A 72,089-nucleotide genomic window follows, 5' to 3' on the forward strand; every position below is an offset into this window, starting at 1 on the left:
AAGAGATGAACTGAAAGGGTCCAGAGGACTGAAGCAGATGGATAATGGCACTGTAGTAGTGGTACTGGTATTGAGACATTGTAACTCTAAAATTTAAATACACTTACATTGCTATAAATCAAGGTGACCTTAGTAAAATAAATGAAATATTAAGTATCAGTCCGTGTTAAGAGCCAAGAAGACTAACAATTTCCTTAGCCAATTATCTACTATCTATAGAATAAATATAAGTTCCATATAGTGGCCTCATATTTTAAGTTAATTATCAGAGCTTTAGTAATTTACCAGTGTGAAATGGAAATCTATTAAAAAATGATTGGGTTTAAGGTTTTTCCCATTTAATACACTCAAAGGAAAAACCTTAAACCCAATTATTTCAAAGTTTGTGCATCTTTGTGTTTACTGGATAAAATACACCTTTTAATTATTATTTGTACCAACTCAGCATTAACATTTTGTATTTAAAAATTACATAGCTGTTCAGCATTTATTTTGGAATTTCTATGAAATTTCAGGTCACTTTATGTTTAAAAAATGTTTAAAAATGGGACAGGTTAGATAGCACAGTGGTATGGTGTTCGCCTTGCAAGTGGCCTATCAGGATCAGCGTGATTTGATTCCTGGCATCCTATATGATCCCTGAGCTTGCCAAGGAAAATTTCTGAGTACAGAGCCAGAAGTAACTCCTGAGCATAGCCGGGTGTGACCCAAAATTCAAAAAAAATATTGTTTTAAATGTTAGATGTTCTGTATCATTGATCAAGCTATCATGAAAATATAAAATGAGGGACAGAGAGATAGCATGGAGATAGAGCATTTTCCTTGCATGCAGAAGGATGGTGGTTCGAATCCTGCATCCCGTATGGTCCCCTGAGCCTGCCAGGAGCAATTTCTGAGCCTAGAGCCAGGAGTAACCTCTGAGCACTGCTGGTGTGACCCAAAAATAAAAAACAAAATAACAAAAAATAAAAAATAAAATAATTAATATCCAAGCTATAGAAGGAATTTATGAAACCAGAGGGGGATTATAGATTAAGATATTTGCTTTGTATGTTTCTAACCCCATTATATCCCTTGCATGACATGTAGTTCCCTGAAAACTTCTTAAACTGATCCCTGCGCACAGACTATAAGTAAGATATGAGTTTATGCCACTCTCTAGGTATTCCCCACCCTCTCAAAAATAGCCCAAAATTACACAAAAATGTCTAAACAACTTTATAAAAATAATGAAAAAAAACATGAAGCGGCATTTTACCTAAAAGGACATAGAGAAAGCAGACAAATACTAAACATGATCATTATTGACGCTAGAGATGTAGGTGTTGACATGTTTGCATTATATGTGTTAGAGACAGGTTTGATTGCTGGTATTGCTGGTCTCCAAGCACCTTAGGGAGAAAGCTCCAAGGAACAGAGCTAGAAAGAAGTACATGTAAAGCACTGCCAAATATACTTGCTCCATTCACACTCCCTGTGAATACTTAATATCATTATTTTCTGTGAAATTCAAATTATTTTTCAGTACACTATTGTCTCACAACTATGAGAAAAGTCTATACCATAAAGACCAAAAAAAGTAGTGATGAGTGTGTCAAGGAAAAGGAATGCTCCTACCTTACAAATAGGAATGAAATTCACCATCCATAAAAGAACAGTATGAGAAATTCATTAAAAATTAGGACTAGAGATCACATGTTATTCATCAATTCTATTTCTACGATTTCATATAAAATACAATATGTTAATAAGAAAACCAACAAAAACCTATATTAATTTCTACATTATTTGCCAAATACATTAGAAACAAATTAAGTACCCAGAAGTATAAGATTAGATAGAGGAATGTAATATATATTGAAATGCTTAATAGCTACTAGGAAAGCTGGCATTTTATCTTTGTGGCAATATGGAAGGAACTGGAAGATAAGCTAAGCAGAACAAGTTAGGAGAAAATCAGAAGCCTATATTCAATGTAATTTATTAGGAAACAAAGTTTTCAATATGCAGCAGACAAACTCTGAAGCAGAATAGCCAGTGTTGTCAGGGATCTTAGGGGAAAAGAAGCTTCATCCACTGTTGAAGAGAATGACTTCTGTTTCAATATATATGAAAGGAAGTATGTAAATGTCTCAGAAACATAAGAATTGAGCTTCCACATGAATCAGAAATCTCATTTCCGAGCATCTACTCCAAGAGCATATTCCAAGAATAACATTTGTTGTCCTATTCACTGTAGCACTATTCACAATAGCTAAGCTATGGGATAAATCCTAGTGCCCAAGAATAAAGGAATCGATAAATTGTTGTACATATACACAATGAAATATACTTCAGCTATAAGACAAGGTATGCAACTTTATGCAAAGTGTAAGGAACTTATTAGTAGTAGCAATAATGCAATTAGATTTAGAGCGAGAGAGAGAGAGAGTGAGACAGAGAGAGAGAAAGAAAGAAGTGCAAAGTAATTCCTAATATATAAAATGCAAAAAAAACCCATAGTAAGATAATAGCAATTGACCTATCAAGAGTCTGAGAAGGGCATGTGGGACCTTGAGAAATTTTTGAAGTGATACTGAATTCTGGTGCTAGGTATGTTACTGAAACACTATGTTTGAAATGTAATTTAAAAGTATTATAAATCATGGTGTCTAAATAAAAATTAAAACAAGAAACAACAATTAAAAATCTTTCAAATTGAAACACTAAGATCATTATTACAAAATTTTGCTGATTTCTTCACACATAGAAGCAGATGTTTATTTAGTATCTTAGAGACAGAAGACCAGCCTTCTACAATGATAACAAGTATAGCTCAATGTTCAGGCTTAGTCAACATCTCTATGAATTGGGGAATTAATAGTTAATTTTATTTTTTATTTTTATTTTGGGGGGGGGTTTGGGATCACACCGGCAGTACTCAGAGGTTACTCCTGGCTCCATGCTCAGAAACTGCTCCTGGCAGGCACGGGGGACCATATGGGATGCTGGGATTTGAACCAATGACCTTCTGCATAAAAGGCAAATGCCTTACCTCCATGCTATCTCTCTGGCCCCTAATAGTAATTTTTTGATAAATAGCATTTACTTTCAAATCATTGTTTGATTGTCTTCATATTCATATTTAGAATAATCTCTCATGATATGAGAATAGTTCATGAACATAGAGGTAAATATGGATTTGGGCTTTTATTCTCAAAGATCTATTAACTTGAACTTCTCATTAAAGTCTCCTGGTCTATAAATCTCCATGATAATAAAAGGTAATATTTTGTACAAATTTGTTTTTCATTTTTAATGTGTAAAATTTCCTTGAATTTCACAGCAATGTTTTTCAGTAAAGCATTATTTCACAGATAAAATAAGAAATGAAGATATTTAATAAAGATTTTTAAAACTCATTTCCATCTAATTTAACTATTATTTATAACTACCTCAGCATTGTATTTAGTTTCTGTGATCCTGCTATCAGACCAATAATTGCCATTGTGTCGTGTGAATATATACTTTAAGGCATGTCAATATGTACTTTTATAATAACTTCTCAAACTAGTGTGAATATGTCTATAAAGTGTATATATATATATATAATTGACATATGTCTTATTATGAAGTTTAAGTTTCATTACACACATATATTTTGTACTGTGTGCTAAAATTGTTAACTAGTTCACCACCCAATCTCTCGAGAAAGGTTGTATTTTATTTGACAAAATATCACCTTTCTTTAACCTGGATGCTGGGAAGAGAACACATTCTCAATATAACAAATTGCCCCTATATCTCTTAAAGTAACCCCACCTCATTTCCCAGTCTGCATGCACATTCCTATCAAAAATTTCTGAAACTTTTTCCCTCTCATGAAAAGGCTAATGTTGTGAGAAAGGCTAATAAATGACAGAACACTTTGCTATCATATTACCAAGACTTCATTACTCTATGGTTATAAGTCAACGAGTGGAGAGTCTGAGCAGTTCCTATTACACACATCATGATTCTACACACTTCAATCAAGGACCTTTTCACCCCTTTATATAGGGACTAAATCATTCTAATTGGTGTCATCTCTTCTGACATGCAAGCATTGCCTCATCCCTGACAATCTTTGTCCTTTCTCCATTAGATTAATAAGAAATTAATAAAGAAGAGAAACATATGGGTCAGAAACAGGCCAATATTAATAGAACGTTCTTGTTTTGCATCCTGGAAAGAGCTCTCTTATGTCAAAGAAGTCTAAGTTTTAAATGGAATAAATGTAGACAATTTTTTTCTGATTGTAAGGCACCATCATTATAGTATAGGCTTGTTCAAGAGTTTGGGGTATCCCTGTTTCTCTGTCATAAAGCTCATAATAAGTTCTTATTTTCTGCTTAGTTTAAGGATCATATCAGAGGCCAAGAAAACCCTTTCATAATTACCTTCAATCAGAGTATTAATTATAAATTTAATCATTTGTCAGGTAATCTTAACCTTAACCAAGGGTCATTATTATCTCTACTTTAACAGAATATGAGAGCAGTGACTAAAATAAATATTCTATTCAACCAAGCAAGTCATTCATTTGTTAATTAATTTCTTTCTAGTAAAATGCCACTAGTCACTCTTTACAATTAAAAAGCAGGTGTGTAATTCGGGACTTTACCGAAATTTATATTTTGGATCAGACTTTTCAAAGCTAGACATATTGACAAGAGTTCAAGGTGGGGCCGGCGTGGTGGTGCTAGAGGTAAGGTGTCTGCCTTGCCAGCACTAGCCTAGGACAGACCGCGGTTCGATCCCCCGGAGTCCCATATGGTCCCCCAAGCCCGGAGCGACTTATGAGCGCATAGCCAGGAGTAACCCCTGAGCGTTACTGGGTGTGGCCCAAAAACCAAAAACCAAACCAAAAACCAAACCAAAACGAACAAGCAAAAAAGCAAAAACAAAAGAAGAGTTCAAGGTGTTACAAGCAGGAAAATAATGGGTAATATAAGTTGGGAAATACAAACTCTGAAATAAACACCAGCCCTTACCATGGTAACTTTGGAAACAAAATACCCAATTTAAAAATGAAAGAGGTAGAATACCAAGCAAGTGTGAATTACCAAGAGAACAACTTCCAGAAATGCTAGACAATGACTATCTATGACAGGAACACAAGAATGGACACAGGAAGTTCTTTACTTTTCCTCAGGCCCCATTTACTCCAAGTTAGGTAAATAATTTGATTTAAAGGTAATTGATTTAAAAGTATGGAGGCCAGAGCAATAGTACAATGAGTAGAGAGCACTTGCCTTCCTCTGACTCAGGTTTTCTCCCTGATGCCATATACCCATATAGTTCCCCAGACCACCAACAGTCATCCCTGAAGAGAGAGCAGAGTAGTCTCTAAGCATTACTGAGTGTGGCTCTCCAAACAACAACAATGGCAGCTATAGAAATACCCATACTTAGCCTTCCCCTAAAACTACTTTGGGCTTTTCATCTCCACTTAAAATTCTTTTCAGTGAGGGAAAGGCAACAAACCAGAAAAGCCTGGGAACAATTAGGACTAACTTTCCTGCAAAGAACAATTCCCTGCTCCTATCTGAATCCATGGTTCCTCAAGGATTGCGTGGCAAGGTTTACCTCAACGATAAGCACAAGAAATGGACTTTAGGTGCAGTTCTCCAGCTGTTCCATGGAACTAGTAGTAGGGTCTTAGCATTTTTATGTTCAGTTCAGGGGCTGGCTCATCACAGTCCTAAATTATTCAGTCATTTTTCCAGTGACCATTGTGTGTTGAAAAAGATGTGGTAGATCTCCTTTCAAAGACTGCCTCCACTCTCTTCCCGACTTCACATAAACCACACAAGGAACCTTGCTCTTCCATTGGTGAGGGTGCCAGTCTACTAAAGGCAACAAAAGCCAAATTTTAAAAGTCTCTGCTCTCTTTTTTTGTCATGAAAATTAAAGTTTAAAGAACACTAGCCCTTGCATGTTATTAAAAATAAATTGATGATAAAATAAAGCGGGGAAGTTGTAAAAACTGTGCAGTATTTGAAATTAATTAAATTTTATGGTTTTTACAAGCAATTAGGTGGTGTTTGTCTATACATCAAATGTTATTTATGTTTTGATCTCTGTATTTTGCATTTAAATGTCCTTGTTATTTCTTCACTTGCCTATAATCAAAACCCAGAACATAATTGTACAAAAGATGTTCTCAATTAAAGGTAAAATAAAGACTCCAAAAGCTATCCAGCTCCCTAGAAAAGAAAACAGAAAAGAGGTTATCAGGATAAATAAAACATGTGTTTCTTAGATTAAAAAAAAAGCTTTAATTTTTATAAAACCAGTGTAAAAGACATTCCTAATAGATGTGTGTGTGTGTGTGTGTGTGTGTGTGTGTGTGTGTGTGTGTGCGCGTGCGTTACTATATGGTTCTTCCAAAATGAAGAATTGACTATGTTTCATGAGATATGTCCAGAGGGAGACAAGCACAGAGACTCACTCTCTCTATTTTTCCTAAGCTATTTTTCTCCCATTCTAAAGGTAAAATAGCTGCTATTTTTATCTTCCCAGAAATAATCATTTGCACTCTAGCGTATAGAGGCCTTTCTCTTTTACCCAAGAGAAGGCTTTTTGTTTGTTTATTTTAACCTTCCAGAGCAAGAGGTGAGGCAGGCAGGTGGGCTGGCAACTTTGTACACACTCTTCTAGGCTTTTAAAATTTAAAATCCCTTTCCATTTGTGCAACTCCAACCCCATGTTCAGGTGACATACTGTTCTCATTGAATCATGGGAATTTTAGGTCTTAGGCAGTTACTTTATTTACTCTGTATAAAAAGAAATATTCACTGCCACCTCTGAAAAACTTATTTGTGAATGTGTATGTGTGTGCATTAAAATACATGATTTAAATTGGCCATGTATAGGACACAATTCAGTAAGAATGGTCTATTCAAAGTATGAATTGAAAGCTACCTATTTTCAGTGTCAGATTTTTTATTAATACCAAAAAAATAAAATCTTTATCCATTAGTAATTCTTCAAGCCACTTTTGTGTAACCCTTGGCAACAACTAACCTGATTTTCTATCTCGACAGATTCTATTTTGGAATTTCATATAAATAAAAACATACATTATGTGATCTCTTATACCTGATTTCTTTCTCTTAGAAAGCTGTTTTCATTGTTCATTCAACGATATGATTGCATGCTTATTTCATCTTTATTAAAGTATAATTTCAGTATATTTATATAGTATATTTTGATTAGTCACCTAACAACTTACAGTTAGCCTATTTCTTTTTTAAATGTCCTTGTTATAATCATAACAACGTTCTCTGTTATTATATATTTTCTATATAATATATTAATATCATAATATATTATATAGAAAATATATAACTATAATAATAACATAACATATAAAATTAAATAATTCTATATTTTAATTTATAGTTTTGCTAATTTAATGTACCTATTTTCTTTCTTTTGTGTGTGTGTGTGTGTGTGTGTGTGTGTGTGTGTGTGTGTGTGTGTGTGGTTTTTGGGTCACACCCGGCAGTACTCAGGGGTTACTCCTGGCTCCATGCTCAGACATTGCTCCTGGCAGGCACAGGGGACCATATGGGATGCCGGGATTTGAACTGATGACTTTCTGCATGAAAGGCAAACACCTTACCTCCATGCTATCTCTCCGGCCCTAATGTACCTATTCTCAAATATGATATAAATTAATTTAATTGTTATGTCATAACAATATATATATTTAATTTCTGAAGAAATATTGAGCTCTTTTCTATGGTAGCTATACCATTTTATACTTTACCCTACAATTTTGAGACTTTGTATTTAGTCTGAACTGGTACTAACAGTTTTTATTAAATAATTTAACAGTGGTTATCATAACCATCATATCATATTAGAAATGGTATCATTGTTTTGATTTGTAATTCTCTAGTGATTTTAGGACACTGCTTCCAGTTCACGTTGCTGTATTTGTAGATATTCTTTAAAGAAATAAGTGTAAAAAGTCTCTGTTTCTTTTGGTTGACTTATTTGACCTTATTTTTAAATGATTACATTTATTTTCTTGATAATTAAGCCTTATAAATATAATTTGCCTCTATTCTCCCTTATTGCTCTGTTTTATAGGGTCGTTTTACTTTTTTTTTTATAAATGGCTTTGGACCACATTTAGTTATACTCAGGGTTTATTTCTGACACTGTGGTCTAGGATCACTGTAATGCTCTAGGGATTATACATTGTGTTCACCTTGGAATTAAATCTGGATCAATCACATGTAAGATAAGCACCTTTACCCTTTTACTCTCTCCTTAGTCCTAATAAGATTTCTTCTCCTTATTTATTTCTTCTACAAGTCTTGGCTTGTCAAAATCAGAATCATTACAACAAAGGAGAAAACAGGTAAAACTGAGATGAAAAGCTCAAAAGGTTCAAATATCATGCCCAAGGATTGGCTTGCAATATGAGGCAAGTCTATCCCACCAGTGCTATATCATATTATTTTCAAAAGAAACACATTCTAGGTATTTCTTTTTTACTATTTTAATGTGGTACTAAGATTTATAATACTGGTAACTGTACTTTCCATGTATACATCATTCCAATACTATATCCACTAACCAGAGTACTCACTTCCTTCCACCACAGTCTTAAGGGTGCCACCCAGTCCCATTAAGCTCACTTATTTTTAATTTTCAATTTGTTGATCTCCAGTGGCCACTCTTTGTAACTCTTACATTATTTGTAGCATGTGTTTTCTATTCTCTCTTGATTATTTTCAAAACATTTTTCTCACTCTGCAAAATGCTCTCCTTCCCCTTGCTTTTCTAGCCTGCTTTTTTAGTTCTGAAAAGCTATATTGGAAAAATCATTAAAGAAACCAGAAGACGTCTTCACTACTCTAAGAGTGATTTCCTTTTTCTCTTTACTACATTTTATTTTGGCCTTTCAAGATTCATTCAATCAAAACTATTTGAAAAAACACATTCTGACATGTCTAATGGTGAAAGACAGCAGAGCTCATGGGCATTAAAAAAAAAAAAAAGACTCTAACGACCCACTCCTGAAAATTTAGAAAATAAAACAGACAGCACCATTTTAACTTATTTGTTCACTCAGCTTATTTTTCCCATCACTGGCAACTTTGAGCCTTTCCAAATCCATTTTCTTTGAAGTTATGGTCTCAGCCATAATTATGCTAAGTAGTATTTTCCAAATACAAATTGGGTCATTTTATAGTCATTTTATAGTTATTCTATCTATTCAAAATCTCTACTCCACTTGACAACATAGAGCCAATAATTATATATGTTTTATTATATATAATATATATTTATCTATATAAATATATGATTTATTAGAGTTCTCTTTCTATTTCTTACTTTTGGAGATTGTTTATCGATCATATATACTTTTCAAAGAACCAACTCTTGCTTTCATTAATATTTTTTATTATATTTTTATTTCAGTTCATTAATTACATATATATGATTATATATACATATATATAATTATAAAGAACCAGGAGTACTCCCTGAGCGCTACTGGGTGTAAACAAACAAACAAAAAACAAATTGCCCTCACATCCATGCCAATTTTTTTGGGGGTGGGGCACACCTGGGGATGCTCAGGGGTTACTCCTGGCTATGTGCTCAGAAATCGCTCCTGGCTTGGGGGACCATATGAAATGCCTGAGGATTGAACTGAGGTCTGTCCTGGGTCAGTCATGCAAAGCAAACGCCCTACTTCTGTGCCATTGCTCTAGCCCCCCAAGCAAATAATATTTTTAACTTTAATTCTTTCCCTCAGCTTTCAGCACCACCACCGACCTAAAACCCCATATTCTCTTTACTGTTTGTGCTGGCCAGTATTGCATGTATTGTATGTATATTGCATGTACAACCTGGTACTTACACTGTTTTGGACAGTTTCATATTTGTTTGTTTGTTTTGGGGCCACTCCCATCAGCTCACGGCTCACTCCTGGCTCATAATTGCATTGTGAAGTACTTCCATTACTATATTGAATATAAGTGACATAGTATGTAAACTTGGCTTGTGCCAGATCTTGGAGGAAAGGATTTTAAATTTTAACTATTCACTATAATGTTTGCTTGGGAAACATTTATTATTCTTATTTATTATTAAAATTTTAATAAATGATTTTAATATTGAGGATAGTTCCCTCAATTCCCATATTGTTGAGAGGTAATTTTTTTATGAATAGGGACTGAATCTTGTAAAACGCATTCCCTGCATTTATTTTTTGAACATATTATGTTCTCTTTTCTTTTATTAATATGGTAATTATGTTAATTTATTTGCATATGTTAAACCATCCTTGCATCCCTGGGATGAATCCTACTTGGTCATAGTATATGGACTTTTTGATTAATTGTTGAATTCCATTTGATAATATTTTGTTAAAAATCTTTGAATATGTGTTCATCAGGAATATTAGCCTATAATTCTCTTTCCATTTTTTTGTGGTGTCTCTTTTTGGTATCAAGGTGATGTTTCATTTTTAGAAACTGGAAGTCATTTTATTTCTTCAATTTTATAAAGAGCCTGACAATTTTTGGCATTAGGCTCTAATAAATGTTTGAAAGTATTCATTAGTGAATTCATATGGGCCTGATGTCTTGTTTTTGGTAAGACTTTGCTTACCATTTTAATTTATTTCAATATAGTAATATGTCTGTTTAGGTATTTCTAATCATCTTGGATACAATTTGATAAGTTATAGGAGTCCCAGAATTTATCCATTTTCTCTACTTTCCTTTGTGGCAATAAGTTTCTCAAAGTATTCTCTAGTTACTTTGTGACTTTATGTTGTGACAAGCCTCCTTTAATTTCTGATTTGATTTATTAGAGTTCTCTCTCTATTTCTTATTCTTGGTGATTGCTTATCGATCATATATACTTTTCAAAGAACCAACTCTTTCTTTCATTAATATTTTTGATTATTTTTTATTTCCAGTTCATTAATTTATGCTCTAAGTAATATAATTTTCCCCAGTCTGTGTTCAATTATATTATTACTCATTTTCCAATTTGTAAGTTATGCTGTCAATTTATTTATGTGTATCCTTTTTAATGCTTGCTTACAAGGCTATGATTTTTTACTTAATATCACTTCTATTTCCTACAAATTCTGATAGTTTATGTCTGCTTTCTCATTTGTTTCCAGGAATTGCTTTATTTCTTTGATTTCTTTTTTAGCCCACCGGTTGATTAGTACTGAGCTGTTTAATTTCTAGATGTTAAAGTATTTTTTCAGTTTGTTTGTAATTCAATTCCATTTTAGTGCATTATTTTCTGGGAGGATAATTGACAAAATTTCTATCTTCTTGATTTTATGGAGGTGTGCTTTCTAGCCCTGCAAGTGGCTTATCTTTGAGAATGCCCAGGGCATCAAAAAAGGTCGGCAACCTTTTTTTTTCAACTAAGATAAATCTCGCCAAAACCACGATTGAAATTTGTTTTGAGAGCCACACAGGGCGCACACTGACAGAGGCTAGGAGCAGAGTCCTGACTCCTGGAGCAGCAGCCCAGCACACAGAAGAGCCAAATTAAAAGTGTAAAGAGCCACATGTGGCTCGCGTGCTGCAGGTTGCCGACCACTGCCCCATGTGAATTGGAGAAAATGTGAATTCGGGTTTGGGGAATGAAAAAGCATCTACATATCTACTCAACCCCTCTCACTGCTTCTTTCAAAGTCAGTATATCCTGGTTGAATCTTAGAGGTGATAGAGATATGATGAAGTTTACAAATATTATTGTGTTGCTATGAATGTCTTTCTTCTAATCTCAGCAGTTGTTTTAAGTATTTGCTGGACCCTCACTGGTTGCTTATATGTTTAGGAATGTGATTTCTTCATGATATATTAAAAAATAAAAATTGATTATTAAGAAATCACCCTCTCTTATAACCTTTTTTTTTTTTTTTGCTTAAATTCTATGTCATCTGATATTAGTATGGCCAACTCAGCCTTTTATACAGGAGTTGATTAATCGAATGATTGTCTTGTAAGCTTTGACTTTGATTCTGTTTGTATGACTCTTCAAATGTGTTTTTGTGGGCAGAAAAATGTTGGATTCAATTTTTCCCCCATTTTACCATTCAGTGTCTCATAATGATTGCCTTTAGTCCACTGATTTTTTTTTTTTTTGCCTTTTTCTTATTTTTGGTAGAAGTTTGGTGTGTTTGTAGAGTTTATCTTGCCTTAAGATACTGCCTTCAGTTTTTTCAATGAGGTGTTGGGTCTATAAAGTTTAGTTGTAAAACTGTGATCCTTCCTTCAATACTGAATGAGAGTTTGACTAATAAGAATACTTACTCTTAGAGTATGTTTCATTTATTGATTTTTTTCGTTATATACCACCATTGTATTCTGGCCTAATGTGTTGTTTGTAATAAATTGCTGTGAATTTTAAGGAGGTTTGAGATTGTATGTCACTTCATTTTTGTTTACTCTTTTCAGTATATTATCTCTATCTATGATTTTCATCATTATAAATAAGATGTGCTGTGTAGAGTTTTTATTTGGGTTTTTAGCTGGTACTCTTTAGCCCTGAGAAATGCTCAGTTAGTGTTTTTGACTGTTGATTCTTTAGGGAGATTTTTCTCCTGGTTCTCTGGGAACCCAAAGATATTTTTTGTTGTATCTGTTGAATTTATCCCAACATTTTAATGCTGTTGTTCATTTATTTTGTGTTTTTTTTTTTACATTTTCTGTCACTTACTTTAAAATTATTTCTCATTGCTATAACAAGTACTTCCAGTACTATGTTGAATAGGAGTGGAGAGAGAGAAGCCTTGAGCCTTGTCTCTTGTACCAGATTTTAAAGAAAAGACTTTTAGTTTATCCTCACTGAGAATATTTGTCATTGGCTTGTGGTAGATGACTTTGACTGTATTGAGAAAAGTTCATTCCATTCCCATCTTGTTTAGTGTTTTTTTTTTTTATCATGAATGGGTATTGGGACTTATTGAATGTTTTCTCCACACCTATTAATATGAACATACGGTTATTATTTTTACTTTCATTAATATGGTCTATTATTTTGATTGATGTATGTATGTTAACCATCTTTGCGTTGCTATAATCAAAATTACTTATTCATGGTGTATAATCTTCTTGATGAGGTGTTGGATCCTATTTATCAGGACTTTGTTGAGGATCTTTGCATTTGTGTTTATTAAGGTTATTGGTTTGTAGTTTTCTTTTTTTTTTTGCAGCATCTCTGTCTGGTTTTGATGATGTTAGCTTCATAAAAACTTTGTTTTTTTTTTCTTCATTTTACTAAAATAACCTGAAAATGATAATGGTAGTTCCTCTTGAAAAGTTTGAAAAAATTGGTTAGTGAATCCATCTGTAACTAGGCTTCAGTTTTGGGGGAGAATTTTGATTAACATTTTAATTTCCTCAATAGCTATGGGTCTCTTTTTTTAAATAATATTTTTTATTTAAACACCTTGGTTACAAACATGATTGTAGTTGTGTTTAGTCATATAAGAGGGCACACCCCATCACCATCAACTAAATTCAAGTGATGGGCCTCTTTAGATATTCTAGATCATCCTGCTTCAACTGTGGAAGATTATGAATCCAAGAATGTATCCATTTCTTCCAGGTTCTCATGTTTAGTGGCCTAGATTTTCTCATAATAGTCTCAGATTACCCTTAAATCAAAAAAAATGCATTTTTAATTTTGTTTATTAAGTTTCTCTCACTCATTCTTATGTGGTTTCCTAGTGTTTTATCAATTTTGTTTATTCTTTAAAAGAACAAGTTTTGCTTTCATTGATATTTCAGATTGATATTTGAATTTCCACTTTGATTTCTGTCTAAGCTTTGTCATTTTCTGTTACTTACCTATTTTTGGTTCCTTTTATGGATCAATTTTAATTTCATAAGCTGTGTCATTAAGTTAATTATGTAGCAGTTAGGCAAGAAAAAATATTAAAGGCATCCAGATAAGAAAGGAAGAAGTCAAGTTCTCACTATTTGCAGATGATCTGATGCTAAAGCCTCTTCAATAAGAGATGCTAGGACAACTGGTCAGCCCCATGCAAAAAATGTGAACTCAGACCTCAATCTAACACTATGCACAAATGTCAAATCCAAATGGATTAAAGACCTTGATATCAGACCCGCAACCATGAAGTGTATAAAAGAACATGTACATAAAACACTCAATAACATTGAAACTAAGGCATCTTCAAGGAGGAAACAGCACTGTCCAAACAAGTGAAAGCAGAGATAAACAGATCTGACTATATTAAGCTGAGAAGCTTCAGCATCTCATAAAGTTATGACGATGATACAAAGGCCATTCACATTATGGGAGAAACTATTCAACAATAACTATCAGATAAGGGGCTAATATCCAATATATACAAGGTACTACCAAACTTAACAAAAATACACCTAACAGTATCAGTGTCCTGTATATTTTGGATATTAGCCCATTATCTGATGGGTATTGGGTGAATAGTTTTTCTCACATGTTGTTCTATATACCTTATTGTATCAGGTCTGATATCAAGGTCTTTAATCCATTTGGATTTTACCCTCGTACATGATGTTAACTGGGAAGAACTTTAAAAGAAAAAAACATCTAATCCCATCAAAAAATGGGGAGAAGAAATGAACAAACACTTTGAAAAAAAAGAAATACAAATGTCCAAAAGGCACATAAAAAATGGTCCTTATCACTAATCATCAGGGAGATGCAAATCAAAACAACGAGATACCATCTCACACCACAGAGATTGGCACACATTACAAAGAATGAGAACAATCAGTGCTGGTGGGGATGTGGAGAGAAAGGAACTCTTATCCACTGCTGGTGGGAATGCTGTCTAGTCCAATCTGTAGGAAAGCGATATGGAGATTCCTCTAAAAATTGGAAATTGAGCATCTATTCAACCCAGCTATTCCACTTCTAGGGATATACCCTAGGAACACAAGAATACAATACAAAAATCCCTTCCTCACACCTATATTTATTGCAGCACTATTCACAATAGCCAGGCTCTAGAAACAACCAAGATGCCCTTCAACAGATAAATGGCTAAAGAAACCGTGGTACCGGTTGAATGAAGAGGATGTAGCATATCTAAACACACCCTTCACTATTGAGGAAATGAAGACAATAATCAAATGTCTACCCAAAAACAAAAGTCCAGGCCCACATGCATTTACTAATGAATTCTTTCAAACCTTTCAAGAGGAACTTCTACCAATCCTAGAAAGACTCTTTCATGAAATCAAAAAAACAGGAACACTTCCAAATAGCTTTTATGAAGACAATATCACCTTGATACCGAAACCAGTCAGAGATGCTACCAAAGAAGAAAATTACAGACCAATATCGCTGATGAATGCAGATGCAACAATCCTCAACAAAATCCTGGCAAATAAGATTCAATGCCTCATTAAGAAGATCATCCACTATGATCAAGTAGGTTCATCCCAGGAACGCAAGGATGGTTTAACATCCATAAATCTATCAACACAACATCAACATCGAGAAAAATAGAAATCACATGATCATATCAATAGACGCAGAGAAAGCATTTGATAAGGTGCAACACCCATTCTTGATCAAAACTCTCAGCAAGATGGGAATGGAAGGAATCTTTCTCAATATAGTTAAAGCCATCTACCACAAGCCAGAGGCAAATATTGTCCACAATGGAAAAAAAAAAAACAAACCTGAAACCCTTTCCTCTAAATTCTGGCACAAGACAAGGCTGTCCTCTCTCACCACTCCTATTCAACATAGCACTGGAAGTACTTGCTATAGAGATTAGGCAAGAAAAAGATATCAAGGGAATCCAGATATGAAAGGAAGAAGTCAAGTTCTCGCTGTTTGCAGATGACATGATACTTTACATAAAAAACCCTAAAGTCTCTACGAAAAAGTTTCTAGAAACAATACACTCATATAGCAAGGTGGCAGGCTACAAAAGTAACACACAAAAATCAATGGCCTTTCTATACACCAATAGTAATCAGGAAGAAATGGACATTAAGAAAACAACCCCATTCACAATAGTGCCACACAAACTCAAATATCTTGGAATCAACTTGACTAAAAATTTGAAGGATCTATACAAAGAAAACTATAAAACTCTGCTGCAAGAAATAAGAGAGGACATGTGGAAATGGAAGCACACACGCTGCTCATGGATTGGCAGGATTAACATAATTAAAATGGCAATACTCCTCAAAGCATTGTATAGATTTAATGCGATCCCTCTAAAGATACCCATGACATTCTTCAAAGAAGTGGATCAGGCACTTTTGAAATTCATTTGGAACAATAAACACCCTAGAATAGCTAAAGCAATCATTGAGAGAAAGAATATGGGAGGAATTACTTTCCCCAACTTTAAACTGTACTACAAAGCAATAGTTATCAAAGCAGCATGGTACTGGAATAAAGACAGGCCCTCAGATCAGTGGAATAGGCTTGAATACTCAGAGAATGTTCCCCAGACATACAATCACCTAATTTTTGATAAAGGAGCAAGAAATTCTAAATGGAGCAAAGAGAGCCTCTTCAAGAAGTGGTGTTGGCACAACTGGCTAGCCACTTTAATTGAACTTAGACCCCAGCTAACATCATGTACGAAGGTTAAATCCAAATGGATGAAAGACCTTGATATCAGACGGAAATCGTAAGATATATAGGACAACACCTAGGTAAAACACTTCAGGACATTGAGACTAAGGGCAACTTCAAAGAGAAAACTGCACTCTCCAAGCAAGTGAAAGCAGAGATTAACAGATGGTAATATATTAAACTGAGAAGCTTCTGCACCTCAAAAGAAATAACGCCCAGGATACAAGAGCCCCCCACTGAGTGGGAGAAACTATTCACCCAATACCCATCAGACAAGGGGCTAATCTCCAAAATATACAAGGCACTGACAGAACTTTACAAGAAAAAACATCTAACCCCATCAAAAAATGGGAAGAAGATATGGACAGACACTTTGACAAAGAAGAAATACAAATGGCCAAAAGACACATGAAAAAATGCTCCACATCACTAATCATCAGGGAGATGCAAATCAAAACAACTATGAGGTACCACCTCACACCCCAGAGATTGGCACACATCACAAAGAATGAGAACAAGCAGTGTTGGAGGGGCTGTGGAGAGAAAGGAACTCTTATCCACTGCTGGTGGGAATGCCGTCTAGTTCAACCTTCATGGAAAGCAATATGGAGATTCCTCCAAAAACTGGATTTCGAGCTCCTATATGACCCAGCTATACAACTCCTAGGAATATACCCTAGGAACATAAAAATACAATTAAAAAAATCCCTTCCTTACACCTATATTCATTTCAGCACTATTTACCATAGCAAGACTCTGGAAACAGCCAAGATACCATTCAAAAGATGAATGGCTAAAGAAACTGTGCTACATATACACAATGTAATATTATGCAGCTGTCAGGAGAGATGAAGTCGTGAAATTTTCTTATACATGGATGTACATGGAATCTATTATGCTGAGTGAAATAACTCAGAGAGAGAAAGACACAGAATGATCTCACTCATCTATGGGTTTTAGGAAAAATGAAAGACATTCTTGCAATAATAACTTTCAGACACAAAAGAGAAAAGACCTGGAAGTTACAGCTCACCTCATGAAGCTCACCACAAACAGGGATGAGTTTAGTTAGAGAAATAACTACGTTTTGAACTATCCTAATAATGATAATGTACGAGGGAAATAGAAAGCCTGTCTAGAGTATAGGCGGGGGTTGGGTGGGGAGGAGGGAGATTTGGGACATTGGTGATGGGAATGTTGCACTGGTGATGGGTGGTGTTCTTTACATGACTGAAACCCAAACACAATCATGTATGTAATAAAGTTGTTTAAGTAAATAAAAACAAACTCTGGTACATATACACAATGGAATATTATACAGCCATCAGGAGATGAAGTCATGAAATTTTTCTGTACATGGATGTACATGGAATCTATCATGCTGAGTGAAATAAGTCAGAGGTAGAGAGATAGATGCAGAATAATCTCACTCATCTATGGGTTTTAAGAAAAATAAGTCACTTTTGCAACAATCCTTAGAAACAATGAGAAAAGGGCTGGAATTTCCAGCTCACTTCAAAAAACTCACCACAGAGAGTGGTGAGTGGAGTTATAGAAATAACTACACTGAGATCTACTATAACCATGTGGATGAATGAGGGAACTGGAAAGCCTGTCTAGAGTACAGGTGGGGTTGGGGTGGGATGGAGGGAGATTTGAAACATTGGTGGTGGGAATATTGCACTGGTGAAGGGGGTGTTCTTTTTTTTTTTTTTGGTTTTTGGGCCACACCCGTTTGATGCTCAGGGGTTACTCCTGGCTATGTGCTCAGAAATCGCCCCTGGCTTGGTGGGACCATATGGGACGCCGGGGGATCGAACCGTGGTCCTTCCTTGGCTAGCGCTTGCAAGGCAGACACCTTACCTCCAGCGCCACCTACCCGGCCCCAAAGGGGGTGTTCTTTACATGACTGAAACCTAATCACAATTGTATTTGTAATCAAGATGTTTTAAAAAAGATATTAATTAAAAATACATCTAATGATATCAAAAATGGGGAGAAGAAATGAGCGGATAATTCCTCAAAGAAAAAATACAAATGGCCAAAAGGAATATGAAATAAATGATCCTCATCACTAATTGTCAAAGATACACAAATTAAAACAACAATTGTATCATCTCATGTCACAAAGCCTGGCACACATCATAAAGAACAAGAACAATCAGTGCTGGCAAGATAGGGAGAGAAAGGAACTCTCATTCATTGTTGGTGGGAATGCCATTTAGTACAGCCTTTATGAAAAAAAATAGGGAGATTCCTTGATAGACTAGAAATTGAGTTCCCATATGATCCAGCTTCCATTCCTAGGGATATACTCTAGGAACAAAAAAGCACCACACAAAATATGCCTTCTGCACACCTATACTCATTGTAGCACTATTTATAATAGCCAGAATCTGTAAACAACCCAGACACCTGAAAACAGATGAGTAGCTAAAGAAACTGCCATACTTATACATAATAAATACTATGCAGCTGGCAGGAGATATTATGTCATGAAATTTTCCTATACATGGATGTGCATGAAAACTATTAGGCTCAGTGAAATAAGTCAGAAGGAGAGAGATAGACACAGAATAGTTTCACTCATCTATGGGTTTTAAGAAAAATAAAAGATATTATTGTAATAATGCACAGAGACAATAGAGATGGTGGATAGAAAGCCCAGCGCAGTATATGAAGTTTACCACAAAGAGTGGTGAGTTCAATTAGAGAAATAGCTACACTGACAACTCTCTTGACAATGGTAATGAGTTAGAGACATAGAATGCCTGTCTCAAAAACAGGCAAGTCGTGGGGGAGGAGGCAGATGGAGGGGATTGCTGATGGGAATATTGTACTAGTGAAGGGGGGTATTCTAATTTATAACTAAAACTCAACTTCAAACATGTTTGTAATCATGATGCTTAAATATCTTTAAAAAACAAAAATAAAAAAAATATATTTATCTTCTGCTTTTGTCTGAGGGTGTTCTGCAACTCATTTTTAAGCTAACTGATTTTGTCCTTAGCACCTATTTTTCTGCAAGTGAGGTCTTCCAGTGAGTTAAGAAAACTTTTGGGCCCAGAGAGATAGCACAGAGGTGTTTGCCTTGCAAGCAGCTGATCCAGGACCAAAGGTGGTTGGTTCAAATCCTGTTGTCCCATATGGTCCCCCGTGCCTGCTGGGAGCTATTTCTGAGCAGACAGCCAGAAGTAACCCCTGAGCACTGCCAGGTGTGGCCCAAAAACCAAAAAAAGAAAAAAAAAGAAAAAAAAGAAAAAGAAAACTTTCAAGTTTTTCAGTCCTGTCAATTCTGCTTGAAGGTATATCATTCCTACTCTCATTTCTTCCTGAGTCTTTCTGGATATTCTTCTAGGTGTTCCTTGAACATCCTCAATATTTCCTCTCTAAAGTTCTTATCAGAAAGGCTATATAGGTGCCTGATTATATTTGAGTCTTAAATACGAATTATGGTGGGTTTCTGCAATACTTTTTTATTGTTATCATTGCATTTTCTTGCTAATACATATGTGTTATGCTATATTAAGTACAGATAATTGAAATATATAAATAGTACTCTGGTTTGCGTCTTTATATTGCATGAAATTGGCCCAGTTTGAATCCCCAGAATTCTATGTGGTCTCTTGAGTATCATAAAGTGGAACTCCTGACCACAGACACAAGAGTAAGCCCTAAGTACCACTAAGTCTGGTTCAAAAAACAAACCAACAACTACAGCAACACATAAAAATTTAATTGTTTAAATTTCTCTGACCAGTGAAGTTTTATGCACTATCTTGAGCCAATTCTATTTTAATTTATATTAATTTACTTAAATATTTTATAGAAGATAATGATAGTAGTTAATTAGGACTAATTTGAATGGGTTTAGAGAGTGGCCACTGAAATATTTACTACCCGTGGCTCATATAAATTCTGCAAGTTGTTCAAAATTAAAGGATATTCTCACTGATTTCTTTCTTTCTTTTTTTTTTTTTTTTTTGGTTTTTGGGCCACACCCGGTGGTGCTCAGGGGTTTCTCCTGGCTGTCTACTCAGAAATAGCTCCTGGCAGGCACGGGGGACCATATGGGACACCGAGATTCGAACCAACCACCTTTGGTCCTGATCGGCTGCTTGCAAGGCAAACATACAAGCTCATTTTTCATTTTTTATTGTTTTGGGGCCACACCCAGCTGTGTTCAGGTGTTACTCCTGCTCTGTTCAGGAATCACACTCCTGGTGGGCTTGGAATGCTGGGGATTGAACCTGAGTGAGCCGTGCGCAAAGCAAATGCCCTAGTTGCTGTGCTATCACTCTGGCCCCTGATTTCTTATTTTTAGCATCTAAACACAAGAGATCTAGAAACCAATATTTTATTCAATTTTTATAATTGATCTAGAAATATATATACATAAATAAATGAGAATGGCAGTTAAGCCAGGAATAACTGTAAATTGTTCTTACTTTATATGAAAATAAATAAATAAAATATAGTAATTAAGAGAATTTGAGAGGTCCCAAGCAATGAAAAATATCATAATCCCAAAGAGTACATGTTTAAATTCAATGATAGAAAGGGATTTTAGAGTGTTCAGTTTAGTTGTTTTCAGAGTAGAATCTGATGATCTGAATTTTTTACATTTTCAGATTATGCTACTTACTTATTATGAAGCACTGATGCAACCATGTACTAAAAGGTGTGTATGAGTTAGATGGCAAGTTCGGTAGTTATAGGTCATAATGTTTCATGAACTATAATTCTTTTTTTTTTTCATGTTGTTCTACTTTTCTCTGGGGAAAATTCATTCTCAAACAAATATTTCCAGAAGAATATCTGCCTTATATTTTTCACAACTATAAAACTCAAGATGGAAAGATCTCATTCTTTATAATCTAAAAAAAAAGCAATTAAATTATGTCTCATATGGGTCAGAGATATAGAACAACTAATAAGAAATTACATTTAATGCTGCTTATGTGGTAGCATACATAGTACCCCATGTGATTCCTCAAGTCCACTAGGACCTATCCCTGAGTGCAGAGCCAAGAGTAAGACTTGAACAAAGCTAAATGTGTACCAAAATAAAGAAACAGAAAAATATATTATATGACATGAAAATAACATTGCTTCTTTCCCTGCTTACTCCCGATCTCCAGTATTCCCTCCTTGAAAGTGTACTTCCAAATCAATATTGATTACAATGGCCATTGCTACACAATAGCATAGATATAAACACAAGTCCAGGGTCCTTTCCTCCTTAGCTCTATGCTTTGAATGCTTCCTTGCCACTAATCTGTGAGTTTTCCCAGTTTTCTGAAGAAAAACTTGCAACATATTTGCAATGATAGCTGTAAATAAAATGCTGTTAATTAAAAACACATAATATCTCTTCTCTGATTAAAATAATAATTATGAACACTTTCTTTTTCCAGAGCAAGACTGACTCAGATATTGTCAAAATTGAGCCCAGAAAATATCAAAAAAAATAATTTGCATGTCTTATATAAAAATTAGGAAGGGAGAACACAGTAATAACATTCATATTTTAAGGGTCTAAACTTGGTTAGAGGAAATACTATTAAATAAATCTATAATAGCACCCTGCTCTGGAGGGAGAGTTTGGGTGGGGGCCTTGACCTTCTGACCTTCCAACTCTTGAAGGATCTCTTTCCTTCCTGTGAGCCAGGAGTTTCTGCCAGCGTGCGGTTTGGCAGCCCTCTGCCATGCCAAACCCTTTTTAACCAGGCCAAGGAGAGGTGTGGGACATGGGTCACCCCAGCACCCTCTACCTCCTTTTTCCGGAACTCCAGGTCTTCCCCTGGGTCACATGCCTGGCCAAGCCAGTGCGGTGGGTCCTTGGAAAAGCTTTCCCCATTTCCCACCCAGCTCTGGAGAGAGTAATTGGGTGGAGGCCTTGACCTTCCGGCCTTCCAGTTCTTGAAGGATCTCTTTCCTTTTGGGAGCCAGGAGTTTCTGCCAGCCTGGGGTTTGGCAGCCCTCTGCCATGACAAAGGCCTTTTTAACCAGGCCTAGGAGTGGTGCGGAACATGGGTCACCCCAGCACCCCTCTACCTCCTTCCTTCAGAACTCCAGGGCTTCCCCTGGGCCACATGCCTGGTCAAGCCAGCGAGGTAGGTCCCTTGGAGGAGCTTATAGGTTACCCTAGGCTTTCCCCATTTCCTACCCAGCTCTGGAGGCAGGGTTTGGGTGGGGGCCTTGACCTTCGGCCTTCCACCTCTTGAAGGATCTCTTTTCTTCCTGGGAGCCAGGAGTTTCTGCCACCATGGGGAAAAGCAGCACAAGACGTTCTGGCTTCAGGTATTCCCAGGCAAGTTTCCTTACTAAACCTTTCCATTGTGAAACTGTGCAGGAGCAATAGTCCCACGCAGAACTTATAGATAAATATTTGGATATCATTGGGTTTGTTCTGTTTGTCATATTCAGAATACTGCCCAGAAGTTTATTTTATTCCTTTACTCCCTCACTCCCACCTCCTATTACCCGACATTTAATCATTTTTTTGTACTAATGATTTTTGTTTTGGCCAAAGTGGATTGCATATCTTTCACAATAATTATTTGGGGGAGCCTGAAGTTTCAGCAGGCAACATGGTGACAGCATGACTCCATGCTGTAGGCTTTTTGGCCAACCTTAGGGGAAGATGCAGCCTTGGCTCCCCACACCCCAGCCTTCTCTCCTTCCTCCCCGTCTGCTGGGTTACCCCTGGCCTGCCTTCTCAGGGTCCCAGAAAGTGGGTTCCGGCGAGGAACAGTTTTAAGAAGACCTCATGCTTCCCCATTCTTTCAGTGAGTGGGGAGGGGACTGGTGAACCTCTGGCTTCCAGCAATTAGGAAGCAAACGCCTTTCTAGGGAATCGGAAGCTTCAGCAGGCAACACGGGGATGGCTCCACACAGTAGGCTTTTTAGCCAAGTTTAGGGGAAAATGCAGCCTCGGCTGCACCCCACAGCCTTCTCTCTTCTTTAATCCGGTCCTCAGGGTTACCCCTGGCTGCCTGCTCAGGGTCCCAGCAAGTGGGTTTTAGCGAGGAGCAGTTTAAAGGAGACCTTTATGCTTCCCCCGTTCCCTCACCGAGCGGAGAGGGGACTGGTGAACTTCCAGCTTCCAGCAATTAGGAAGCAAACGCTCCTGGGGGTGTTGGAAGCCTCAGTAGGCAACAGGAGGATGACATGGCTCCTCGCACTCTTTGCTTGGCCAAATCACAGGCCAAAGTGGTGTCTCAGAAACAACACCCACCCTCTTGACTATTTTTAAAACATAAAAGGGACACATATATCTCCTTTGTATATCTTAGATGTATTCCCTGAACATCTATAACTCTTTTTGAATATCCTCATATAGTGACAATTTTGCCCACTGGTTTTGTTATTTGATTGCTTGTTTGATTTTTCCCCTTTGAGATATATTTTATAAGCAATACTGGTAGAAGAGTATCTCTGTATAGAATTCATGTTTGAACTAAGTTACAGGGAATGTTGGACTTTATTCGTCGGCCCCCAGATGCATCAACAATATCTTGTGGCATTGCTTCTCCTTTGCACAGGCACATTAAAATGGGAAAATAATACATATGCAAACAAGCTCTTATATAATAGAGATGGAAACACAAATTTGGTAATGCAAATAGGTCTTATACCCTGAACATGGGCATAATGATTTGGCATCGCCCATACACACCTGAAAAATGGATATCATCTATGGAAACAAATACAATCGTGTATAACATTACCAGGATGCAAACCTCTACCAGGGAAGACCTACCACTGCTCTGGCATTGGCTTACTCCAAAGAGTGCTCTCAACATCCAGACAACTCAGCAACAGCCTGATTGCAGGGCAGATTGCTCCATGTCTAATGGTATGCTGAAACTAGAGGATGCTCCACATCAGCCTGACTTCGATGAAAGAAATACATAGAATCCAGACTCTTTAAATATAAGACAACAATAGCTAAAGTGTGAAAAAGTTTCACCAGGGCCACGGAGAATGACTCGGGTTGGACAGACTGGTATGCCTGGAACCCAGAGTCGGTCTTATGCCAATAAACTTCTGGGGTGAGGCCTTCTTGTAATCAGGCCAAGGTTTTTTTTTTTTTTTTTTTCATTTTCCCATATTTTTCTGGGCCTATGCAAACAACAGCAATTGCCACTTTCACACCTTTACTATATTTTTTACTCTTATCCTTTAAGGAAAACAAACAAAAAACCAAAAAAACAATTTACTGAACTTAAAAACAAATGACTATAGTAGAATGCCTGTCTCGAATACAGGCAGGGGATTGGAAGGGGGAGGGGGAAATGTTACACTGGTTACACTGGGGGTGTTCTGTTTGTGACTGTAATCCAGCTATGATCATGTTACTTAAATAAAAAATATATTGAATTATTAAAAATACATAAAAAATTAAAACACTAAAACATTCTAAAAACAGAAATTGACATAAATGTAAAACCTTTATATTTTTACAAATATGAAGAACGAAATTAAGTTAAATTTTGGTGGTCAATAAATTTGGTAGTGATATTGCATCTGATTGTACATTTCTCTGCCTCAAAAAGTTGAAAAGGAATAAATGCATCTTCAGTTTCTTTAAAAAAATAAATAAATCTATAATAAATATGACAAGTGAATCATAAATCTATAATAAATATGATAAGGAAATCTATCATTCCTCTTAAGATAGATTTTAATCATTCCCTTTCTTTTAATTAAACTTGCATTATGATAGAGCATAATTTCTGAGATTTATTAATGAACACAATTCTCTGGCCAGTTAAACTATAAATAATATTCATATGCTCTACTCTCATTCTTAAAAAAAATTCTAGTTTCCTTCCCCCTATATGACACACCCAATGACTTGTTGGTTCTATTGCTCCTGAACTCCTTTTATTCCTGATTATTTTTCTTTCTTTGAGGGATTCTTAGCTTCATTCCTTTTCTACATGATGGAGAAATTTCTTCTTTGTTCCCTAATTCTCTATTATTCTCTCTTCATTTTGCTCAGTTATTCTTGTTTTGTATTCCTCATAATAAATATTTTCACAAATACTATTAGAAACTGATTTCCCCATAGAAAGGCATAACTGTATGAGTCTGAAAATTTGATATAATTAATAAATTAATACATATAAATTAATACATTTATAATATGTTATATATATTATATATTTAATTATATACAAATGATTTATGATTATTATACTTATAATAAATAATTTCATTATATTATTTACTATATCATACTTTAATATAAAATAAATATGATTAATAAATAATTATATAACACCTAGTTAGGAGGCGATATAATTGTCACTTTCTCACCAGAGAGAATACTTTTAATTCCACATCTCTTTTCTGCATTTACAGACCTAATAAACTTCACAAGATTATGGGAGAGTCAATTATTATTTTATAACATGAGCCCACTTTAGCTATTGTCTCAGATTCTTGTGTATCCGCTGGGTAATGGATATAAAACAGTTAATTTTTATACATTCAATAGAAACTTGTTTAGTTATCATGCTATGCTAATCCCTTTCATGTTTAAACAACAATACATGGCAACTAGATTTATTAATTCCTTTTGTTTCCTAATGATATCTTTACTTAATCAACAAGGTTATAAAATGTTTGTAGTTAAGTTTCAGTCATAAAATGTATATCTCCTTCACCAGTACAACCTTCAAACCCTGAATGTCTTCCTATCTTCCTCCTCAAACACCTTTGTATTAACTACAACCACCTTTGTATTAACTACCTTAGCTAATAAAATAAATTAGACAAAGTAAAAAAATTGTTGCAAGTGCAAGAAGGCATAAGTAAAAAATATGAAAACATTTATAAAAATTTATAAAATAAGTATATATTGTATAAATCAATATTTAATTTAAAATGTGGAGTAAAAAAACTTGCAATTTAAATGGGAGACTATTAACTATGGAAGTAGGATAGATTAAATTACTCTATCAACCTCTAAAATACATAATGATCCTCTGGCCTCTTTGTCTTTATTATCTTTGAGAATTATTATCATACTTTTCTTTTTTTATGTCCCACAAATTATTGTGATAATTTTATGTCTATTTATCTCCTTCTGATTTATTGTGCTCAATATAAAATTGCCATATCCATATAAGCATATACATATAGCATATTACTCTCCATATTTATATAAATAAACTTCATGACTTTTTTTCAAACAGCTGCATAGTTTTCCATTATGTAGATGTACCATAATAGAGATGAGGACCAGAAGGATCAGTGCATTGTAAAAGCTTTCTAAGAAAAGTGGGGGATTGGAGTTAGGACAGGGAATGCATCATTATGACAATATTTGGAAATGATCACTCTGGACAAAAACTGGGTACTGAAGAGATAAAGTGATATGCATAATACAACTTCAGTATAAATATTGCAAACAAGAAAGTCTAAAAATAAGAGAGAGAATAAATAATGAGAGAAAATAAAGGGAAGAAAAGAAGAAGATAGAAGGAAGAAGAAAGAGGAGGAGGAAGGGGAGGAGAAAGAGGAGAAAGAAAAGGAGGAGTAGAAGAAGAAAGAAGAAAAGAAGAGGAAGAGGAAGAAGAAGAAGAAGAAGAAGAAGAAGAAGAAGAAGAAGAAGAAGAAGAAGAAGAAGAAGAAGAAGAAGAAGAAGAAGAAGAAGAAGAAGAAGAAGAAGAAAAGAATGTTATAGAGGAGAGGGTAGAAGTTAAACAGGGTCATTAGTGGCAGGAAATATGCATAAGTGTAGGAATGGGTGTTGGAAATATTATGACTATAATTAATCATAAACATATTTGTAAAATAAATTAAATGTTTTTTGCTAACCTAGGATTGACTGCAGTTCCATCCCCCAGCTTCCCATATGGTCCTCCAAGCCAGGAAAGATTTCTGAGTGCATAGCCATGAGTAACCCCTGAGAGTCAATGGATGTGGTCCAAAAAAACAAACAAAAAAAGTAAATAAATATATTCTCAGTAAAATATATAAGACATTTTGCTAATAGAACAATGGTGGTTCATTTTCTCTTTATGACTACATGTGTTTCTCTTTTGCATTTTTTCTTTAAGTGCCAGTTTTACAAAGTCATTAATATTGAGTTTCAGTCTTACAATGAAAACCACCCTACACCCATGAATATTTAACTCCAACAGTTTCCAGTTTCCCTCTCCCCTTCCTTCTGCCTGCCTTTCTCAGAAACTATGCTTCTCTGTGTCTCTCTCTGTTTCTCTCTCTCTATGATTTGCAATATTGTTAATGAAGAGGCACCATGCATATCACTTTATTTCTGTTTAGCTTCCAGTTCATATCCAGAATGATCAGTTCCAACTATCATTGTCATAGAAGTCCTATTACCTATCCTAACTGCATGGTTTCAGTATTTGTGGCAAGTCCCTGTCACGGACTAGTCCTTCTGGCTATCTTCTCTATTGTCTCTGATATAATTAACAAGAGATCTCTTTATTTTTCCATATTTCACAAATCTTTTGAGATGCTATACTATCCTTCTACCTCTGACTCATACCACTCAATATAATATTCTCCATGTCTATCAATGTATAAGAAAACGTTATGACTTCATTTTTTTCTGAGAGCCAAATAGTTTTCCATTTTGTAGATTAACCACAGTTTCATCTGTTCTCAGGCAAATAGATTGTTTCCAGATTTTGGCTATTGTAAATAGTGCTGCGCCAAATGTAAAAGTGCAGAGGACTTTTCTGTATTGTGTTTAGGTTTCTGCTGTAGGCGGCTTCTGTCCTACAGCCATCAGTGAGATTTCAGTGAATCCACTTTAGGGAGAGAGGGTTGCACGGATGGCGAAATATAAAATATAAAATAAATGAAACCACACAGAGAATGTGGGGTCAACATGTTCCTGGCAGGAGTGTGACAAGTTTAATTTTTTGAGCAGGGGAATTTATAGGGGTAAAATTAGCCACAGGTGAAGAATAATTGTAATCACAAAGCCTAGTATAACAATACCTAAACTATTGCTTTTTGAGAATTATCTATATTGTTTTTCATAAAGGCTAGAAGAGTCTACATTCCCACCAGCAGTGAATGAGAGTTCCTTTCTACATCCTTGCCAGCACTAGTTGTTTTTGTTCTTTGCGTTGCATGTTTCCTTGGTATGTGCTAATTTCTCATTGGTTTGTTTTTGATATCCCTAATGATTAGTGATGTGAAGCATTTTTTCATGTGCCTTTAGTCATCTGTATTTATTCTGTATTGAGAAAATCTCTGTTTATTCATTTTCCCCATTTTGCAATGATTAGATTTTTGTCTTGCTGAGTTCATTAATGGCTTGTGTATCTTGGATATTAGATATTGTGTATATTAGATATTGTGTATATTAGATATTAGATTCTTATTGAGAGAATAGCTTCTCCCATTGTGTGGGTAATGTTTGTATCCTAGTCACCATTTTCTTTGATGTGCAGAAGTTTTAAGTTTAATGTAGTCCTTTTGTTTAATTTGCTTCACTTCCTTGGCCAGTGATTATTCAAGGTGGGTCTCTTTCTTCATAAAATTTCTTATACTTAGTGGTGATTAGGGATCCGTTATCCTTCATTTTTCCAAGATTTATCACCATATACATCCAATTAGAATAGAGAAGAGAGCAGAAAGTAACACAAATAGTTATCATGGAATGAACAAAGACAATCATATTAAATTTTTATATCTAAATAAATTAGCCATATCTTGCTTCAAAGTAATGCAGTCCAAGTGCTTGCTGCTGAAAAGCACAGCTAGAATTTTTTACTGCACCAACATCTCTGCTATGATTTACACTATAGAATAAATATATATTACCACCATTAAAAGTTATTAAACTATAAATTAGTAAAAAAATCAAAGAGAAGTAAAGGATATATAATTTATCACATGATATACAATTTTTTCCTAGGTCTTACCACGTGACACTCAGGCATTACTCCTGCTTCTGTGCTCAGAAATCACTCTTGGCAAGCTTGGATACCAGGTATTGAACCTGGGTCAGCTGCATGCAAAGCAATTACCATACCCACAATGCTATCACTCCAGCCTCAAAATATACAATTTTTTAAATGAGCCAATGATTGTAATCCTCCTTACCTATTTATAATCATATTATATTCCAATATTTTCTATTTTCAATGTTATTTTAAACATATGATGTCTTCATATTTGTGAAGAGACAGCATGTCTATTGACAAAATAGCTAACTAAAAGTAAATTTAATATATTTGTAAAATATAGTGGCTTCCCTGGGTAAAAAATTAGGCATATAAAAATAATATGCTGCTTTTTACTTTTAGTCTGCAAAGAATAAAATCACCACATATTTGTGGAGTAATCTATTTCTTCATTATGAAACATAACATTGTAAAATATAATAATTTTATTTACTTAGTACAAAGTTACATAAATTTAGCGCACAATGTGTAACTTGTTTTTCTCTCAAGTTACTGCATTGCAGTTTTTCTCTTTAAATAGCTCTTGTTTTTCTATAATAAAGAAATATTATGATTTCATAGGCACTGCCAGAGTATAAAACTTAATTAACATGAGTAATTTCCAAATTCATTTAAGATATCAAAGTGAAATATTTTATGAACATTTAAGGTAGTGTATTATTGATTGGCTAATCAAATTCTCAATTACTGAGTAACTGATAAGTTGTCATCTCGCCAATAACAGATATTTTCTGAATGCAATTTTCCAGTGTAGTTCCCTCCTTCAGTATCCATCATACTCCCTTAAAAATTAGAGATACTGGGTCGGAGCAATAGCACAGAGGTAGAGCCTTTGCCTTGCATGCGGCAGATCCAGGACAAACCTGGTTTGATCTCTGGTGTCCCATATGGTCCCTCTAGCCAGGAGCAATTTCTGAGAGCATAGCAAGGAATAATCCCTGAGTTTCACAGGGTGTGTCCCCTCAAAAAAAATAGAGATACCATAAATATATGTTATTCATTTATATTTATATATCTAATTAAAAACTTTCTGTTTGTGGACGGGATGATATAAGGGTTTTCACATTCCTTATATCATGCTAGCAAATCCCTGGAACCATTTAATGTCCCTCAAGTACTGCCAGGGCTCACTCCTGAGCTAGCAATATTTTTTAACATATCCTCATATTGACCCAAACCTCAAAATAGATAGCTTGTCTGAGCATAATCATATATATTATACTTTTTATGGGAGGGTGTTTTGCATAGCTGGACCAATTAACAGGGCACAATTGTTGGTGAACAGTTAATTATAAAGTATATGAATAATTTGCAACAGAGAAATTATTTCCTTACTTTCAGGTATACATGTGATATGATGGTTTTCAGGTGAATCAATTCAATAAAACTGGAAATTGTATATATCTTGGAGTAATAATCATTGAAATTTTGCTTCCAATTATTAATATTTGTTATTAGTCTACTGTTTTTATGTCAACTAGTTAAATATATAGAGTTATTTAAAACCTCTTTGTCTTATTATTAGCCATGACAGTTATTAAAAAAAAAAACAAGTTTGGGTGCCATATATACAATGAGTAGGATTTGATTTCTGGCATCCAATATGGTTTCTTGGTCACCACTTGTAATAATTCCTGAGTGAAAGCAAAACCACTGAACATTTCTGGATTTAACCTAAAAATAAACAAGAAAATAATAACCAAATTTTGAAAAAAAGAGTTGCAACTCAAGTTTAGTTTTGTATAATTAATCACAGCATATCTAAATATTTTTCTATGTTTAATATCTGTTTACCTAGGTTCTACATTTATTATTCAATAAACAGAATAAATAATATTTTAGTGTAAGATTTATACAATTTTGTACTTGGAATAAGGGCTAGTATATTTTAAATCTTAATAAAATGAAATACATAATTTGATAAATTATTGGATATAAATTAGGAATTTCCCTTTAGAGATAGTCAATAATGTCTATTTGAAAAAATTCTAGATAATAATTTAAGATATAGAGTTTGGGTAAGAGTAATTTAAATCAAGATTTTATTTTTTACCATATTTCATTTTTAGTATAGCTTTTGTCATTTTCATGTCAAATCTATAATGTTATTCATTAAAGTTATTTGATTGATGCATTTTAAAATGTAAATTAAAACTATTTGACAAGTTTATATAATTTTCATAATAAAATAAAGATGATGTGTGAGTTGGTATATCTCTGAAAGTAACCCATTGACAATAAGTATAAAATTAGCTAATCCTCAAAATTGCTGTCACCTGCAAAAAAACTCAGAGATTGACATTCCTTCCTAGTAGAAAAAGACAAATGCAATCTTAGGCGCTGCTTTTATTTTTTATTAAGACAATATTATGTGTAACAGCACATATTTTGGATGTATGTTTTATAGTTTCAAAAACTATATATCTTTAAATAAATGAATATGTCTATAACAGAACACTCATTACTAAACTTCCAATCATTATTTACTACTGAACAAATGACATTTATTACATATTTCTGACACTGCCACCTCAGTCATATTTTCCTTGTGGTATCCACTATTATATTGTCTGAGTCTCAAGATTTGTTTGTTTTATTTTTATGTTTGACTTGTTTCTCTACATGCATGAAAAAGTAAAATTTTATTGTGATTCTCTTTCTCCTCCAACATATTTTACTGAGAATCAACTTAAGGTTCATATAATTTTCATAAATGGCAAGGTTTTTTAATATTTTCATAATCTAATATTATTTTTGTGTATATCAACTAAATTATTTTACTATATAATAACTTTATTTAAACACCATGGTTATAAAATTGCTCATCATTGAGTTTAAGTCATAGTATGTACATCACTCTTCATCAGTGCACATTTTTGGCCATCAATGTCTCCAGTTTCCATCCCTCTCATTCAGTCTCCCACACTGGCCTCTGGGAAGGCTTATTACTTATTTATTTATCTATCTATCCATCTATCTACCATCTCTCTATCTGTCTATCTATCTACCTATATATATATGTATCTAATCTACCCATTTATCTATGTATGTATGTATGTATGTATCTATCATCTATCAATTTATCTATCTGCCTCTTCTTTTTTGACCCTATGTTTGCACTATTGCTAAAGAAGGGGTACCATGCATATTACTTTAACCCCTTTCAGCACCTACTTCTTGCCCACAGTGATCAGTTCCAACTGTCATTGTCACAGTAGCTCATATTTTTTTCAATTATCTGTGATCAAGCATGTCTACGTTGTGCTTCTATATCTTGGTTATTGTATATAACTCTGTAATAAAGTGTATTTTTGAAGTGTATGTATATACGTGTAGATTCATTGTATTTATTCGTTTTAAATTTTATTACATAAATATACAGAAATGAAGTTCCATTATGATGAGGTTATTTTATATTTTGAGGATCTATCATACTGCTTTCCATCGGACAGTGCCAATTTACAACCACTGAACAGCTTTCTTTATCCTCCATCTCCATACTAACCAACATTTATTGTTATGAGAATATTTATAACATAATACTAGTAGAGGTTAATTATCTTATGCTATGTTGTATATTTAAAAAAATTCTAATTATTACTTTAATATTATTTTATCCCATTTGTGATACTTTTATTATGCACAGAAAGACTATACCTGTGCAGAGAGAGAAGTAGTTTAGAGGCAATATATAAAAGAGTCATTCGAGAGATTTGAAATGATCAATCATAACTTGAATGTATTTTCTAAAGCAGAATAACATGGTTGGAGATAAAATCTAAAATGTGGTGAGATCACATAAAATTTTCTAAGCTAGTGGTTCCCAACTGTGAGAAACTGTGAATGTTGCCTGTGCATGTTTTTCCACTGTACTGTCTCCTGAACCTCTGGGCCAAAAAGGGCCCAGAAAAATAGTGCTCCCAGAGGCTCCAGAAGAGCACGGCCACTCTTCGCAGCCACGCACTCTTTCTAATCAATGAACCCCACCACAACATGCAGAAAAAATCACAATACAAGCATGACAATGGGGAAACCTTGCAGGCAAATACCATGTACAGAGAATGAAGAAGATAGCGCGGATGATCTAAAAAATTTTAACCATTTGATTAATCTCTTGGATAAGGAGTTTAGAATAGAAATATGGAAAATCTTTATTGAAATCAAAGAAAGCATAGATCGATCTGAACAGAACACAAAGACAGAAATCAGAAAATTCCAAACTGAAATAACAGAACTGAAAAACATGGTAGTTCAACTGAAAACCTCAGTGGATGGCCTCGCCAGCAGGGTGACAATATCTGAGGACAGAATCGGCATGCTGGAAAATGAGGTGCAGAAAAACTCAACACAGCAGAAAAAATTGGAAAAGAACCTTAAGACAAATGATCAGGCAATGAAAAAAGTACTCAAGGAATGTGAACAGATGAAAATAGAAGTCTTTGATAAACTCAACAGAGACAACGTAAGAATCATTGGAGTCCCAGAGGCCAAGGTAGGAGATCTCCAGGAAGAATCAACTGTCAAAGACATCATCAGAGAGATACTCCCGGAGTAAAGATTACATGCAATCATATCCTGCATGCCCGAATAGTACCAGTGAAAAGAGACCCAAAGAAAAACACCCCAAGACACATCCTCATTAAAATGAGAATGCCCACAGATAGAGATAGAATACTGAAAGCAGCAAGATCAAAAAGGGAAATACTGCACCCAGCCTGATTCATGTTCAGGTTTGAAGGAAGGATACATAGCTTCATGGATAAAAAACAACTCAGAAACTTCACAGATGAAAAACCAGCCTTAAAGGAAAATCTGAAAGGTCTACTTTAAGACAAGACAGACCAACAAACACAGCAAACTTATCTACAAAGATGACATTAAATCCTATGATAATCATCTCCCTCAATGTCAATGGATTAAATTCACCAACTAAAAGACAGACACAAAGTGGCAAAATGGGTCAAAAAGATGAAACCAACCTTCTGCTGCCTAAAAGAAACACCCCTGAATAGTCAGAACATAGAATCAAATCAAAGGCTGAAGGAAAATCATCCAAGCAAACAGCACCCTCAAAAAAGCTGGGGTGGCCATATTAATATCTGATGACACCAACTTTATACTCAGAAAAGTGGTAAGGGACAAAGATGGACACTATGTACTAATCAAGGGATATATGCAACAGGAAGTAATCAGACTATTAAACATATATGCACCCAATGAGAGACCAGCAAATTATCTAATACAATTACTGACAAATCTGAAAGAAGACATCAATAATAACATAATCATTGTGGGAGAACTCAACACGAACCTGTCACTAGACAGGTTGTCACCCTCAACACTTGATAGGTCAACAAGACTGAAACCCAACAGAAAAATACTATCCCTGAAAAGAATAATGGAAGAAAGAGGACTAGTAGATATATATAGGACACTATAACCCCCAAAAACCTGGATACACATTCCTCTCCAATGTACATGGGTCATTCTCCAGATATACTGCATGCTGACACATAAAACATAACTTCATAAAATCAAGAGGATAGAAATCTTGCAGGCTACCTTTGCTGACCACAAGGCTCTGAAATTAGATGTGAACTATAAAGGCACACAGAAGAAAAATTTAACAATTGGAAATTAAATAGCCAACTCCTGAACAACCAGTGGGTCCGAGATGAAATCAAAAAGGAAATCAAAACTTTCCTGGAAACAAATGATAATGAAGACACAAACTGCCAGATCTATGGGACACAGCAAAAGCAGTCCTAAGAGGAAAATTTATAGCTCTACAAGCACACATCAGGAAGGAAGGAAGAAGGGGCCTACCTGAATAGCTGAATGACACAGCTCATAGATTTAAAATATGCTCAACAAAAGGACCCAAAAATAGGGAGACAGAAGGAAATAACAAAGCTGAGAGCAGAAATCAATGAAGTGGAAACCCAAAAAACAATCCAAAAGATCAACGAAAGCAGAAGTTGGTTCTTTGAAAAAGTAAACAAGATTGATAGACTATTGTCAAAACTCACAAAGAAAGAGAGAGAGAAACCTGATAACCTGTATTAGAAATGAAAAGAGAGAGATCACAACAGATGTTGCAGAGATCCAAAGGGTAATCAGAGACTATTTTGAAAAATGTTATGCTACTAAACATGAGAACCTAGGAGAAATGGATAAATTCTTGGACACTTATAACCTTCCACAGTTAAGTAAGGAGGATGTAGCATATCTAAACACCCTCATCACTATTGAGGAAATTGAAACTGTAATCAAACATCTGCCCAAAACGAAAAGCCCAGGCCCAGATGGATTTACTAATGAATCCTTTCAAACCTTTCAAGAGGAGCTACTACCAATCCTAGCCAGGCTCTTCCATTAAATTGAAAAAAAACGGGAACACTCCCAAACAGCTTTTATGAAGCCAACATCACCATAATAACAAAACCAGACTGAGATGCTGCCAAAAAAGAAAATTACAGACCAATATCCCTGATGAATGCAGATGCAAAGATCTTCAACAAAATCCTGGCAAATAGGATCCAATTCATCATCAAGAAGATCATACACTAAGACCAAGTAGGTTTCATCCCAGGAATGCAAGGATGGTTTAACATCCATAAATCTATCAGCATCATACACAACATCAACAGGAAGAAAAAGAAAAATCCCATGATCATATCAATAGACACAGAGAAAACATTTGATAAGGTCCAACACTCATTCTTGATCAAAACTTTCAGCAAGATCGGAATGAAAGGAACCTTTCTCAATATAGTTAAAGCCATCTACCACAAGCCAATGGCTAATATTATCCTCAATGGAGAAAAACTAAAAGCCTTTCCTCTAAATTCTGGTACAAGACAAGGCTGTCTGCTCTCACCACTCCTCTTCAACATAGTATTGGAAGTGCTTGTTATAGCAATTAGGCAAGAAAAAGATATCCAGGGAATCCAGATAAAAATGGAAGAAGTCCAGCTCTCATTGTTTGCAGATGACATAATACTCTACTTGGAAAACCCTAAAGACTCTACCAAAAAGCTTCTAGAAACAATAGACTCAAATAGCAAGGTGGCAGGCTACAAAATTAACACACAGAAATCAATGGCCTTTTTATACACCAATAATGATAGGGAAAAGATGGACTTCAAGAAGGCAATCCCATTCACATTAGTGCCACACAAACTCAAATATCTTGGAGTCAACTTGACCAAAGATGTGAAGGACCTATACAAAGAAACTATAAAGCCCTTCTCCAAGAAATAAGAGAGGACACACGGAAATGGAAACACATACCCTGCTCATGGATTGGCAGGATTAACATCATTAAAATGGCAATACTCCTCAAAGCATTATACAGATTTAATGTGGTCCCCTTAAAAATACCCATGACATTCTTCAAATATGTGGATCAAACACTTATGAAGTTCATCTATAACAATAAACACCCTAGAATAGCTAAAGCACTCCTAGATTAAAGGAAAATGGGAGGCATTCCTTTTCCCAACATTAAACTGTACTACAAAGCAATAGTTATCAAAACAGCATGGTATTGGAATAAAGACAGACCCTCAGATCAGTGGAATAGGCTTGAATTCTCAGACAATGTTCCCCAGACATACAATCACCTAATCTTTGTCAAAGGAGCAAGAAATCCTAAGTGGAGCAGGGAAAACCTCTTCAACAAGTGGTGCTGGCAGAATTGGTTAGCCACTTGCAAAAAAAGTGAAAATAGACCCCCAGTTAACATTATGTACAAAGGTAAAATCCAAATGCACTAAAGACCTTGATATCAGACCTGATACCATAATAAGGTATATAGAACAACACGTAGGTAAAACACTCCATGTCATTGAGACTAAAGGCATCTTCAAGAAGGAAGCTGCACTTTCCAAACAAGTGGAAGCAGAGATTAACAGATGGGAATACATTAAGCTGAGAAGCTTCTGCACCTCAAAAGAAATAGTGCCCAGGATACAAGAGCCACCACCGTGTGGGAGAAACTCTTCACCCAATACCCATTGGATAAGGGGCTAATATCCAAAATATACAGGGCACTGACAGAACTTTACAAGAAAAAACATCTAATCCCATCAAAAAAATAGGGAGAAAAATTAGCAGACACTTTGATATAAAAGAAATACAAATGGCCAAAAGACACATGAAAAAAATGCTCCTCGTCACTAATCATCAGTGAGATGCAAATCAAAACAATGATGAGATACCATCTCACACCACAGAGTTGGCACACATCACAAAGAATGAGAACAATCAGTGTGGAGATAAAGAAACTCTTATCCACTGCTGGTGGGAATGCCATCTAGTCCAACCTCTCAGAAAAGCGATATGGAGATTCCTTCAAAAACTGGAAATTGATCTCCAATTTGACCCAGCTATTTCACTCCTAGGGATATACCCTAGGAACACAAGAATACAATACAAAAACCCCTTCCTCTCACCTATATTTATTGCAGTACTATTCACAATAGCTAGGTTCTGGAAACAACCAAGTTGCCCTTCAATAGATTAATGGCTAAAAAAAATATGGTACATATACACAATGGAATATTATGCAGCCGTCAGGAGAGATGAAGTCATGAAATTTTCCTGTACATGGATGTACATGGAGTCTATCATGCTGAGTGAAATAAGTCAGAGAAAGAAAGAGAGACGCAGAATAGTCTCATTCATCTATGGATTATAAGAAAAATATTTTTGCAACAATCCTTAGAGACAATGAGAGGAGGCCTGAAACTTCCAGCTCACTTCATGAAGCTCCACAAGAGCTTCATGAAGCTCCACAAAGAGTGGTGAGTGCAGCTATAGAAATAACTACACTGAGGGGCAAGGCTGGGCTCAGAGCACTCGCATGCCAGGATTTCTGGGTCTTTGACTGGTATGTTGGGGGCTCTGGGCGGGACAGCTAGCCACAGGCCCCCTGGGCTGAACTCCTAGTCCAGGGGACCAAGATCCCCCCAAACCTGGTGGGTCTTCAGGGCCACGCCCGGTTAATCGGGCCCTGGGGGAAGGGGGGAGAAATCCCTTTCTATGCATCCAAAAACTACAGGGGCAAGGCTGGGCTCAGAGCACTCGCATGCCAGGATTTCTGGGTCTTTGACTGGTATGTTGGGGGCTCTGGGCGGGACAGCTAGCCACAGGCCCCCTGGGCTGAACTCCTAGTCCAGGGGACCAAGATCCCCCCAAACCTGGTGGGTCTTCAGGGCCACGCCTGGTTAATCGGGCCCTGGGGGGAGGGGAGAGAAATCCCTTTCTATGCATCCAAAAACTACAGGGGCAAGGCTGGGCTCAGAGCACTCGCATGCCAGGATTTCTGGGTCTTTGACTGGTATGTTGGGGGCTCTGGCGGGACAGCTAGCCACAGGCCCCCTGGGCTGAACTCCTAGTCCAGGGGACCAAGATCCCCCCAAACCTGGTGGGTCTTCAGGGCCACGCCTGGTTAATCGGGCCCTGGGGGGAGAGGGGAGAAATCCCTTTCTATGCATCCAAAAACTACAGGGGCAAGGCTGGGCTCAGAGCACTCACATGCCAGGATTTCTGGGTCTTTGACTGGTATGTTGGGGGCTCTGGGTGGGACAGCTAGCCACAGGCCCCCTGGGCTGAACTCCTAGTCCAGGGGACCAAGATCCCCCCAAACCTGGTGGGTCTTCAGGGCCACGCCTGGTTAATCGGGCCCTGGGGGGAGAGGGGAGAAATCCCTTTCTATGCATCCAAAAACTACAGGGGCAAGGCTGGGCTCAGAGCACTCGCATGCCAGGATTTCTGGGTCTTTGACTGGTATGTTGGGGGCTCTGGGCGGGACAGCTAGCCACTGGCCCCCTGGGCTGAACTCCTAGTCCAGGGGACCAAGATCCCCCCAAACCTGGTGGGTCTTCAGGGCCACGCCTGGTTAATCGGGCCCTGGGGGGAGGGGGGAAAATCCCTTTCTATGCATCCAAAAACTACAGGGGCAAGGCTGGGCTCAGAGCACTCGCATGCCAGGATTTCTGGGTCTTTGCGCCCCCGCGCGTACTTCATATTTTAAGAGTATTCCTTACTCTTATGTTACATTTTACGTATCCAGAATCTTTATTTTGTATTGTGCCCTTTCCCACATCCCTACAAAGCTCTTTTTTATTCCTTTACTCTCTATCCCCCCCAAACATCTCTAATCTACATTACTCTTTTTAATCAGTAGTGTACAAGCCTTATCACAGACCAAAGCCGTGTATTATGTATGTGTAACAACCCCAAACTGTTTCAAGATACATAAAATGGACACGTATTTCTTTAGAGTATTTTGTGTTTTTTCTCTGACAGCTATAATTCTTACTAAATGTTGTCTTATATAGTGACGATTCTAACCACTTTTTCATCTTCTCTTTTTGAGCTGTTTAACAAGTAATCTTAGAGAAAGAATCCCCCAGATTAATGCTTATGATTGAACCATAATTGTTCTTATCACCCCCATAGGCGCCAAGAACATCACATGGCATTGCTCCTTTTTTGCATAGGCACATTAAAATGGGAAAATACTATACATATAAATAAGAGCCTATCTAATAGAGATTGGTACAGACAAATCTTATAGTGCAAAGGGACCTTACACCCTGAACATTGACATAACGACCTGGCACAGACCTCAGAAGAAAGGGCTTTTCCCTGAACCAGGGAAGCCATCCACAAAACATCCAGGCTGGTCTATAGCATCACCTGGAAGCAATCCTCTACCAAGGAAGACTCTACACTGCTCAGACATTGTCCTGCTCAAAAGAGACTTCCATTAACACTGAGAAGACTTAACAACAACAACGACTTGCTTACAGGACAGGGCTCCATGCATTGCCCTTTGATTGTGAGGTGAAACCAGAGGACGCTCCACATCCTGACTTCAATGTTGGATATACAGATACCAGGATCTTTAATACAGAAGCTTGATACCAACAACAGAGACTGTGTGAAAAATATAAGTGTGTTGGCACTACAGACAATGTCTTGGATTGGACGATCTAGCTTGCCTGGAGCCTAGAGTTGGTCTTGTGCCAGGAACCTTCAGGGGTCGGGTCTTTTTGTATTTAGGCCAAGGTTATTTCTTTCCATGTCCCTCATATTTTGGTGGGCCTATGCAAACAACAATTGCCACTCTAACACCATTTTTGCTGTGCTCCTTTGACTCTAATCCTTAAAAAGAACCCAGTTAAGATTTGAGGTTAACTTAAGCTAATATGCATGAATATGGAAATGTAAAAAAAAATGCTATGCCTGTAATGTTTAAGGAGTTATGTAAGTTTTATGGCTTTAGATTGCCCTGTGTACTGTTAAGAAATATTATAGTGTGTTACAATCTTAATGTTCTTTGGATGAAATTTCAAAGTTGGGATATCAGCAAGGGGACTTCTGAGAATTATGTTATGTATTGTCCTTCCACTGTAACTTTACCTTGTCCTCTATCTTTGCATCCTTGTTCTCATAATTTAAAAATAAAAAAATATATATAAATAAATAAATAACTGCAAAAAAAAAAGAAATAACTACACTGAGAACTACCATAATCATGTGAATGAATGACGGAACTGGAAAGCCTGTCTAGAGTAGAGGTGGGGGTGGGGTGGAATGGAGGGAGATTTGGAACACTGGTGGTGGGAATGTTGCACTGGTAAAGGGGGGTGTTCTTTACATGACTGAAACCTAATCACAATCCTATTTGTAATCAAGATGTTCAAATAAGAAAAATAAATACATAAATAAATAAAACATTGGGATCTATAAAAAAGCTTCACACTAGCAAAATAAAATCATTACTTAACAAAAAAATTTTTCTAAGCTGCATGGAGAAGCCAAGTTAACATCACAGATGCAAAAAGCAACATAATTATAAGATCTTGATCATTAAAGAGCATTTTTCCAATTTTTTTAAAATGCCAATCACCTCTATTCTGTTTTGGTTATGCCATTGACTTTAATTAATGAGTATACCATTGGAATCTTCTTTCATATCTTAAATACTTAAGTATCTAGAATAACATTTTAATTTGTTCATGGCGAAGGAAGATTGTTGGATCAAAATATCTAGAAATGAATGGCCTTATTCAATTATAAGCTAGAAATATCAATAGAAATATGTCCTCTTTTTAAGAACAAGATTCTTATTGATTAATTAAAACTAATTGGAATTATACTTTTTAAATAATGATTCTAAAACACTTGATTTGTGATCTGAAAATGATTACTCCACTTACGTGAACTGTTTATGATTTGTATATATTAAAGCACATTTTTTGGATTGTTTTGGAGTCATACCTGACCATCTTTAGAATTTACTCCTAGTTCTATATTCACTTATCCTGACAGTGCTTGGAGGACCATATGTGATAAGCACATATTTGATAAGCACCAAACCTAGGTTGACAGTATGTATATCCTTTTGAATGAACACTTTTCTGTATTTTGGGGATAAATACTTAAAAGTAGAATTTCTTGGTCAGATGGCAGCTTAATTATGAGTTTACTGAGAATCCTTCACACTTTTCCATAGGGGTCAAACAAGACAGTATATTCATTTTCTTTCTTTTTTTCACCCCATCCCTGCCAACACAGATCTTTCCCAATATTTTTATATGGTTCATCACCACTGGACACCTGCTTTTTAAAAACAATTCTGCTTGAGTTAAAAATTTCTTCCTAGGAATGGAACAAAAAAAAATTTGGACTTAAGTAAAGAAAATTCTGCTTGGCTCATGTAAAGTGTCTCATATGGAGACTCACTAGTGCAAAAGAGACATGCCAGTTTTAATTTTTGCCTGCCAGTATATGGGATGAATATGCCCATCCTTAGAAATCCCATTTTATATAAAACAGGATACAATATGTAACAACTAGCATTTTCATAAAATATGTGTTGAAGTATAAAAATAACCAAACTGAAAATATAGTGCTGAAGCCTTTTAAATTGATACACGAAAAGAAATATGTTCATTTAAAAGCACATATTTTACTATAGAACAGGAATAAAAATTTGATTATAATGGTGATATAAAGATAAGAAGATTCTGCTCATAATATGCTAAGTGTTGCTTAAAACTATATGAAATGGTATGTTTAATTTAAAAAATAATCTATATTAATATCTTTAACCTGTTTTTGTTACCACTTATAGAAAAATTTTTTATGTTTCCAATAAAATGTTTATCTATAATATTAATATATTATTTATATAACAGGATGTTTGAGAAAATATTATTTATTAACTAAATTTATAAACAAATCATGGTTAAGCTTAGAAATGCAAACCAAATAAGTGTTTTATGTTAAAATGCTTATATCTAGTAGTTAGAAATTTATTTGTTTTGCTTAGAATTCTCAGTCATGAGCATGACTATATATTTTAATTTTTATTCAATGTACAGAAAATGTTGAATTTTGTTTTTATGTAAAATATCATTCTGCCTAACAATTTCATTCTCAACTGGTTTAATCAACAAACACTATGAAGACAATTGACTATGATTTTGGCAAAAGAAAATTTAACAATTTCACACCTTATTGTAAAATGCAAATTAAGATAACAATGAGGTACTTTTTTATTCTCACTCAATCTCTGCTGGAGTCAATTTAAATGTTTATAAACAATCATCAGGTTAATTTGATGTGTATCAAACTTAATGTGTATCGAAAGTCTTAACAATATGAATAAAACAATGAACCAAAATTTCAACTACGAAAAATTTATCCTAAGGAAATAATTAAGCATATGGTCAAACTTTTAGTATAATTAACTGCAAGTCTATTGGCTTTATAGTTGTTTGTAGTAGTAAAAAATTAGTGTCAACCAAATTTTATAAATTTTACGATTGAGAATTGATTTAGATGCAATCATAAAGACTCATATGGAGATAAATTACACTTGGGAAATTATTTCATACTGATATTGTAATAGTGAAAATTTGAATGCCAAAATGAATTTAAACTATTATGTACTGATACACATAGATTCTCTATTGTATGTTTCCTAGCTTTAATGATAGATATCTCTTGATGGGTGGGGTGTCATATGTAAGTATCTAAAGAAGCCAGTTGGCAGCATAATATCTGGGGACAGAGATTCAGCAGTTTATATCAAACTTATGACAAGAATGTTGAGTGGCACAGAGGGGCTGACATGAGATTTTTGTTCCTTTTCTCTAGCTCCTAGTAGTGGAATCACAGGAATTGTAATCTACCCACTTTCCATAATTTTACCACCTATCTTAGTCTAAGTGACCTCAGAAGTTCTCTGCTCTGCCTTCTCTCTGTACTCAGTTCTTTTCAAGGAGGCTGATCTCGGAAGATCAGGGAGAGCTAGTCCTATGACCTGTGCTGGTGAGTGATGGAGGAAAGTTACAGTAGTGAGGAACAAAAATATGGAGAGGTATATTTGAGGTACAAGTTTTGTTTCTAAACTAAATCATTAAAATTGAGTAGGGAATGGTAGAATAGAGCAAAATTCCCACCTGTGGATGGGTATTTGGCAGAAATGGGTATCAATTTCATTTTGTTAGGGTTACCCACTTGTAAGCACATGCTCATATAGTTGGAGATGATATAGGTATTATTTTGCTTTATTGATTGTATCAGTAACTTAAAGATTATCCAGATTGTGTGAACTTCAAAGCATACACAAAGTTTTCTGCCACTAGCAGTAGCAATCCAGACTGAAGCACTTTTTGGTTATGGGAACCTTTCCATGGTTCTCTATAGTCAGAAAAATGGAATGGGATTAAAGACCATGCCAGGCTTCTAAGTCATCATTCTAATTCATACAGTCAAACTGAGCTGCTGAGAAATGACCTCTCAATGCATTGTAGTGCAGCTGGGACACTAACTGATCAATTCATTGTACTGCAGCCATATTTTGGGGCTTTGCCCAGTGCAGGTTGAAAAGTATTCCCTTTTTAACTACTTTACCTAAATTACTTCATACACCTATATAAATATAAACTACAATATATATGTATATATAAAGAAAACAGCACATCAATATTTAATATGTAAATAAAATTTTCAGAATTGAGGATTTTAACAATGTAACTCATGTTGCATATGATTACAAATAACAAAACATCATGATATACAACTTACTGTCAGGATGAATTATTTTTCTTTTCTGGTGTGTGTGTATGTATGTGTATGTTTTAGTTGTGGTCTTGAGTTTCTACTGATGAGGTACTTGGAACTTACTCACAGAACTATTAAGGGAACATTTGGTGCAAGAGATAAAACCTGAGTTTTACACAAAGCTTGTGCTGCAAACCTTTGAGCTATATTCCTGTCCTTAAATAAAATTATTTTATAGAATTATTCCTCTATTTTATAGAACTATTCCTAATGCTATTCCTAACTCTGTGCTCAGGAACATTCTTGGGGAAGTTTGGGATAACATACATGGCATGGGGTCAAATGTCAAACTCTCACATGAAGTACAAGTATGCTACCTACTTTATAGTTTTGCTGGCTCTGAATAAAATTATTAATGGCATGTGGTAACATCTGGGATATGTTTATCAGAACTAGGTGATGAAAATAATAATTTCTCTAGCAAAATTAAAGTAAATGTGATTGGAGCCTTTTATATTTTTACAGTAAATATATGTGTAAGCTTTAGCAGTAGTGGTCTGCTTTCTTTATTTCATAAGGAATTTTGTTTCATGCTTTATTTAAAACAATTAAATTTTCCCAAAATATAAGTAAAATATACAATGAACATCTTTAAAAGGCTATTCTTAAAATTAGAAAGATACGTAAATATAGCATTTGCAGAAAAATTTATAGAAAATTCACATTATTATAGATAGATGATTGAGTACTAAATAAATATCACACACATACAGATATATTTAATGCATATAAATATACATTTTGTATAATTAGCAATGACTAGTATAAAAGTGTAAGAAATAATTATGACAATTAAAATTCAATTTAAATAACTAAAAATTAAGTATTATATAAAAGCTTAACAAATACATAACTTAACAAATACATAACTTTCTAGTTTAAATTATTACATTAAAAATTAAATTCTCAACAAAATCCTTAAGAATCTTGGAATACATAAGCTGTTTCATATTTGAAATTCTGTACTTGCTACAAAATCAAGAATAAGAAAGCCAGGAAAGTTTCACCTTTACAAAACTATGTTAAAAACAGAAGTTATTTTAATTTTTTTGTGTTGACACAGAAATTGATAATAATGAATAAGTTTTGCATCACATTTTAACACAAAATAATGCAATGTTTGAAAATAATGGTAGTTTAATTATGTGGGAGAAAGTTCTATAAAGTAAGTTACATGCATTAAGGTTAGATCTTTGTGTTCTAATTAAACCAAAAAGAATTTTAAGAAAAAAAAGGTTGCAGTGAGATTGCACAGAGAAGGCTCTTGATTTGCTCTCAGTCAACCAGAATTTTATCCCTAAGGACAGAAATAGTCCTCTCAACCCTTTCAGGACTGACTCATGAGCACAGACCCAGGAGTAAGCACCGAGAACTGCCATGTGTGGCCAAAACCAAAAGAAAGGAAATGATCAGTAGTAATGAAAGAGCATTTCACTGAAAGGTAATGACTATATCCATTGTATAATCCAGTAATTGTCAGTAAACAGCGTAGCATCAGGAAAACAAGAAAAATATTACTAAAGTGCTGTGTTTTTATTATTTTGATTAAATATAAATAATATGGAATTTTTTTAAAGAGATATCATGCAGACTTTTATAGAGTTATCTAAACTTATTGTGAGCTCATTGGGAAAAACCAAAAGGCAAATATTGCACAGAAAGATACGTGCAGTTCTGGCATGCATATCCTACAGAAAGCACTCAGGAAATGGAACTTGATCCTGTGTTTTTCTACACATTTGTAGAAAATTTAGAAGTCGTTTCATGGAACATGAAGTCAAACAATAAATCACAATGAAAAAGGAACTATATTTATGTGAGATTAAAAAGAAACTTTTGGACCTCATTAACCAATACTCAGATCTACTTCATTTGAATCTGAGATATTTTTAACTAATAAATTGCATGAAAAGGATGAAAACAAATCTTTACACCCATTGCACATTGTCTCCATTTATACCAGATCACCTTGCCATCTCCAAAGAAAGATTCCAGTGGGACAGGTGTGAGGATCTTTACTTTGTAAATTATATTTTCTCTATGGTTGATTTTTTAAACCATTGTTCAAGTCAATCAAAATTAATACAAATAATACCTTGCTTTGTCTTTAAATAGTCAGAGGAATAGAATTATGCTCTTTCTTCTGATATATAAAAATTTTTTTGGTGGGGATTTGGCCACAGTCAGCGGTGCTCGGGTTACTGCTGGCTCTGTGCTCAGAAATCAAGGCTGGCAGGCATGGGAGACCATATAGGATGCCAGGAATTGAAATCAGATCCGTCCTGGGTTGGCCACATACAAGGTAAATGCCCTACCGCTGTGCTATTTCTCTGGTCCTTATATATATGAATTTAAAGATATTCTAAATAGCTGAACAGATATGGTATATTTAAATGTAAGAAAATTAGTTAAAACTATTCTTTGCTCCAGCCACTTTACACATTGTCAATTTTCTTTTCTTTTCTTTTCTTTTTTTTTTTTTTGTTTTCTGGGCCAGACCGGGCTGTGTTCAGGGGTTACTCCAGGCTGTCTGCTCAGAAATAGCTCCTGGCAGGCACGGGGGACCATATGGGACACCGGGATTCGAACCAACCACCTTTGGTCCTGGTTCGGCTGCTTGCAAGACAAACGCCGCTGTGCTATCTCTCCCTATCTCTCCGGTGCCACATTGTCAATTTTCTCCACTAAATTTACTCACCAAAAATAAATTAATAGCAGAAAATAAATTAAAATAATAACAACAACACCAAAGTAAAAACGAAACTGGGACAACCTCCATGGGTATTAATAAAAGTAATCACAATTCTAGTGTATATAGGCCAGGCTATCCTTATTTTGTTTTACAAAAAAAAAAAAGTATGCAGAATATTAGCTTCTTACCAGTCATAACAGAAAATCATAACAGCTGAGGGAAGATGACAAAAAGAGCCCCATAATAATAAGCAGACACTGCTTTTTTGCATATAAACAGGCATGAGACAGAAGTGTTTATTAAATCTGGAAGAATATTATAAAAAAAACTTTACTGGCACATCATGGGAGCTGCAAATATTTTCAAATAGAGATATGCTTCTTATTTTGGGTCCAAAAAATTAAGAGTTGCCTTTTGTGTTCCTGTCATATCACTACTGTGTATATAAATTAATTGTTTCTAATGTTTATCCGTGAAATAGAATATAATTAATGTTTTATTGTTGAATTAATTTTATATGTAATATTTGTTATTTTATTGTAAGAATTTATTCAAGAGACAAATTGATTAACATATTGAGGTAAACTAACATAACAATATAGTAACAACATATATAATATAATTAATATAATAATACATGTAAGTCAAAGAACATTTCTGACTAAAACACAACTTTTTTGTTCATAATGTCTTACATATCTTTCACAGTAGTATTTTAGGTACATATTAACATTAAATCAGGGGAATACCCATCACCAAATATTATTTGTTTTCTTTTTTGTACTCAGCAGTTGTAGCAAAGAACCTTCCATTCTGCTTAGGAAGTGGGACATCTCATAAATTCCATGAAAGAGATCCAACCAAAAGAAAGGCAAAAACAAGAGACAGAACACCATTAAGAAGTGCTGTGTGTTGGACAGATATAAATTAATAAAATGTTCTATAATTCCTAACTGGATTTTTGATCAAACACATGGTATTCTATCCCATTGAATCCTGGTGTAATTTTTCCTTTCTTTTTATATATATTGATTTATAAACAATGTGCAAATAATTAAATTTGGAGAAATTTACGCTTCTATAAAAAAGGAAATAAAAATGTGTGAGTATTAACTACAAGAGCACCCCAAAATGATTCTGTTTACTGAAGATCAAGCTTCAGTAAATACCAATTTACATGACAGATATGATGTTAGATTGTTAAAAACAAAACAAAACACTTGACACTCAACCTATTTTATTGATAAGTGGTTCAGCAATAAATAGCAGTATTAAATTGTGGTAAGTACTATTGCTAAATGTTCTGTTCAAAGTATCAGAAAGAACTACAATAAATAATATTTCCCCATGAGATTTGCTGTTTTATTAATCCCGCACCTTTTCCTTGCTAATGAAGAATTTATCTATATTTTAAGAAACAGAACATCAGAAATGCCAATAAAAAACATTGATATATGGGGCCGGAGTGTTAGCTCAGTGGTAGGGTAATTGATTGGCTTGCATGCAGCTGACCCAGAACGGATCTGTATTCTATCCCATATCGCAGGAGCGATCTCTGAGTGCATAGCCAGGAGTAACCCCTGAACGTCACCGGGTATGGCCCAAAAACAAAACAAAAAAATGTTATAAAAAATCGCTGATATGCATCCATAGACCTTAGATATCTTGTGTATCAGAAATCTATCAAGTGTCTATCAGGTAATTGAATATGTTCCTTCTATTCTACCAAACAGACTACCCCAACATATTTCCTCATCAATATAGATTCCTCCCCAACATAACCCCAGGTAATTTACTTGTATAAACTACTAAATACTGTCACAATCTTTGCTTTATAATTTTAGCATTGAAGGATGTCGTAGTAGGAAATCAGAATGAGAAAGGCAATAGAGTCATAAATTTTATTCCCATGATTTCATGATAGAATTCACTATGTTCTTCAACAAGTTAAAAGTACTTCTATTCAGATAGACACCTATGGAATAATTATCCAGTGAAGAGTTTCAGTTAAATTCTTTCAACCTTTATATTACCTATTCATCAGATTTGGATAACATGTTTTCTCATATTTTTAGAGGATATCCTTGAAATGATGGATGCAGAAGCATTCATATATCTATAGTTTCACCTCATCAAGATAGCCTATCTACATAATGAGGTTTTAATTTATTAGTTTTATTTATTTTAGTGAGGTTTAATTTATTAGTAAAATTAATAAGATGTTTACAGTTTTTAAGTAACATGGATACTTAAGACACAATAATTTTATTTAACTATTATAATTTGGGTCTTATGTTTATAAGGCTGACATTTATGGTAGTCATCAGGTGAGGTAGGAGTATACAGTCAATTTTGAGAGATTATATTATTTTTCCCAAATTATTCATGTGAAGATTTCTACTGGTGTGATGGCCAAATATTCAGTCATTTGTAATATTAACTGCATATATTTGAAAGATTAATTGGTCTATGCAACAGAACTTTATTAATATTCCTTGAACATTTGAGGCCCAACTGGATGTTTGAGCTGTTATTGTCCATTGCTTTTCTTTTTGGCCTGAAGGCATTTTTAACTTGTAAATATAGAAATTTGCAAGTTGGAATTTAGATGACATTAAGAAATTTCTTCTCAGGGACCAGAGCAATAGCACAGAGGTTGGGTGCTTGCCTTACACATGGTGAACCTGGGAGAAACCAGTTCTTGAATCCCCGGTATCCCACATGTTCCCCAGAGCCTGCCAGGAGCGATTCTTGAGTGCAGAGCAGGAATAACCCCTGAGTGCTGCCAGGTGTCGTCCAAAGTTCAGAAAAGGGGGGGGGAGGAAAAAAAAGAAATAGAAAAGAAATTTCTTCTCATCAAAATGCAATAAATCATGGGGGGGGTGATGGGGGATTACTAGTCAGATTAGGATCTGACTGTGCTTGACCTCCCAAACTCACCAGGAGTGATACCTGAGTGCAGAGTCAAGAATAATAACCCCTGAGCACCATCAGGTGTGGTTCAATACTGACAGAATGAAATGCTGTAAAATGTTCAGAAATCTTGATATATGCCTTATATATTTACCTATCACAATCCTTTATTGTCCCCTATGACTAATATCCTCTCTAAAGTGATAAATGCAGTCACCTCCTCTCCAAAGATTCTTAATAACTTCACAGTACTGGAAATGTCGGCTCACACCCTAATAACTCAATCATCCAAATCATCTAATTTAGATTAAGATGAAATGTTGTGAAACATCTTTAAATTTAACGTCAAATAAATATTTTATCTCTGTGGATTTTTAACTAAGACTTTAAGTTACTTTGCTCTAATATATTTAATCTAGGAAAGGCAAGTATATATGTACCTATTATAAAAGTAAAAGAGCCAGGTGAAAAATATGAAATATATATTGTGAAAGGAGTAACTGGTTCCTTGCAGTTCTAGTTTTAGGAGCAGGAAAAAGTTAAGACTATTTTTTTTTTTACTTCATTTCAAAAGTTAGAAATACGACTTCAGGGTTTTAAGGTTGGATTTCTCCTGTCTTTTATCCCAATCTTATCTTTTTCATGAGAGGCAATAACTGAAATTGAGTCAGTTTATTCACACACATGGTGCCCATAGACTCTGGAGGTCTGCAAGTTCCTTTCAATTTTTGCTCTATACCTTTCACTCTGAACTGCAGTACTTTTTCTAAGTGTAAACTTCACAAGCTCAAACTTGACTTCTTACACCTAACACCTGTGACTCTGAAGCCTGTGGTAACATGCCCTCTCCATTGTTCTTTCTTTCAGGCTACTTTTTAATTTACCATTGCACAAAAAGAATATAGATTACTCAGTCTTTAATTTACACCATGATTCTTGAATCTGTTACCCTTTAATATTTCACTTTTATATGAAATAGAACTAGTGCAGACAGAGGTATAATTTTTAATGATTCCTTTTTAATTTAATAATTCCTCCACTAGGTATATTACTCACATTTTGTTTTGTGTTTTCTTTGTTTTATTTTTTTTTATTTTGGAGGATGTCATATCTTGTCACATCTTACTCTAAGCAACCAAACTAAGCCAACAAACTAGCAGTAACAAACAAAACCCAGTTATAAATGTATATAGCACACTTAAATTTCTCCTCAGATATCTTTTTTTTTACCTTTTCATTACTTTTCTTGATGACTTTTATTTAGAAAACCATTCCTTCATTAGTAATGTGGATCCAGCTGTCTTCCTTCAAGAATTCAACTGACATTCCAGTTTGCCACAACGTTTAGGCACTTTACCCTACTTGTATCATACCCAAATAGCCTTTATAAACCTCTGATGTGAAAGTTTTGAATTAAAAAGGTTAACAATAAAGGACGGGTTCATTCTGAGTTCTCAAAAACTGTCAACAAAGTCAATCACAGTATCCAATCTTGGATGGTAGAATGGGCCCCGCACATGTTGGGGTTACACTGGACTCAACATTATTGCTGCCTTACAAATCTTTTCCAATCCCCATCTTGTTATTCATATTTCCTTTTCTAAGTTCTATTATCGCCTTTTCTATCTAGGTAACAACAAACTCAGTCCTTTTTCTCTTTCTGGTAAAACTTGTTATTAGCTACCAACATTTTTATAAGTTCATAATTGGATTGAAAAGATTCCAGTGACAACATAATGTAGTTTGAGTGAAAATATATACTGTATTTTCCGGCATATAAGACGACCCCCTAATTTTACAGTCTCAGATCATCTTTTCTGTTACTCCATATTGTTTTGCCACAGCACAGTTATTGTGTTCCTTGGCAAAGTTTACAACTTTCCTATGCTGCAAATTTATGTACCACAATGAGCCAATCACAACAAGCAAAGGTTCAAAGGTTCTACTGTAATAAACTTCCTCTCTCTGACTCTGGCCAATCTGAGCAGGCTTTTGACAGTGTAGATTCGGATCCAAAACATTGTCTAATTTGCATGCATCAAAAGCCTGCTTGGATTGGCTGAGTTAGAGAGGAGGTCTGAGCAGCCTTGCAGTGATTGGTGCAGAACATTGTCTAATTTGCATTCATAAAAGCATGCTTGGATTGGCTGAGTTAGAGAGGAGGTCTGAGCAGCCTTGCAGTGATTGGTGCAGAACATTGTCTAATTTGCATGCATCAAAAGCTGCTTGGATTGGCTGAGTCAGAGAGGCAGTCGAGCAACCTTGCAGTGATTGGTGCAGGATCGAGCTGGAAAATTTGTTTCATGGCAATATCCAGATGAATTTTGTATAGCAACATATCAAAACGTTTTTCGGGATATATTGGGTACATAAGACAACCCCTGATTTTCTGTTGACCTTTTTTTGTTTCAAAGGTCATCTTATCAGCCAGAAAATACGGTAGCTATTTTCTAGGTATTTAGGAGATTATTATTTATAAATCTGCAGTGATAGTATAGCAAATAAGTATGTTTACTTTTTTGCTCACCTGTTCTGGGTTCAATTCCTGATACCTCATATGGTTCTATGAACCCACCAAAACGTGGTCCCTGAACAAAGAGTTAGAGTGAGCCCTGAGTACAGCCAAGTATGTACCAAAAGTAAAAAAGAAAGAAAACAAGAAAAGAAAAAGATGACTCTACTTGTAATGTTTTGTCTTCCAGGGTTTGTAAACATAATCTTACTTTTTGTTTTTTGTTTCTTTTTTTGTGGGGGTGGGCACACAAGATGATGTTCAGAGGTGACTCCTGGCTATGCACTTAGAAAAAATCTCCTGGCTTGGGAGACCTGTGGGACGCCAGGGGATTGAACCACAGTCCATCCTAGGTCAGCCGAGTGCAAGGCAAACTACCTACCACTGCACCACCACTCCGACCCCAACATTGTCTTATTATTTTTTTTATAAGAAAACCATGGTATATTTACACAATGGAATACTATACAGCTCTTAGGAAAAAATAAAGTTATGAAATTTGCTTATACATGAATGGATATGGAGATTATTATTCTTAGTAAAATGAGTTGTAGGGAAAGGCATAAACATAGAATGATCACACTCATTTGTGTGTCATTAAAAAAAGAGTTTCTGGATTGGTGGCACAGCAGTAGGGCATTTGCCTTGCAAGCAGCTGATGTAGGACAGACCATGATTTGATCTCCCAGTGTCCCACATGGTCCCTCAAACCAGTAGCAATTTCTGAGCGCACAGCCAGAAGTAACCCCTAAGAGTCACTGGATGTGGCCCAAAAAACAAAAAAAAAAGGGGGGGGGTTATGATATGTGCCAATCTCTGTGGCATGAGATGCTACCTAACGCTGTTTTGATTTGCATCTCCCTGGTGATTAGTAATATGAAGCATTTTTCATGTGCCATTTGGCCATTTGTATTTCTTTTTGTTTGTTTGTTTTTGGGCCACACCCAGCAGTGCTCAGGGGTTACTCTTGGCTGTCTGCTCAGAAATAGCTCCTGGCAGGCACTGGGGACCATATGGGACACCAGGATTTGAACCAACCACCTTTGGTCCTGGATCGGCTGCTTGCAAGGCAAATACCGCTATGCTATCTCTCCGGGCCCACCATTTGTATTTCTTTTTTTATTTTTTTAATATAATTTTTATTTTGATCATTGTGGCTTACATATTGTTGTCAATAACATTTTAGATACATATTTACATAAAATCAGTTGGGGATTCCCATCACCAGATTGTCCTCCCTACACCTCTGTATTTGTCCTACCTCCCATTCCCTCTTCCCTCACTCCCAGGGCGGCCATAATATGTGATCCCCTCTGTATCCAACCCTCTACTTAGTAGTCTTGCACCTGTTTGGTCTTGATGCCTCCCGTATCTCCCCCTCTAACTGTAGGCAGGACTATCTAGTTCAAGTTGTGTGGTTTTGCCTGAGAAAGAGAAGATACATAAACTAGGGTAAGAGTCTAATACCCCAAAAATGGGTGGAATCCTTCTAGAGGCTCTCATCATCAATTTGGGAGATGAAGGGGAAAAAGAAGGTGAAATACTCCACCAGTACCAAAAACGGTGTCAAATATCCAGCTATATCGATAAGCACCACAAAAAAACAGACGAAAAACAAAACAAAACAAACAAAAAACAAACAAACAAAAAACACGCCATGTTCTTGAAATAAGAAACATGGCATAGCACATAGCAAAAGAAAAGAAAGGAAGATAAAAAAAATAAGTATAATTGGGGACAACACTTTCAATAATCACCCCCAAACAGAAAAATCGATCAAAATAGATAGGTAAATAAAAATAATAATTACAATAATAAATGAAGGTAAAATATATATATAAAAATAACCAAGGTTTTGTGCTTTTTGTATTTTTGTTTTTTCCCTCCTGCCCTGGCACAGTAAATATTGGGGTCATTCGAAAAGGAATTCACTTGGCCTAAGAAATATGGGGTTTCTCCGTCCTTGGAGTATACTGTCATGGGATCAGCTCTAGACTTTGCTCAGGATCATTTACTCTCCCGGTGGTGTTTTTTTTTTTTTTTTTTTTTTTTTTTTGTGTATGGAAGACTTCTGCTCTTTCCAGGTTGATATAATCAGAGCTCTGTGTTTAGAGGTCTCAGTATCTGCACAGATCCTGAGGTGGGACTTACATTCATCCAGCCTTGAACCCTGGATCTCAGACATAGAAACAGCACAGCTCTTCACAACAGCTGCAGGAAACAAACTCCATCCGGGACAGCCTTAATACTGCGGGGTCAGCAACAAGGGCCAGCTCTAACATGATATCCTGACAATGAGGAAAATGTGAACAACTTGACCTTAGAGAAGATTAGCCTACCTTACCAGCTAACGACAAGACAAAACCAGACTTGGCACCCTTTGGTAGGTCCAAAAGCCAAGATCGTGATTCACAGATGACTGGCTGCTAGAACCACGACCAGACTGTATACATCTCGGGACCAATAAAAAAGCCCTAGTTTAGGGTTTGAACTATGACTTGCACAATAAACATGATCCCCAGTCCCAAAGGTCTGGCAGAGACAATTGTAACGGAATGGGGCTTCTGGAAGCACAAAGAAAGACGCTATCCTAGGTGCCATCCTATGTTCAGTGCAAAGACCAAGATCACCAACCACAGAAGATGGATTAAAACGACACTGAGGTAACAGAACCTCCAGAACCACAAAGACTGACTTCATCATAAGTCCCACCTCAGGAACATTGTCTTATTTTAATTTTTATTCAGTACTCAGTTTTGCTTGCTGTAAGTGACTTTCACCTCACCTAGAAAAAATACCCATTTTTTCCATTAGAAAGGGCAGACCATTTGAGTTAAGTGGATTTATCATCTTATTACTTATCATTTATAATTTGAGGATATACTTTTTCCTGTGTTTTGGTCTAACTCACTTGAAAAATGTATTTTCTTACTTCTTGTCAAATTGTAAGTAGCTCCAAATAGCACAGCTATTTATATCTTGTATAAATAACTTTTTCTATTCCTTGAATCCTGAATCTTATGTGTGCCTATTAATTTTCTATGGCTTCCTTTACAAAGTAAAACAGACGGGGTGACTAAATGACAGGAATTTATTGTTCACAGGTCTGGCAACCAGAAGTCTATGTAAAGGAGTTGGCAATGTTGGTTCCTTCTGAGAGCTGTTGCAATGTATAGTTGGGATCTTAGTCACAATGTAGAATTTTTTTATCTAGACCTCAAGCTAGTTTAAACACTGTTTAAACTTAAGCCAGTAGCACTGTTTAAACTAATTTATTGAGAAGAATACACTAAAATAATATAACATACTAAATAAAGCAATTGGAAATAAAATGGAAAAGGTACAAATTGCTTAAGTGAAGTTTGGGAGATCAGCATACAAAGACACAAAGGTCTGGAATATCTCCTAAGATATCAATTCTTCGGGGACAGAAGGAATCTTTCTTTGATCCACGTCTCTGATTGATGAGTGATTTCTACCAAAATCTGAAAACGGTTTTAGAGATCCACAGACTACAAGTCCAGAGTCCAAAGATTTATTGGCTTGTCTCAGATCCTATATTTATTTATGCATTTATTTATTGACTTCCCTCAAAATAATTTATCAGTGTCACCTGTTAATATAGGGAAGTAGGTTTTATGAAACAGAAAACATTTTCTATATCTTATCTCTGAATTAGAATTTTCTGAAGAGGCTAATTCCTCTATTGTGAGAAATTCTAGCATTTATGCTTTCTAAATTTTCTAAAAATAAAATGCCCTTTAATATATACATCTATTCATGTGAAGAAAGACATCAAAGCAACACAACAGTAGTGGGAGACTTCAACACTTCCCTGTCACTCTTTGAAATGTCAACCTGGATAAAAATTAACAAAGGTATACTTGTCTCTGAAGGAAAAATAAATGTAAGAGAGTTCATAGTGTGTGCATATGTATATATACATAAACACACACTATGAACTCTCTTACATTTATTTTTCCTATGTATATTTTTCCTATATATATATATATATATATATATGGCCATTTATCCACAGAAAGCTGGGGATGCACATAAGACACTTTCCAAGTGTCCAAGTGTCCGAGTGTCCATTAAACATACCAACAGAAAACCAAGAGGATAGAAATTCTATCAACTATTTTCTCATAACACGTTGCACCAAAAATAGAAGTGAATTGCAAACAGACATAGAGAAAACATTCTCTTTATCACCTAGAAATGAAATAAATCACTACTGAACAAGTAGGTCAAAGATAAAACCAAAGAGGAAATAAAAATATTCCTGGATAAAATAGAATAAAGACACAAATTATGAGTATCTGTAAGACACAGCAAAAGTGGTATTAAAAGAAAAATTTATAAATTTGCAAGCATATATCAGAAAGGAAGAAAGGGCCTATGTTAACGTGATGGAACAGCTTAAAACAATTATAAAATGACCAACCAAGTTAGCCAAAAGTAGAAATAAATCATAAAACTTAGAGCAGAAATCATTAAAGTGGAAACAGACAAAAGAACTAAAAGATCAATGAACAGTTGTACCAGTACCACTTATTGAAGAGGCTTTTCTTGTATAATTTGCAATTGGTGCCCCTTTATCAAAGATTGATTTGATTGTATGTCTGGGGAACATTCTCTTAATACTCAAGTCTATTCCATTGATCTGAGCAACTGTTTTTATTCCAATGCCATGCTGTTTTAATGACTATTGCTTTGTAATAGAATTTAAAGTTGGGGAAAGTGATGCCTCCCATATTCTTTTTTCTTTTACTAAGGTTTGCTTTAGCTTTTCATGGGTGTTTATTGTTTCAAATGAATTTCAGGAGTGTTTTATCCACTTCTTGGAAAACATTATGAGTATCCTTAGAGGAATTGCATTAAATCTGTACAATGCTTTAAGTAGTATTGCTATTTTAATGACATGACAATGGTAATGGGTGAGAGAAGTAAAATGCTTGTCTCAAATACAGGCAATGGGGTGGAGGAAGAGGGAGATGAGGGACTTTGTTGGTGGGAATGTTGCTATGATATAATGTTGCAACGATACATAGATGCAATGATACAGTGGTGAAGAGGGGTGTTCTTTTTATGACTGAAACCCAACTACAAATATGTTTGTAATCATGGTGCTTAAATAAAATTATTACTTTAAAAAAGATCAATGAAACCAAGAATCTTTGCTTTGAAAAAATAAAAATATCAATAAAATGTAAGACTCGCATAGAAACAGAGATAGAAACTAATACAAAGAATCATAATAAAAAGTGGGTGCTAACTACAGATTTTTTTTTTTTTTTGGTTTTTGGGCCACACCCAGTGACGCTCAGGGGTTACTCCTTGGCTATGCACTCAGAAGTCACTCCTGGCTTGGGGGACCATATGGGTCACCGGGGGATCAAACTGCGGTCCGTCCTAGGCTAGCGCAGGCAAGGCAGGCACCTTACCTCTAGCGCCACCACCCGGCCCCCTAACTACAGATTCTAAAGAAATTCAGAGTTCAGAGATTACTTTGTGAATATTTTTGACATAAAAAAAGAGAACCTGGAAGAAATGGATAAATTCTTGGACTTTGATAACCTCCCCAGTTTGAACCAAAGGAAATACCTGAACAGACCTATCACTATGAGAAAACTGAAATGGTGATCAAAAGTTTTCCCCAAAACATAAGTACATAAGTACAGGTCTAGATAAATTCTCTAGTTAATCTTTTCAAACCATTTATTTATTTATTTATTTATTTATTTATTTATTTATTTATTTTGGATTTTGAATACACCCGGTGACGCTCAGGAATTGCCCTTGTCTATGTGCTCAGAAATTGCTCCTGGGCCGGGCGGTGGCGCTCGAGGTAAGGTGCCTGCCTTACCTGCGCTAGCCTAGGAGACGGACCGTGGTTCGATCCCCCGGCGTCCCATATGGTCCCCCAAGCCAGAAGCGACTTCTGAGCCATAGCCAGGAGTAACCCCTGAGCGTCACCGGGTGTGGCCCAAAAACCAAAAAAAAAAAAAAAAAAAAAAAAAAAAAAGAAATTGCTCCTGGCTCAAGGGATCATATGGGATGCCAGGGATCAAACCAGGTTCATCCTGGGTCAGCGGCTTACAAGGCAAGCTCCCTACCACTGTGCTATTGCTCTGGCCCCAATTTTTTCAAACCTATAACGAGGACATATGGCCAATACTTTTATGGCTCCTTTGGAAAACTGAATAAACACAAACACTCCCAAAGAGTTACTATGAAGCTAACATTATCCTGATACAAAAAGCAGAGAAAAAAGAAAACTGTGGCGATATACCCAAGGGACACTTATGCAAAGTTTCTCAACAAAACAGTAAGTTAGTAGAATCCAAATTTCATCAAGAAGATTAGATGGGTTGTAGAGATAGCATGGAGGTTAGGGTTTTTACCTTGCATGCAGAAGGATGGTGATTCAAATCCCAGCATCCCATATCATCCCCCAAGCTTGCCAGGAGCAATTTCTGAGCTTAGAGCCAGGCGTAATCTGAGCACTGCCGGGTATGACCCCCACTCCCCCAAAAAATTAAAGTAAAAAAAGAGAAGATTATACATCATGACCAAGTAGGATTAATCCCAGGGATGAGAGGATGTTTTAACATATGCAAGTAAATAAATATAATAAATATATTAATAAAAAGAAAAATTATATAATCTTATCAATAGATGCAGATCAATAGATACATAAAAAACTTAACAAATTCAAGCACTTGCTCATAATAAAAACTCTCACAAAGATAAGAATTTAATGAACCAAAAAAAGGGGGGGGGCCGGTGAGGTGGCGCTAGAGGTAAGGTGTCTGCCTTGCAAGCGCTAGCCAAGGAAGGACTGCGGTTTGATCCCCCAGCAACCCATATTGTCCCCCCAAGCCAGGGGCAATTTCTGAGCGCTTAGCCAGGAGAAACCCCTGAGTATCAAACGGGTATGGCCCAATAAAACCAAAAAAAAAAAAAAAAGAATTTAATGAACTTTTCTCTATATAATGAAGGTCATTTACCACAAGATATGGCAAACATTAAACTTATTGGAGGAAAACTATAAGCCTTTCATCTATAATCTGGCATGAAACAATATTGATCCCTCTCGCTCTTTCTATTTAATATACTATTGGAAGTACTTGCCATATCAATCAGGCAAGAAAAAGATATCAAGATTATTCAGATAGGAACTTAATCAGTCTAAATCTCACTGTTTGCATATGATATGTTTCTGAACTTAGAAAATCTTAAGACTTACCAAATAGCTTCTGGAAACAATAGATTTATAAAATAAAGTGGTATTACAAAATTAATGTGCAAAATTCCATGACTTTTTATATAGAGATAATGAAAGAAAAGAGATATCAAAAAATCCCATTCACAATTATGCCTCATAAAATCAAGGACCTTGGAGTAAATGTAACTAAAGAGGTGAAGGACCTATACAAGGAAAACTACAAAACACTGCTTCAATAAATAATAAGAGGACATAATAAGAGAACACAAGGAAATGGAGCCATACACCCTGAACATGTATTGGGAGGATTAACATCAATAAAATGACAATACTTTCAAAGCATTGTTTAGATTTGATGCAACCCTTCTAAAAAACCCATGACAATTATAAAAGAAGTGGGTCAAACACTCCTGAAATTAATTTGGAACAATAAATAACCATGAATAGGTAAAGCAATCCTGGTGAAAAGATGAGAGGTGTCACTCTCTCCAACTTTAAATTGTACTATAAAACTGTAGTCATTAACCCAGCCTGGTACAGGAATAAAGACAGTGCCTCAGATCAGTGGAACAGAATTGATTACTCTGAGAGTGACTCCAGGCACACAATCAATCTATCTTTGATAAAGGGATAAAACATACAAAGTACAGCAAAGAAAGCCTTTTCAACAAGTAGTTTTGGAAAAAACTGTTCAAATACATGCAAAAAATGGACTTAGAGTCTCTTTAACACCATGCAGAAAGGTCAAATTGAGATATACTAAAGACATAGATATCAGACCAGTAACCATAAGGTTATGGAAAAGGTAGACTAAACATTCTATGACATTGAAGCTAAAGACTTATAAAAAAAAAAACAACAATTGTACAAGGAAGTGGAAGCAAAGTTAAGCAAGTCTGATTACATTAAACTGAAAAGCTTTTGTTCTTGACAGAAAACAATGACTAGAATACAGAGACAACCCATGGAATGTGAGAAACTATTCACTATACCCATCAAATAAGAAACTAATACCTAAGATGTGCAACACTGATAGAAAATAGCCAGAAGAAAAATTATCTAACACCATTCAAAAATGGGAATAAGAAATAGACATTTCAAGAAGAAATACAGATGGCCAAAAGTGACATAAAAATGCTCCACATCACTAGTTATCAGAGAGATGCAGATCAAATAATCAAGGAGTTATCATTTCACAACTCAGAGACTATAAGACATTATAAAGAAATAATACAACTGCTGGTGCAGATGCAGAGAAAAGGAAACTCATTAGCTGATAGTGCTGATGTAAACTGATCCTGCCTTTTTTTTTGGAAAACAAATAAGGATATTCCTCAAAAAACTAGAAATTGAGCTCCAAATTGTCCAGCAATACCACTCCTAGGGATATATTTTAAGAACCCCAAAAGACCATGCAAAAAAGTATTCTGAATTATAATGTACATTACAGCAATACTTACAATCGCCAGAATCTGGAAACAAACCAAGTTTCTGAAAAACAATGAGTGACTAAAGGAAAGTGGTACATCTACAAAATGGAAAACTATGCAACTGTTACTAAAAAGATAGTAATGAATTTGCTTATACATGGATGAATAAAGAGAGCATTATGGTGAGTGAAATAAATCATAGGGAAAGAGATAGACTTAGATTCTCAGTGAAGTTAGTATAGTGACTGATCCACTGTGATATCTCAATATTAGAATTGATCCTCCTGGAAAATAAAACTGGGTGCTGAAAGGGAATAAAATGATATACATCATGCCCACTCATTAATGATAGTGAAAGCCACAGTGTCAAAAAAAGGAAAAGAGAGAGAGAAGTAAAAAGTCTGCCCCAAATGCAGGCAGGGAAGAGTGGGTGTGAGGTAACCTGGGAATACTGGTGATGGGAAATATGCACCTGGTGAATGGCAGTATATGTTCTATGATAGATACTCAACCAAGAAAAATTTTGTTACTACAATGTTTAAATAAAGTAATTATATTAAAATATATGTCTATTCTTATATTTATCACAGATGATTTAGTTATGTTTTCCTTTCCATATGCGGATAAAAGTTCTATTCTCTAAACTCCACAACTATTTGAAATGCCTAAATATTTCCATATGCAACAATATTACCTACTCTTCTGACCTGCAGTAAGATTTTCTTCTTACTCCTTAAGCTTTAACTAATATATTCCACTGAAGTAAACTGAAATGAAACCAGAAGAAAGATTTGAGTTATGCCAGATAAATCACTTGCCTTGAATGAGGATAAATTTCTTTAATTGCTAGCATTACAAAATGTACCCTGGGCAATTTAAGGAATGATCAAAAAGCCTTGAGTAAACCCTGAGCACAGATAGGTGTGGCCCCCAAATATAAACAAACAAATTCAACTGAATTGCATGAATTTTTTCTAGTTATCTCATTCAATTGTCTCAAATCTAAGTCACATTTTTGTGTAACATTTACCAGTACCAAAGTCTGCTCATTTTATTATATGACAACTACATACTTTTGTAGATTGTAGATTAAAGCAACTATATGTAATATTGCACTAGTTTATGGATCAGAAACATGCATAACTAGACTGACCAAATCAACAAAGCTTTATCTTTATTTTATCTTTATCTTATATTTTTTATATTTTATCTTTATCTTATATTTACTCTGTTCTAGGTTCTATTTGAGATATAAAGAAGTTGGGCTGGTGAGATAGCACAGTGGTAGGGCATTTTCCCTGCATGTGGCCAACCCAGGACAGACCTGGGTTTGAATCCCAGCATCCCATATGGTCCCTGAGCCAGGAGGGATTTCTGCAGAGTCAGGAGCCGGGTGTGAGCTAAAAACAAAAACAACAACAACAACAGAATATTTTCACTAACAGTCCTAAAACTTTGCTTGGAATGTTTATAGAACTGAGATGATTAGACCATTCTCACTGTGGTCCCTTAGCAACTATGTGGCCTTCTTTTTATATTTATATATTGATGGTTAACTAGTCATTTTTAAGGTTAATACTCAGTACCCATAGTGAATTTCTGCCAGAGTCAAAGTAAGACAGTTTAATTCAACCTCAAGAGAGAAAAAATTATCTTAATGAGTTTAAAAGAATTGGTAACTCTCTTGAATCCATCATAGATTCTGACATTAGGATAATTTCTTTAAGCAATAGGGATTCCAAGAAACAGACCTTTAATGAGATGCTGAATTCATTACAGATTCAAAAAGAACAAAGTTAATTGGTCTTTGGAAGAAAATATAATTGACATAATCACATCATATTTTTTATCACATATCTCCAGTGGTGATCTTAGTTGTAAAGCAGGTAGAAGTCGAGATATTGGACAGATTACCTAAGGTGATATTCATTGCTATATCAAAAATATTAATGATGATAGGCTTAGTAGTGAACACCTTAAAACGTGTAGATTTTAGGGCTCCTTGGAAACTTTGACAATTTTATATTTTTATACCTATATAACACAAATGCTTTGACAAAGCCAAAGGGTCTAGGGATAACAGTTGTAGACATTAAGACAGCAATTAATTAAAAGTCAGTTTGGGGCTGGAGAGATAGCATGGAGGTAAGGCATTTGCCTCGATGCAGAAGGACTGTGGTTCAAATCCCGGCATCCCATATGGTCCCCAAGCCTGCCAGAAGCAATTTCTGAGTGTAGAGCCAGGAGTAACCCCTGAGCGTTGCCGGCTGTGATCCAAAAACAACCAAAAAAATCAGTTCAAGTCAATTCTGCCGCGTCCTTACACTAAATTAATTCAAAACATGACTGCTATGGGCCAGAGAGAGTATGGAAGTTAAGGTATTTGCCTTAAATACTGCGTGCTACACTATGCTCTATTCATGGTACTGCATAATGTCCTCTAAGTGTCTGCCACGACCACCACTGGAAACCAAAACTAATTAATCAACCAAAGAAAATATCAAAAAGTATGAGCCAAGAGTGAAAGAAGAGGTATTTTGGCTTACAAAAAGCATGCCAAAAGATTTGGATGTTCAAATTTATCTGGAAATTCCTTACAGGAATTCTTCCTTCTTTTAAGAAAATTGTCTCTTGCAATCATATTACTACCCCCACACTTCTGTTTGTTTGTTTGGGGCCACACTTGGCAGTATTCAGTAATTACTTCTGCTTCTACAATCAGAAATCACAGCATAATGATTTTAGGGATCAAACTCGGGTTAGTTGCATGCAAAAGAAGCAATTTACTTGCTGCAGCTATACTATCTATCCTGCTCTTACATTTGTGAGGGTATGATAGAATGTGCCTTGTAGAAAGAAAAATATAGCAATGCATCTTGATCTACAAAGTGAAGTTATGTTCATTTAAATAAGTTTAGTCACTAAAATAACTATAGTGAATTTATTTCAGCAGTATCATATATAAATTTTTCTGATTATCATGGTATATGTATGATTTATAAAAGACATGCACTTTAAAAGATGTATAAGCGGATGAAATTTGTAATGTTTTAATTTTCTGTTTTTTCCCTCTTTCTTTTCCTCTTCTTTACACCAAAAGCTCTTAAAATAAGTAGATTATTTAGGTCTTGCAGGAACTTAATAAGATCAAATTATTCATCTCTTATAAAGACAAGAGTGGAAATTATATATTTATGGTAAACTATTGCTCAGATGAAATAATGTATGTTAAGTAAAAAAAAGGGTAAACTATAGGAATAATTTTCTTTAACACAAAATATGTAGTCATATTTATTACCCTTTACCTGGGCAAGAGATTTTCGTGGAAATACCAATGGGTTCTCTTAGTCTACCTTCTATTTGGTACATTTTAGAAGATATTTTAGAAGACTGGAGAAAAAATATATAATCTTCTTCAGATTTCTTCTATCAAAACCATTTAAACAGGATTTCACTTGACATAGGCTTTCTTAAAATCCCCTGCATGATTTTTTACTCTTTAACTTCCACATCCCATATTACCCCATCTGGTTTTTGTGCTAATAGCTAGGCTACTACCAGCAGCTGTTTGTTTATTCCTCACTATATGTGTATGTTAATAATATATATATATAGTTTTTGTAAATTTATTCTCTTAAAATTAGTCTAAATTGAATATGCCATTTGTTTCCTCATAATATTTGTTCAATAATCTATACTGCATGTTTTAATGCCCTGGATATATTGGCTTTTTATGAAGATGGATTATATCTTTATTATCTCAGTATGGATTTGGCATTGAGCCAATTATTGAATATAAAAGCATGATATTGAATAAAAAAGCATGAAAAAGGAAGAAGCATAGAAACATATAGAATCAACATTTACGAGAATATTTAAATGAAAGACTTCAGGATTCTGGGGCCAAGAGATATTACAGAGGGTAGAGCACTTGCATGCATGTGGCCAACCCAGGTTTGATCCTCAGCACACAATATGGTACCCCCAACTGGTTTGTCAAGAATGATCCCTGAATAAAGCCATGAGCATCACAGGGTATGGCCCTAAATCAAACAAAGACTATGGGAATTCTTATACAGTATTCTGAAGTACATTTCTAAACTTCAAATCAATATTATCTTCTACGTTACTTTTCATTGGTTACCTCATTGTACTGCAGGAAATCCCTGTTTATTTTTAGAATGCAATTTTTTTAGAGGGAGGTACACCAGTGATGGTCAGGGATTAGTACTGGTTTTACACTCAAGAATTACTCCAGTGCTCTGGGCACCATACACAGAGATTGAATTTGGGTCAGCCCAATAGAGCAAAAGTGAAACCACTCTTTGGCCCCCATTTTCGGAATTTTAAGGGCTTATATACTCATATGTGCTACAACATTAAAATGGGATTACAACACATACAGAAATGTAAATAAAGGTGGGGAATTTTACATGATTTGTGTTTCATACCTGAAAATTTTTTATTATTAAAATATTGTATTTAGCTAGATCAATAGTACAGCAGGGCAGATGTTAGGCTTGTGCAAAGCAGGCCTAGATTTGATTCTAGTCAACCTATGTAATCCCCAGATCACTCAATAGGAGTGATCTCAGGCAACAGAGTAAAAAATAAATCCTGAGTACAGCCATCCAGGTGTGGTCTAAAATCAAAACAAAAACAAAACAAAATAAACTTAGGCAGAAATATCATCAGACAAAAATTCATTCTTTGGGGAAACAAATATGAAAATCTAAGAAGTTTCCTGATGCAGAGGAATTGAAGTCCTTATCTAGAGGAATTAATATATAATTTTGTTTGCATCTTGACCTGACCACTGTGGTATACTTAGCATGTCCAATGACACATGAATATAAAAATTATTAATGGCACTGGGAGGATACGATATAAGTAGAGTTCACGTTTTCAATAAAAATATTTCCAGAATTAGAGATGGCTAGATGACCTATAACTCCATGTTTAGTGATTCTTAAAAATTAAAAGAAGTTCATATTTTTACAATTCTAGGACATAGAAAAAGAAATATCTGTCACATCCTTTCAAAGTTCTAATCTTTATGAGCCATTGGCATTATACAAAACTGATGGTGCTATTGCCGGAACATGCTCTTTTATGATGAAACACGGTCGTTTTGCAACAAAACTGAAGGCATTTGAGAGGAACATGTGAAGCAAAGTAAATCAGAAGTAAAAATCACAAGTATTAGATTCTTTTATCCATTTCTTTTGCTCAAAAGCAAACAAAAAAGTTGTACTAAATATGCATATATATGACCCATTTAAAACTGGAATGCTTTTCTTACTTGTTATAATTCAACTCACATTTGCAAATACAGTGATTAGAATTAACTATTGGTTACATTTCATTTTTTCATTTTGTTTCTGGTACATCCAAGGTGCTCAAAGGTTACACCTACCTCTGAGCTCAGGAATCACTCCTGTCTAGAGTGGGGAACCATATGGGATGCTGGGGATCAAACACAGAACGGCTTCATGCAAGCCAATATCACTCTAGCCCCCATTTTAGTGATAACTAATGAAGGCAATATTCCTTTGAAACTAGATGATAAAGGCGAAATAGTATAAAAGTAAGAGAAAGTGTGGTAAATAATGAAGTGAAACAATTAAAGCAAAAGAACACACATTTTAAAAAAGAATAAATTTAACTTAATCTATATTGAGATAGATTTAATAGAAGAACATATTGATATAAGTATTGAGAGAGATAGAATACAATCATTCATTTACATAATATTAAGGCATTTTCAATTCTCTGGTGAGTTGCTCTAGATCTTTTTTCTTTAAAAATATTTTATTGAATTTGTTTTTTAAAAATAATATTTTTAAATTTTTGTCATAATTTTTATTTTTGCCTCTGTACAAATATAAAGGGCAAAAATTATTTAAGAGATATTTTAAAAAAGAATTAAATGTCCCTAAATTCTCTAAAAGCACCATTTTAATATTTTATTATGGAGTACTGCATGCATTGAAAATATACTAAATAAGTGAATATGTGTGTATTAAATAACTAAATATAAGAGTAATTTTGAGATATTTAAAAATAAATTAAAGTTAATTCTTTATCTTTTAATAATATTCTGCTGTTTAACCTTATTCTACCATGAGCATTTCATATACATAGTTAAAAATTAATGTAAATATTAATTTACATATACAGCTGCATTTAATCACTCAGACTAACTGGTAGAAAGAAAAAGTTCAATATGATTATTTCAATGACTGTGCATACCTCAAAATTAAGGAAATAATTTTTGCTTGGAAATAAATTAATAATGTTAAGAAAAAGAAATTAAATTGTAGAATGTGGGAATTGACCATAATGAAGGTAATTGCCAGCACTTACTAAGTCCTACTTACTATTATATTCATTCTGATTCTGATTTCTATTTTTCATTATACTTTAACATTGTTATCCTCATTTTATAGAAATAGAAACTAAAATTCACTAAGGTGAAACAAGTTTCTGAAGGCCATACATTAAATAAAAAATTGGAATTTAAAGCCAGATGTTTGACTCTAAAATCTGACCTTTTTCACTACATGAAGAAAACATGCAATTAGTGAATCATGCTAGCACATTTAAAAAATTTTTTTATTTTATTTTGTGTTATAAGTAATTTGGATGTTGGGTGTTAATACTGTCAAGAGAAAGTATTTCAAAGAATGATTGTGTTAAAAAATAATACCACCTTTTTATATACATTCCAAGAAAGGCTGTTTTATATTTAATAAAAATACCTCAAAATCTTCTGTATGACTTCCAAAAAATACAATAATTCATTAAAAAAGGGTCTCTCAGCCACAAAAAATGTGTTTTTCCTAGTGCTATTTCAATAAATATAAGATAAACATTATTAAAGTTTCAAAGTTAGATTCTAGGCAATGCTGCACAAATTTTAAGATTAAATAAATAAGATAGTTGGTTTACATTCAATTTAAGTATCAATAGTCTGTGTGAAATATTATCTCAAAAATTGTGGTCAAGGCTCCTATACAAATTTTAAATATTCAGGTCATCTTTATGGAGAATAATATGGAAATTCCTAAAAAACTGGAAATTGAACTCCCATATAAACTTGCTATACCATTCCTTGGGATATACCCTAGGAACACAAAAATACAATACAAACATCTCTTCCTCACACCTACATTCATTACTGTGCCATTTACAATAGCCAAACTCTGGAAACAACCAAGATGTCCTTCAACAGATGAATGGCTAAAAAAATTGTAATGGAATACACACAATGGAATATTATGCAACCATCAGCAGAGATGAAGTCATGAGATTTTCCTCTACATGAATGTATACATTTATCCCATGTATACATGGAACCTATTATACTGAGTGAAATAAGTCAGAAGAGAGAGATAGATACAGAGTAGTCTCACTCATCTTGGGTTTTAAGAAAAATTGAGGACATTATAGCAGTAATCACCAGAGACAATAGATGAGGGCCAGAAGAACTGGCTCATAATAAATTTGTGGCTCACCACAAAGAGTGGTGGTGTAGTTTGGGGAATACCAACACTAACAACTATCATGACAATCTCTTTTTTTCTTGATAATATCTTTATTTATTTAAACATCTTTATTACAAATATGATTGTGATTAGATTTCAGTCATGTAAAGAACACCCCCCTTCACCAGTGCAACATTCCTACCACCAATGTCCCAGATCTCCCTTCATTCCACCCCACCCCCACCTGTACTCTAGACAGGCATTCCAGTTCCCTCATTCATTCAAATGGTTATGGTAGTTCTCAGTGTAGTTATTTCTACTCTTTGTGGTGAGCTTCATGAAGTGAGCTGGAAGTTCCAGCCCTCCTTTCTTTGTCTCTGATGATTGTTGTAAAAATATCTCTTATTTTTCTTAAAACCCACAGATGAGTGAGACTATTCTGAATCTATCTCTCTCCCTCTGATTTATTTCACTCAGCATGATAGATTTCATGTACATTTATGTATAGGAAAATTTCATGACTTCATCTCTCCTGACGGCTGCATAATATTCTATTGTGTATATGTACCACAGTTTCTTTAGTCATTTATCTGCTGAAGGGCATCTTGGTTGTTTCCAGAGCCTGGCTATTGTGAATAGTGCTGCCACACGCCTTGTGGGAGAAACTATTCACCCAATACCCATCAGATAAGGGGATAATATCCAAAATATACAGGGCACTGACAGAACTTCACAAGGAAAAAAAAAACATCTAATCCCATCAAAAAATGGGGAGAAGAAATGGACAGACACTTTGATAAAGAAGAAATACAAATGGCCAAAAGGCACATGAACAAATGCTCCTCATCACTAATCATCAGGGAGATGCAAATCAAAACAATGAAGAGATACCATATCACACCACAGAGATTGGCACACATCACAAAGAATGAGAACAATCAGTGCTGGCAGGGATGTGGAGACAAAGAAACTCTTATCCACTGCTGGTGGGAATGCCATCTAGTCCAACCCTTATGGAAGGCTATATGAAGATTCCTCCAAAAACTGGAAATTGAGCTCCCATTTGACCCAGCTATACCACTCCTAGAGATATACCCTAGGAACATAACAATACAATACAAAATTCCTTTTCACACCTGTATATATCATGACAATCTTAATGAGTGAGCGAAGTAGAATGCCTGTATCAAATACAGGCAAGGGTTGGGAAGGAAGAGGTGCATTGGTGGTGGGAAAGTTCCACTGGTGTAGGGGGGTGTTCTTTTCATGACTAAACCCAAATACAATCATACTTGTAAATATGGTGCTTAAATATTTGATATATAAAAAACAAATTTTAAATATTCTTTTATAGCTTACATATTTTATATAATCATAATATTGAGCAAACTAGAATAACTTAATATATCTCAAATGGTTCTCATTTGATCATGCATTTTTCACAAGTCCTTACAACAAAATTATTTTTAAATAACCTCAATGTCAAATACTTACTATGATTCAGGTCCTGATGTCCCATATTATTTTTTATTGATAAGTCTTTTTCCTACTATATCTCAAGAATCACTTTACTTTTTTAAATTAGTTATATTAATTTTTGTAATTCTTTATTATTTAATTTTTGGTGCTAGGAATTGATCCCATCATTTTGCAATTTAAGTATCCTATAGTTGAGCTATGTTCTGGGCTCTGTCTACTCATCATTGTATTATTTATTATACACTGAATTCTGATAGTTTTTTAGATTTTGGTTATTTTAAATTACTACAATGACACAGCAATAAAAATAGAAATACATCATTTTGATTAATGTTTTTGTATTCTTTGCAGATTTGAACTATTTTTATTATTTGAGATATATGTAGTTAGTTTTCCACATTCTATGAAGGCTGACTAAATTAAATAGTCACCAACAGGAAAGATTATTTCTTTTTTCTCCATACTCTAACCAGAACATGTTTGTTTGTTTGTTTGATATGCTATTCTCACAAGAATGAGGTCATATCACTGTAGTTTTCACTTGTACTTAGATTATAAGAGATACAAATATATATATGTATATATCATTTTTGGATCATATTTGTTAGTGTTTACTTGTCTCTAAATTCAAGGATACCTCTAAGCAGTGCTTTCAAAACCATATGGAGAGGCCAGAATAATGACACACTAATAGGGTGTTAGCCTTGCATACAGCTAACCCAGGACAGACGCGGGTTCAATTCTTGACATCCCATATGGTCCCCTGAAGCCACCAGGAGTGATTACTGAGCTCAAAGCCAGGAGTAACCCCTGAACACTGCCAAATGTCACCCCAAAACCAAAACCAAAAAAAAAAAAAAAAGACATATGGAGTGCCTAAGTTGAAACTTCAGCCAGTTTGTACAAGGCAGTCACTTTACCTACTATACTATTTCTCCAGTCCTTATTTACTTATTTGTATGGCAGGCTCTAAACTTTTATCAGATGTAGTAAAATAGCAGCAGTGAAAATATTTTTCCCATACAGTACTATATATTATTTTTAATGATTATATTTTTTTAAGTGGTGCTAAAAATTAAACTAGATTTGACTGCTTACAAGTCAAATACCTTATTCATTTTAATTCTGCTGAGGTATACAAACCAGTTTTACAAAATATTTACTTTATTTTTTTATCTTGAAAAAATTTTCTTTTGTCAAGATTTATTTAGGAGCTCTATACACAAAACACAGTCAATAAAATTAAAATTTTAATTTTTAAAGTAAATTACTATGATATACACAGTTACAATGTTATTCATGATTCAGGTTCAATAGACAATTTGCAGCACCAGCCTCTTCATCAGAGCCTTCTCCCCTCTCTGCCTCTATGGCAGACAAATTTATTTTAAATGATATCTTTATTTAAACACCATGATTACAAACAATTTTGTAGTTGGGTTTTAGTCATTACATCCCCCTTCACCAGTGCAACATTTTTACCACCTATACTTTCATCTCCTTTCTCCAAAGCACCCTACCTATATTTGAACAGATGTTCTACTACTCTTATTCATTAACATTGTCATGATAGTTGTTAGTGTAGTTATATCTCTAACTGCACTTAT

Source organism: Suncus etruscus, chromosome 17 (assembly GCF_024139225.1).
Source record: "Suncus etruscus isolate mSunEtr1 chromosome 17, mSunEtr1.pri.cur, whole genome shotgun sequence".
NCBI lineage: Eukaryota > Metazoa > Chordata > Mammalia > Eulipotyphla > Soricidae > Suncus > Suncus etruscus.